Source organism: Zeugodacus cucurbitae, chromosome 4 (assembly GCF_028554725.1).
Source record: "Zeugodacus cucurbitae isolate PBARC_wt_2022May chromosome 4, idZeuCucr1.2, whole genome shotgun sequence".
Taxonomy (NCBI): Eukaryota; Metazoa; Arthropoda; class Insecta; order Diptera; family Tephritidae; genus Zeugodacus; species Zeugodacus cucurbitae.
Genome location: NC_071669.1, coordinates 50801374 through 50873462, shown reverse-complemented (window position 1 = coordinate 50873462; position 72089 = coordinate 50801374). Strand labels below are relative to the sequence as shown.

The 72089-nt window shown below is 35.3% G+C and overlaps 3 protein-coding genes across 12 annotated transcripts in view; all 3 read left to right on the top strand.

The window, feature by feature from the left end:
* The window catches only part of LOC105210462 (G-protein coupled receptor Mth2), a 45064-nt gene extending 36478 nt beyond the window's left edge, over positions 1–8586 (top strand). For 5 of the 9 annotated variants that reach the window (XM_029039196.2, XM_029039193.2, XM_029039192.2 and 2 more), the window contains exon 8: positions 116–768. In XM_029039196.2, the coding sequence (XP_028895029.2) occupies positions 116–317 (202 nt within the window). In that variant the 3' untranslated portion in view covers positions 318–768. Of the gene's footprint in view, positions 1–115; positions 782–3047; positions 3148–3569; positions 3716–7010 lie in introns of those variants that run through there. The other 4 variants (XM_054228780.1, XM_054228779.1, XM_054228783.1 and 1 more) reach the window with 4 other exon arrangements.
* Positions 8587–12312: 3726 nt separating this feature from the next.
* On the top strand, positions 12313–17997 carry LOC105210464 (probable G-protein coupled receptor Mth-like 9). 2 transcript variants are annotated; one of them, XM_011181455.3, is made up of 8 exons: positions 12313–13452; positions 15542–15686; positions 15741–15932; positions 16003–16236; positions 16307–16463; positions 17157–17360; positions 17466–17569; positions 17645–17997. In XM_011181455.3, exons 1-8 carry the CDS (start codon positions 12913–12915, stop codon positions 17689–17691), a joined length of 1623 nt encoding a protein of 540 aa, XP_011179757.1. In that variant the 5' UTR covers positions 12313–12912; the 3' UTR covers positions 17692–17997. The 2 variants fall into 2 exon arrangements, with proteins under 2 accessions (XP_011179757.1, XP_011179758.1); XM_011181456.3 differs by having other exon boundaries at positions 12314–13452; positions 17487–17569; positions 17645–17995.
* Positions 17998–23851: 5854 nt separating this feature from the next.
* LOC105210513 (probable G-protein coupled receptor Mth-like 8) lies at positions 23852–32462 on the top strand. The gene is made up of 7 exons (XM_029039191.2): positions 23852–24958; positions 26536–26692; positions 31009–31200; positions 31291–31512; positions 31570–31720; positions 31789–32001; positions 32228–32462. Exons 1-7 carry the CDS (start codon positions 23990–23992, stop codon positions 32280–32282), a joined length of 1959 nt encoding a protein of 652 aa, XP_028895024.1. The 5' UTR covers positions 23852–23989; the 3' UTR covers positions 32283–32462.
* Positions 32463–72089: the final 39627 nt, after the last annotated feature.

Genomic DNA, 72089 nt, shown 5'->3' with positions numbered 1-72089 from the left:
GTTTTGTAAATTCGTAAATCTTCATGAATCGCTCATCAACAAACAAATTCATCAACAAAATCAACGTAAAATAAATAAAATTTAAAAATGTATGTAAAATTTTATGAAACTAAAGCACTGTGCGCATACGCAGTTATCGTCAAACCGACTTGACGACCGTTGGCGGCGGTAGCATGACCATGCGTCGACGCTTTCAGAATGTCTCATTGCACATAAGACAATTAATTGTTATACGAAGCGCCTTCAATCCGCCTCCCACACGAAGTCCCATCAACAACAGCACGAGTAATCGTTTCATGCATTCACATACAGTGTAATTGTTTCGGGGGAAATCGCTAATTTCCGACACTTGCATATCATTCCAAAAAAAATTGTGCAGTTATCCGGTGGATAAAAGTCTATAAAAGAGGTTGTCATTTCATTATTTTCGTGTGTCTTTGTTTATGTGTATTAATTTAGGAGATTTCTATGTCGTCTCAATGTTTGAGGTTATGTGAAACTGTGTTGAACTAAAAACAAATTAACCTAGTGCGACTCAAGTTGCAAATTCGTCATATGTACTCGTATTAATCCAAATAATGCTATACGCTACAGTTACATTCTGAAGATGAAAGATAAGTTCATCGAGATATATTTTATTGTAGAAACTATATACATATCTCGAATAACTTTCGAAATTATTGTTCCCCTCTATTTCACTATCGGATCCCAGAACTTTTTGATGGAGAAATTTTTTTTAAGAAAAGTACAAATATCATAAAAATTAATAAAAAATAATAATAATGCGAGAATTCCAAAAATATTGAGTCTAAAGCCATCTAGTGATTGCCCTCATCGTTGATGCCCAATTTAAACAATGAACTGATTGACTACGAAATTTATTTGTTGAAATTCAATCTTTAGTTTCTGAGTCTATTTTTAGGATAGCCGAGACTTTTATTTTTGCTTCAAATCGAAAGACCTACTTTACACTTAGCTTTCTCAATACAGAATAAACTATGGTATTTCTCTAATAGAACCAGACTTGAGCTTAATATCGTTACGAAGCCAATCCTAAGTCGATGTCGATATAAAGCTCCATACGAGCTCTAAGACGGTCACATGATCCATATCAGCACATATAAAACTATCTGGTAGTGTTGCACATGAGAACTCCCTTCTTTGGTTACTGATAAAATTTCACCTTCAATTGACACCTTACGCGGTTATAGCCGAGTCCACAACAGCGCGCCATTTTTTCAGTTGGCGCCAATTGGTTATACCAAGCGAAGCCAGGTCCCTCTCCACCTGGTCCTTCCATCGGAGTGGAGGTCTCCCTATTCCTCGGCTTCCACCAGCGGGTACTGCATAGAATACTTTCAGAGCTGGAGCAGTTTCATCCATTCGAACAACACGACCTAGCCAGCGTAGCCGCTGTCTTTTTATTCGCGTAATTATATCTATGTCGTCGAATAACACATACAGTTCATCATTCCATCGTCTGCGGTATTCGCTGTTGCCAATGTTTAAAGGACCGTGAATCTTCCGCAAAACCTTTCTATCAAAAACACCTAGCGCCGTCTCATCGAATGTTGACATCGTCCACGCTTCGGTACCATAAAGTAGGACGGGAATGATGAGGGACTTGTAGAGTTTGACTTTTGTTCGGCGAGAGAGGCTCTCATCCGAGGCTATGTTTCATTTTCATTGGGGGATTTTTTTTATGTTGTGGGTCCCAAACCCTACGCACAACCGCATAAGGGGGATTCGTCTTCTCACTTTAGCTCGCCTCCAAATGGATGTTTGTTGGCTACCTAGCTACTGTTTGATCAGGAGTTACTTGAACCACATACAAAAGAATCGTTCCTGGCCACTCCCAAGTGAATGACAGTCAGAAACTTTCCTCACCTACGTGAACTTCTACACATGACTCCATCCTCCCAGAACCAGAAACTTTTCTATCTATGTTAAATCACACTCAGTCCGGACCTCTTCAGTTCGTCAGAGACGTACTTGATATAAGAGGTATATAAGTTCATAGTGAGAGAGTAAACCTTCATCAATAGCTTCCAATTTCTAGTTAGTAGAAATGTTTGCTAAGTAAATGAAATCTATAAATACTGAAGTATCAAATGAATCTACCATAGCTGATCCAAAGCAACTTTTACTTAACGAGCGTTGGAAACAATATGTTGTCATCTCAGACCTTTCGTCCAAGGAGACGAACCGAGTAGACGGGGAGGTGACATAGAGCAATCTGATCTATTATTTTTCTAGGAATTATGTAGGTTTTCTATAGTGAATCAATAACCACAGAGACTTTACCAAAGACCTTCCATTATTACCAAGTAACTTTATAGAGTTTACATCCAAAAACTTGATGTTTCTTCAAAAATGATCACTAGAGAATATAACGTTACAAAAAACAACCCGCGACCGACCTGCTTAGCCATTACTTCGCACAAAAATGGTATAGGATAAAAGCTTCGCTTAAAGGATTCGCTTGCTATGCTCTCAGCTGTGGTACTTTGCTGACGTCATGCGCTTGTTCGAATACATAAAAAAATGCTGCCGGCTTTATAAAAATAAATAATACCGCTTATCATTACATACATATATACAAACTCATACATTTGTAAAAAGTTACACATTACCGCTATTATTTATATATACAGAACATTACACCTACAAATACGCGCTGAACAGATACATACATACATTTGTACATACGCATATACATAATGCCATCATATACTTAACTACAATATAAAATAAACAAAAAACTTATATTTCAGATTATTTGAAAAAACTTTACTCTAGTGCGGGCGATTACGTTTAAATATTGTAAATATTTTATTTTTGGAATAATTACTTTTTTTTAACACAAAAATATTTGAAGAATTAACAAAAAAAAAATTAGAAAAAAATTGATTTTAATTTGAAATATTTACTGAACTGCATTTACTCCCTCTCCTTCCCCACCATCAGATTTTTAATTTCATCGTACTGTGTTTCACTTACAATTTTCTGTTTTATTCTCTAAATTTCTCTTTTATGTATACCGTTAGAATGAGTGTAGTGACTAATACGAAAAGCGACAGCAAGCAGGTCGCAGTGATCAACATAGCGCCACAATAGCGAATGCTCGCATACAAACAACTAGTGCTGCTACTGCTGCTGAGCTAAATGCTACACATACAGCGGCGGTCATAAGCATAGAAACACACACAAAAAATAAAAAAAAAAACGCAAAAAAAAAAACTAAAACTGTTGCTACCTGCTACCTGTTGCCTGCCATTTGTTTCCCGCCATGCATTTTCACCTGCCTCCTGCAAAATTAATTTAAAAAAAATTAAAAACTTAGCATTATTTACTCACATTAAATTGGCTTAAGAATATGCTAAAGACTGTATGTACTAAGATCTGTAACTGTAAACTGTGTAACCAGTAGACAACTACTCCATGTACAAAACGAAATTCAAAACAAAAAAAAAATATCATAACGTTACTTACTTGCTACTCGTCACTCGTTACTCGCTACAATAGAAGCGTATATATCAAAGTATAATTTATAATTGATTTCTCGAAAGCCTACTCAAGCGCCGGCCGCCGGGTACAAGCCATACAAACTCCACCAACTCAACGAATTCCGATTACAGTCAAAATCCCAATAAGTATGCTATGAAAATGAAGTCGTCACAGGCGCTGCGAGGCGGTGATCGCTTCTAGCGAAGAGGTAAATACAGCTGATAGTAGTACTATCATTGGAGTTTGAGTAGTTTCACATAGAGAATTTGGTATAAGGTTATTAATTCACTCGTAGATGAATCCACCATTGTTATTAACTCTTATTAGCACTTAACCTTAATCCATAAAAAAATACAAAATCACCGAACAAAATCGTATAAACTTTTGATATACATATATACTAACATCGATCCATATACATAGTTAATTATAAAGATCGCCAAGGATGAGCAGACGAGATAATGAATACCAATTACGAACGATTACAATAATATCACGTAGATGATCTAGAACACCAACGAGTTTATCGAGATAAAGAGTAGTTACTGGAAATTATATTCCCAACAGCAACAAATTGTTGAGAAACGAGAACGATCTAAAGTATCAACAGCAACAGCACCACCGAGTCGTCGATTTGAAATATTAAACTATAACGACAACATCAACGAGCCTATACGAGAGACATCGAACGAATAATAAACTCGGCGAGTACTATATATCGACATATCTAGAACCATTCGACAACATATTTAATCTCACAACAATTTCAAGCATTTAAATTATTACTGGAATCTCGAAACTATATTTGTACGAAATCCAAAAATATTTCTCTGGAATAAATTCCGAACAAAATGCCACTAAATTTATAGGTAGATATTGTGGAATCTCAAAAGTTCACGGATGAGGAACTCAATTATATTTTGAAGCATCAGAAATTGCTTATAGAGTTTTTAGACTGGAGCTAATTCATCAATTAACCGGCCTCTGCTCGTTTAAAACGCTTATTAAGATCGATTTACCATACAAAATAAAATCTGCATTCATTTTTAATTGAATTTTAATCGACTTGAAAATCAATTGCAACTCAGCGACAAAAGCTTATAGTATGTTTACATATGAAAATAATCTCGTTCTAAGCTCGTTCAATAATCTAACCGTTTACATATAGCCAAATGAGATTGTCAATTGTCAAATGTGTTGCACTTGTTGTCGTAATACACATATTTCTCTCGTTGTCGGCCATTTTTGTTTACGTTTTCATTTGACATTTCTCCTCTTCTTCGCAAAATTATCGATAAAACTAGGAATGACACCGAAAATCTAGTTGTATAAAATGAGATAATTTTATAATCTCGGATTATCAAGAGAGGAATTTTGTATGAGAAATCTCGTTTCTGTAATTAGATTATCGAGTTAAGCTAGTAAATGGAGATAATCTCGTTATTTGTAAACATAGTATTACGATATTTGTCTGGAATTGGCTGATTAAAAAAACTATGGTAGATGTCGCTGCTAAAAATATTAATCAGCTGATGAAACTTACCAACTTCTTATGAAAAGCAAAAACAAAAATGTATTACAGCTGATCGGTTATCGAGTAGCTGTCAGTATAAAAGACAAAAAAGGGTTTCTCAATACAAATTTTAATTGCTCAATTAATTTGACTGTCTAAAAATGCTATTGTATTCACAAAGTTCACTTCACGAATTTTCATCAATCGAGATCTTTATAGTTCACATTATCGCTTATGCGTTCGTCACAAAATATTCAAAGTTTATGATCAGCTAATTGTTGGATAGTTTGATAGTTCTTAAAGATGCTTGATGTTTCGGATCAATTAAATGGAGTGTGAGACTTCTTTAAATACCTTTCTTTTGCTTTCGTTCCAACCTTCATATCAGATAAAAACAGAGTTTCTTTGCGTATTTTCAATATATCATTGAACCTCGTCTAAGAAGGGTAACATATTTTAAAATGAGATCAAAGATATTAGATTCTTATTTTTAGATATACTTTGAAATTCATATTGAGTCAGAGCCGATTATTGATTGAAGATGAACAAGATATAGATCTAGGTTTACAGATTCAAGTCTGAGAACCTTAATTCATATACTTAATATTCATATTTAGTAGTTTTTCTGAGAATGAATAAAATAAGATTTATTTAGGGAAATAGGAGGGCAAAACATAGTTTTAATTTACAAATTATATTCAAAACAGTGTTCCAAAAGTGTTGGTTTGAAGAAAACAGGTCGAATATGTTGCTAGTTCGTCGTTGTAAGCAATATTTCATATTGAACAAAATTACGAAAAATAATGCTGAGGAGAAAAATAGAATAATTCTTCAAGAGAGAGTTCTTTTGTAAACCAATAAACAGAGAGAAAAGATATAAAGAAACCTTTTGGATTACCAAAATACAAAGAAGACAACACTTTATAAATGATGTTGATATGAGAAGTTGTATAATCAATTAAAAAACTTTCTTTTACTATAACCAGAGAAACACCTGTGAAAGTAGTCCGAATCGTTAAGTAGTTATTTGACAAAAAAAGGTTGTTTCTACGAAAAAAATCTTGTCGACGAAATTTCTCGGAATATTATTGTTACTGTGGAAGAATGAAGGAGAGTAAGATCAGTGATCATCTCAACTGTATGACGCGATTACTCATATTCGACTAAGAAGCGACAACGTGGGATCGCTTCAAAGGAGCGTTGGCAAAGTGAGGATGATAGAAACGTGAACTGTGTTAATTATTTTATACGAAAGCAGCAAAGTCTTTGATGGGTAAATATATTTAAGCGACAGAAGTGTGAATGGAAGAATATCAGCAATTTTTGTAGACTTCAAGATAAACTACGAATTGAAGATGGTAAACAAAAAATTAAAAAATGAAGCGCGTTCATTCTAAACAATACCTAAATAACTAAATGAAAAAAACAATATTAATTTATTTACAGCATGCTAATTCTAAATTATTAATCATTATTTATTATATTAAGTGAAAATCTTTAATAAGAAAGCTTGTGTAATATATTTTTGAGTACAGCAAATAGCTGCTTTAGCTACAAATTTGAATTCATATACACACACAAATGTGCAATATTTATTAATGCTTTAGACTATTTTGACACCAAAAAATTTAAAAATACGCAACACATGCAGCGGCGAGCAATCACTTAAAAGCAAATTGTGAAAGCTTTATATTCCACCAAAATGTTGCGTATACGCCTACGCACAAAAACACATTTTTTATTTTACTAAATAGTTTTAATTTATAATTTATGTAGTTCATAGATATATTTGAATATTTTTATTTTTCTGTAAATTTATATGTATTTGTAGTATATATGTTGCATGTGTAGCTTAGAAATTTGGTTGCTTAATTGCTTTGTGTTTAGCTTTTCTGTGTAAATATGTGTGTTTATGTGTTAATAAAAACAATTTGTAATAAATTAAATTAATGAAATTAATTTTTTTTCCAATTTTCCTTCGCAACAACAGCTATTCGTCTACACGTGACAGCAGCAACCAGCGCCAGAGTCAATACTCAACGAAGACAACGTCCAGCAGTATTGGCAATTTAACGCTCTCGGCTACTGGACCCGCTGAGCGGCCACTAATGATGCCAACCGAACGGACAACAAGTTTGAGAAATTAATTTATTGGCGTAGTGAGAAGCATGAAAATTTATTGAATTAAAGTGAAATGAAATGGAGTGAAATGAAAATAAGCTTTAAAGCTTAAGTTTAATATGAAGAAAAGAGGCAGCATGTATGGTTTAGTACTAAATGAAGTCTTAGAAATTTGCAGTGGTGGAGTGTAGGGAAATTACTGGCAGCCGCAAGAAAAAATTTACTAAAAATCACAAAACTGATTTAGCATGAAATTGAGCAAGAGATGTAGATTTTAAGTTCTTAAGCATAGCACTTAACTACTTTTAATCTCAACTTACATATTTATGTATGAAAAAAAAAGAAAACAAAAACAATTTTTGTGAGCGTGTCATATATTTGTTGTACCATATGTATTTAAGTCATTTACTTAGTAATTAAGTTAGGATTTAAATATTATTATATATATGTATGTACGAGTAGATTAGCGATTTGTCAACGCGCCATATAAAACAAATAAAAAAGACATTGAAATAAAAAATAACGGTACTCAACTTATTGAAGTATTTGTTTTGATGCTATAATTTATTAGGTGGAAGATGATGCAAAGAAACAAAGTGATGGCTACCCAAAAAAGTTTACAAGAAAAATGTTTAAAACAAAATAAAAAAATTAAATTAAAAAATTAATTTAAAAAATAAAATTAATAAAACAAATTAAATAAATAAATTAAAAAACAAATTTTAATAAATTAAAAGTAAATAAAATTTGTATTTGTAAAACATAATAATAAAAAAAAATTTCCGAAAAGTATTTTTTTTTTCAAATACACTAAAATAAAATATATTTATATTTTTTAATTTAAAATACACTTAATTTTTTTTTTGTTTTGGCAACATTTTTTTCATATGCATATTTTGGAAATTTCTTAAATAGTTACTCAGAAAAAAAAATATTTTTAAGAATCACTTAAGTTTTGATTTGCATAAAGAATATCTAGAATTCCTAGCTAATAACTATATAGTACATTCATACATACCGCGAAATAAGTGTTATCAATCATGCATCAACATAACCTCAAACTATTTCAATTGGAGAGTATGATAAGTAGCTCTAAGAAATTATGGAACCTGCGATATATCACCACCGAAAAGAGTCCGAATACTGAATTTTGTGCCAGTGTGAGAGTTAAAAAAAATTACAGTTGAACTTCCCTAACTCGAATCAGAATTTTCCACAAAAAAACTTCCGAGTTATAGAATGGTTCATTAAAACGTAAATTATTTCAAAATGCTGTAAAATATAGATTAATTTATAAATGTCAAATATCAAATATTTTGTTCGCCTCCATACGATATAGATGGACTCTTCTAAAATTCTGCCTCGATAGTAAAATTTAAAAAAATTAATTATGTTCTGGTCGAAAAGTTCGATTTATGGAAGGAAATTTTACTTCTATTGCCAATTCAAGAGTTCGAGTTATGGAGAACTTCGAGTTATAGAGTTTAGAGTTCGAATTATGGAAGTTCCACTATATATTAAATTTTGTAATTCTCTTAAAATCATTATTCATCAAGGATTTCATGTGAGATGCCTCTTGAAAATTATAAGAAATAAAACAAAAATATACCAAGGAGTCACAAATCGGCCACCACCAATTTATTCAATCAGTCGGATAAAATTCCTTGAAGAAATTTGGCAACAGTGGTTTCAGCTACCATATGCATATTTTTAGCTTCTGCTTTGTGAAATTGTTTTAGTCGTATATTTTATTTATTTATTTTATTTTTTTTTATTAGTGATACAATATACAATAACATTTTTAGTTAAATATATTTTAGCTAACTTCGCGGTAATCGAAAAAATAGCCCTGATTTTTTGTTGTTCTATTCTATATTAAATGCCAGTAAAATCGACTTACCAGAGTATTTAAATAATATGAGACACTGTGTGATTAAATATTTCAACCATACCTGAAAAATAGAGAATATTATTTGATTTTTGTATAAATATAAAGTCAAGTAGTATTTACATATGTATTTCATTATATGTATATATGTGCCTTTTTAGCTTTAAATGTGTAAAAAAATGTATATTCATATAAAATTGATAGTATAAAAAATAAGAAAAATATATTTAATTATACTCGATATAAAAATGTATGTACTTATGTCTTTGCGCATGCGTGGAGTCATAGTTGAGTAAGAATATATTGATTATCTTTTGCCATGCTTAATTCAATTAAATTATTTATAGTAATATGTATTATATATGGATATATATTGTTATTTACTTCATTTTTTCTTATTAGTTGATAATGATGAATTATTATTTAATTTAATTAATTACATAAGTATTAAAAAATGTAAGTATGAACTGTTAATTATTATGAATATTTTCGATTTCAATAAACGTGTAAATAAAACAACAATGAAGCAGTGATTAATTGATCACATGTATACCTTTATACCGATAGTCGGGACTACGTAACCGAAACGGCGATTTTGTTCAAATTTCACACAGATCTTTGGAATAATATTATCTAGTTCATGAACTATTTGTTTTTTATTGTTATTATAACTATTTTTCGAGCCAATATATGACGAAAATTTGGCCAAAACAAGTAAGGAAGGGCTAAGTTCGGGTGTAACCGAACATTTTATACTCTCGCAATTTATTTATTTAATTTTATTAAGATAACAAACAATTTGACCCACATATTCGGCATATATGTATATGGTATAAAGTCTATTGAAAGTTTGAAAATCCTAATATTAAGTATATGGGAGTTAGGTGATGTTATGACCCGATTTCACGTATTTTAGGCACGGAGACATTATATTAGAAGAAAAATATTCCCTCTGAATTTATTCAAAATATCTGAGAGATTCACCTATATTTTCGTTAAAAAATTTATTCGAAGCTCTAAGGTCCTCATATTCGATGTATGAGGCCTTGAATACTTATGGTCCGATTTTGGCGATTTTTAGAAGAGCGATGCCACACTATAAATTCAGTATTTGTGTATTCTATTCCGATATCTGCACTGGTGCTTCCTTTATATATTGTAAAGTAAACGATTCAAATTGGCTTCAAAGTTCTGGTATATATGATTGTGAACCGATTTGGCCTGTTTTCGCAACATATAATTGGGATGCAAGGGCAATATTACAAACAAAATTTAATTGAAATTGGTCGAGTAGTTTCGGAGATATGGTTTTTGACCCATAAGTGGTCGGAACCACACTCACTTAAAATTGTTTATACAATTTTGAATGCAACTCTTTTGTGCCTTCTTTATAATGAAATTTAAGGCTTCTGTTGGTTTTCCTTACTGAATTAAAGCATTTTTAGTAGATTTCAATATAACCTGGTTATAATCCGATTTTCTCCATTTTTGGACTATATAAACCTGAAAGTTTCGTTGATATAGCTTTAGTGGTTTACGAGATATTAATAACAAACTTAGTATGGGGCGGGGCCACGCCCACTTTCCCAAAAAAAAAATACATCCAAATCTGTCCCTTCCTAAGAACAATCGTTTGTACCACATTTTATTTTTTTTTAGTTCATAGCTTAATTTATGGCTTAGTTGTGGGCGTGGCAGTGGTCCGATTCCGCCCATCTTCGAACTTGACCTTCTTATGATGCCAAGGAACACGTGTTCCAAGTTTCATTAAGATATCTCAATTTTTACTCAAGTTACAGCTTGCACGGACGGACAGACGGACAGTCGGATTTGAACTCCGCTCTTCACCCTGATGACTTTGGTATATATAACCTTATATCTAACTCGTTTAGTTTTAGGACTTACAAACAACCGTTATGTGAACAAAACTGTAATACTCTCTTAATGAGTTTTTTGGTTAAACTTATGTCAAAAATTCAATTTTCAATATTTTATTTTTTTCATTCGTTCATTAACTAGATCTATCCATGCACTATCGAAATATTTTTGGTTTATTGATTTTAGCTGAATGTCCACCGCAAGTCCTTTTTTTTTTATACGTCATGGGATATAAGGTGCCAACGGCTGAGTTTTAGGAATTTTTAAATAAAAATTTCACAAAATACTGTTTAAATATGTATCTTTGATAAGCCAAATAGTTTAAATGAAATATATGATTGTATATATTAAAACCAATTGTAAAAATACCCTTGTTTTTAGCCTCTGAAACCCACCTAACCCCTTAAATTATACAATATTAATCTTGTTCACCGAGAGGAAGTCCACACGGAACGTTCTAACCTCGAACATAAACATTTAAGACGACGAATTTTGTTGGTTCTGTGGACCCTACGATTAGAATCCTCCTTTGACCTTAACGAAAAATTGCCATGAGAGTGATGACTTGAAGGTATTAATTCCAGAAGTTGACCGTTCTTTCGGCAACTTTTCTCTTTAGGCAGATTTTACTCTCTTCAAAGCCCAGAAATCTATTTGAAATGAGGTTGAGTACGTGGAATTTTGTGGTGAAAAATCAATTTGTGGAAACGTCAAAATTTTAAGAATCAAAATTTGGTGAAGAGATAGTTTTTAGTTCTAAGACGAATGAGCCAGTAATGCTTTTAGATATTCAATAACTTCCATATAATCGATGATTTCGTATATGTACAAGAAACCGTTAAGTTCTTTCTTTATTGTAGGACTCTTCTAGTCTTCAGCGAGGAGAACTGAGAACTGAAAAGCAGTTTTAGATGGGGCAGAGCTTTTATAACTACATATTATATTATAAATTTCGACAAATATTTTATATTAACGAAAGCTTTTAAAGCTCTACAGGCGTGAATAAGCACCCTTGGTAGCACCCTTTTTTGACTACTTTCTTTGATTAGGCAGAAATTTATTATCAAAACTTAGTGCAGAGAAATATATTAGCCATCACTGTAATTTAAGTTTACGAAAAAGCTCTTTAAAGCTTTTGGTTTGTAACACGGCTGCACCGGAAGCAAAAAAGCTTGCTTAAAGCTATTTTCCAAAATTTCTGAAAGAACAAATATTTTCTGTTCATTAGCAAAAATATTTGTTGGCCAATGAAGGCCAAGGTGTCTAGCGAGCGTGTAGTATAGTCGCGCGCACACACGCGCAAACAAGCAAATGTATGTGGAGCGCGCACGTATGTGTGTGTGTGTGTCGACATTACTTAGAACGAGCAATTGTGCGCGGTTGGTGGCTTGTCGCTAGCGCAAATGCTGGCAGTTTGTTTTGGTTTCTGGACCGCTTTGGACGTGTGTGTCTGTCTGTCTATCGATGAGTGTCTAGCTAGTTGGTGCTGGCTGGTGGACGACGACGAGCGCGCGCGACGTGTACAAGCGGATACGTGTGTTGTTGTTGTTGTGTCTAGTTTGTGTGGCGGCGGCGTTGGTGAACGTGCTTGCGGCGCTGAAGAAAGAGCGTGTGCAACAAGTCACACAAAAAAAGAATGCTAAGAACTGAAATCAACAAGTAATACAGAATTTAATTACTAAAACAAAAACAAAAACAAAAAACAATAAAAGTTTTAAAATTAAGTATAAAAAAAGAAAAATAAAAAAGTATACGTGAAATCGTGACGTCACAGGCGCGCTAGTCGAAACAAAAACCTGGCGATTAGCAAAATAAAAATTTTTCGTACACAAAAACACATTCGAACATTCGGCGAAACGCTAATTACTGCCATATCACCTCTGTGTGGAATTATTAAAATTTTCGTTGCTCGCCGCCAACCGACACGGGCGTGTGTGAGTGAGTGTGTGTGAAGACACCGCGAATTGCATTTAAACAACGTTGATTACTAATTATTATTTCGACAATGTTTAACGTGTCTAACTTGAAATCGCAACTTTTGTCTGCATTGTTGTTGCTGCTGTTGCCGTTCTTCATGAGCGTACGCCCGCTTGCGGCAGCGACACCCACCTACCCCTGCTCATACGCGCAAACCGTCAACATAAGTGAAGGTCTGCGTCTCAAAGATGGCTCTTATTCGTATGCTGGCCTCCTCATACCGGCGAATATGACGGCACAGTACAACTTTCAGGTGATCGATGGCATACTCTCGAATGCGCCGCCACATACACGCGGCTGCGCTTGCCTCCAGCGGCCTTGCATCACCTTCTGCTGCCCGCCCGGTCAGGTGTTCGACGAATACAAGCACACTTGCCTGCCACATGCGTCGGCGCTGAGCGCTCAACAGCAGAGCGCGCAGTATGCGCACATCGAAGTGACTAATGCCAATGGCAGCGTTAAGGTGGTGAATATCAGCGATTTGTTTGTGATGCGCTTCGAAGCGGGCTGCAGTCGCAAGTATATAGATAAAAGCGAGGCGCAGTTCTGGAAGTGGGACCTATTTGCGGTAAGGAAGTGGTGCTTGGGTTTTGAATATAAAAAATCAATTCCTATAAAAAAAATTGCAAGTGATGTGATGTCGTTCGTTGTAATGATTGTGGTGATATGATATCACAGCAATGTTAATGTCGGAAAAAATTAAAAAAATTATCGATAAAATTGGAGAAGAAAGTCATTTGGTAATATATTTTGAAGTGATATGACATCATATGATGTTGGTACAATATTTTTCATGAGTTGTGTGATGGCATTAGTTGTTGTGGTGATGTGATTTCGCATTACAGTTCACGTCGGAAAAGATGAGCAAAGTTGTTCAGTAGTATCATATTAAAATATAGTGTACAAAGTGTTGAAGTGATATCACATCATATGATATTTGTACTCACTCAAATATTTTTTTTTAATCATTAATATTAATAAATTTATATACAAAAGATTTTAGATTAAAACATAAAATTCATGATTTGATATATCTGAACTGATATGTAATTATTATAATAACTATGATGCGATATCACGCTGTGATATGAAGTGTTAAGCTACGAGTATAAGACAAATTTAGTGGGGTAAATGTAAAAGGCAATGCAATTTAATTTCTATAGAAAACCAGTTAATGTGATGTGATAAAATGGTGATGTGATATCAAATCTATTTTGAAAAGGTGATTTAAGATACAGGTGTCACATAATATCACCAAGTGATGTGATGTGCTATTTTTGAGTAAATTTCTCACATTTAATGTAAAAAACAACAATAAAAATCTAAATACTTTTTGAAAAACAATTATTTAAGTAAAAAAAATATATCATATGATGTGATGTCACAGGATGTTTTGGAGATGTGCTATAAATTCATAATATTACGACAATAAGTGTGTTCATCGACATTAGTGTGGTTTTGAGGTATTTTAAATCAAAACATTGTAAAAATAAAAATAACCTATGAACAGTATACTGCGAGTTACATATACATATTCATTAGATGAGATGCTTAAGTGATGTCATATCAGAATAATACACTCCATTGTTGAAACAAAGTGATTCATTTAATATATATGTATTTTTTATATAAATTAATACAAAAAAGTACGCGTGAGGTTTATTTAAAATATTATATGAAATGACGTCACTTGATACACAGATGCCAATATTATGTGTATTGCAACCAAAATCAAAATCTATGAGAAAACTGAGGAATGTGCTCTAAAAAAAGTAAACAAATTTATATACTGTGTGGTTATCAAAAAAGAATATGATGTGGAATGATGTTGATGTGATAAACATATTATAACCAGAGAACAAAAGACATTATCGGTTATTACTTCAACATAAAAAAACATAATTTTGTTAAAAACGTAACACCTACAATAAACTCAAAAATTACTTTAAAATATAAAAATTGAGATGATGTGATACCACTTGGTGACGGGATGAGATAAAGATTCCATGATATGTTGTTTAAAAGTGATGAAGTGATACATCACATGCAATTCTCACACAAAATTCAAAGCGAAATAATTGCAAATAATTTTTTTTATTAAAATATCAGATAATACGATATCACTTGGCTATATAGTGATGTGATCTTATCATTGAGAAAGGATCGAAATTTATCCCATTATTTTCTTGTACATATGTACATACATATATAGTGTATTTAAAAAGACAGTTGAAGTGGTGATGTGATAATAATAGAAGCATCTGGTATATTCATATTGGTAACATGATGTTTTATGATATCAAGGTGATGCGATAGTATTTAGAAACCTACCTATATCCTCAAAATTGTTTTAAGTCTTTTTAAAACCACAAACTTCAAGCATGATGTATTGTTAATGTCATATGAGGAGTTGATGTGATATCACATACATTTCCAGTGAAATCTCTCAAAGAAAAAAAATCGAAGTTTCGTTGAGAAAAAGTGAACTTTGCACTAGTGATGTCACTTGATGTGATGGTGACTTGATATCATAATATATTCATAAACCGAAATTTTAATATACGTGTTTGCCTACCGTATTCAAAAACGAGTTATTCCAAAATAATCACGTTATTTTTACCAAATCATATATCACTTTCCAAAATTTACACTTTCAGAATGGCTCACTCTCCAGTTTGGGTCGCATTTGGGACACTGATCAATACTGCCTAACGCCGTTGGAGCACAAGAAAGTCTGGAGCTTGGTGCCGCTCACATGCCAACGTTCGGAACATGGATTTCGTCTATGGATTTATGCGATATGTAGGTTACATACTATCCAATTTTGTACCTTTACCCACTCTCTTACTTCTCTAGGTCTCTTTATTGCCATACTGATTTATGCCTTCATACTGCTCACTTTGGTCTCGATTAAGGCGGTGCGCAATGGTGGTTATGGTGAATCGCTCATTTTCCATCTAGCCTCCACAATTATTGGACTCTCAGCGCTAACATATCTGGCTTTCCGTTCACGCTTGGAACTCTCAGAAACCGCATGTCGTAATATTGGTAAGAATAACTCTATACTATATATGTATATCTAACCTAGAAATAATATTGATAATTTTTTGTCTTCCAGGTTTTATTGCTTATGTCTTCCTTATGTTCTCATTTTTCCTGCTGGCCGTCATAAGCTGGAATTTCTGGCACAACTTCAAGACGCGACGCTTGAGCAGCTGGAAGCGCAAGCTAATCTATATGTTTGCCTTCGGTTTGGCGGTAGGTTTGCGATTCCTGCTGAAATTCATACAAGACTCCGATATTTATCAGCCGTTGAAGCCCGGTATTGGCGATGCTTTTTGTTGGTTTGATGGTATGGAAGGCATTTGAAGTTTGTAAATTCGTATTTTCTATAATCTTTTGTTGTTTCTCATAACTTCTAGTACGCTTGTGGGGCATTCTTTTGTACTTCTACGTACCGATATTGGCTTGTTTGGCTTTCAGCATGTTGCTTTATCTAAAAACCTATTTAATCATTTGGAATTTACCCGAAGACGTCATAAATGTGGCCGGTTATGATATTAAGCTGATAAAAGCGCAGTGAGTACCTTAGCGAACTGGTCAACAAAGGGCCGCGAAATTAAAGAGATTAGCGTTTTATTTATAGTCGTTAGTTTTTTATCAGCGATAATCGTTTAACAAATATTTTTGGTGAGGTTGTTGTCAGAACTCTCTGCTCTATATAGCAGTCAACTTCAACTTACTCTGTCTAAATTTAGGGTACGTGCCTAAAGTCTTTCATAGGTACTCAGATCTCGATAGTTTAAGAGATGTCACTGACGAGGAAATTTGTACCCTCGGAATCCACTAAACTTCAAACAGAGAACCACACCTCTGTATTGTCGAATAAGGTGCCGTCGACCAGATTTGAAATCTTGCTAGAAAAAGGCGAAGAAAGTATAGAACCCTAATATAGTACCTGATATTTTCTCTTATTTAATTATATAATATGTCACTGCTTCTCTCAGTTGAGTTAAGAGTTCTAAAAGTGGTCGACTTTTTTTTATCTATAGACCCTTGTTTCAGAGAAATCTTATGAAAATATGAGATTGATTGGATCAGTCTAAGAGTCTCGTAATATCTAGTATATCAAACCGTATCTTGGTCCAAAAGAATAGGAAGAAAGGAAAAAAGAGACCACAATTTCGCTTCCTGTCCAAATATTTTGAACATTTGATATGCTAATACTTATATTTTTTTTGAAAATTAATCACATTTTTCTCTCCCTTATAGTTTCTATGCCTTCTTTGGTTATATACTGGGCGTCTCATGTGTCTGGCTGCGTGAACTCTTTGTCTATCTGACATTCCGTTGGCGTAGACAATACTATATAATCGACTTTATAACGGGAGTTTGTATATTCGGCTTGTCTGTAGCGGGACTAATATTTTTCTTATACAAAAACCCGTTGGTGCGCGCCTGGTGGCATGTCAATGTGTAAGTATTAAATATATAAATATATATCTACATATATAATATATATATAGTATATATATAATGGAAATATGGAAAAGAAAACGGCTTTAGAATATATTTATTTAGGACATTTTACTTGCCTTACAGGACGGAGGAGGAGAAACCGGAAAACGGCGTCTACTTAACGCAAATTCATCACACCGAACAAGAGCGAACGGATAAACTGAGAGGTGGGGTTTATATTTTTCATATTTCATATAAATTTTTTATTTATTTGTTTTTTTTTTTCAATTTACTTGCTACAGAGGGCTACAAGCATGAGATCAAGGAGGAAGATCTAGCCTTGAAATGAATCATGTCAACAATCATGTATAAAGAACAACGTTTTGACTGAAGTGCGCTTAGTAATCTTGTGAAATTAATGCGAATTCATAACTTAAATTGAAAATCTATTTTTTATGTTTAGAAAAAATTATAGAAAAATAATTTATCATATTATAATGTACCTAAGCCAATACTTAATATCAAACAAATGTTGGAGGGATTTTCACTAAATAAGTACATATTATAAATACACAGCAAGAAATGTCAATTATATTTTCTAAATTTAATATACAAATAATGCCTCGAAAATTTTGTATATTTTACAATATTGCAAAAAATATACACATATTTATAGAAAAACATAAAATTATTATTATAAATAAAAGAAATTAAGTAAATTATTTTCATGAATATTTTGTTTTATTTCGAAGGCAAATATATTTGATAATTGAAAATAAATATATCGATATTTTTAATTATTTAATATCGATATTTGTTTCGATATATTATCTTTTTCTATTTCGAACGGAAATATATTAAATATCGATTCAAAAAACATATATCGATATTTTAAAGTATTGTGTTATCGATAAATATAATTCTACATTTTCAGTGGTAATGGTTAAAATTATAAGGTAGCTTATTTAGTAGTATAAAGTTTGTTTTGTTGGAGGACTTCTCGAAAAAAGCGAAATCGTAAACAACGACTTCAATTCACCAAGAAATACCGTCATTGGACTCTAAAGGAGTGGAAAATAGTCCTATTTTCGGATGGAACTAAAATAAATACACTTTCACCAGATGGAAAAACTTCCGTTCGGCGTCCACGAAGTAAAGGGTTTGACACCAAGGACAGTCTGCCCACGCTGCAGCACGGCGGGAGTACTATAATGGTATGTCATGTTGTGTCATGAATAGGTGTAAGGCCTATAACAAAAATTGAGGATCAGTACTAGAATATTTCTATACTGAGAGGTGTAATGGTTCCACATTTCGACGAATATATGTATATGTGTTACTTGGCTGTTACAGCAAGATAACGACCCCAAACATACTGTGGGGTCAACTAAACGATGGATGGACGAAAAACTAATTTGTTTATTAGACTGGCTTTTATGCAATCCAGACCTGAACTCTATTAAGAATCTCTGTGGCAATTAAAAACGAAGGTTCGATTGAACAAAATCGGAAATTTCATCGAACAATTAGGAAGAGTAAAGATAGAATGGAGAGCAATTTCCAGAAGCATATGTGAGAAGTTAATTGAATCAATGTCAAGCCTTTATTCAAATAACGGTTTTTCCACAAAATATTAACTTTTGAATAACAAACAAAAACATTTTTTTAACAAAATATCAAACGTTGCTAATTACGTGACCGAGAGGTTTTAGTAGATATTTTTTCGAATAGTGAATAACGTAGGCAAGAATAAAATAAAATTAAAAAACTATATAGTATTTAAACTCAAAAAGTTTCAATACTTTTAGTAAACTTTTCGACTTATGAATGATTACATGACTTAAACAGCAGCGTTGCTAATTAGTTGACCGTAGTTGTCATAAAACTCTTTTTTCAATTTTCAGACCTCGCTCTTGCGAGATCATATATTATAAACCCATGACATATATGATTTTGATCATAATTGTCTGCGGTGGAGATGAGCATATAATATCGATTGTTGTTCTCCTGCTTTTGATATTTTGAAACTACTACTATTTCATCTTGGATCACGAGATAGTAAATATTTTAAAAAATAAAATGGAGTCTTGTGAAATCATTAAAACCAATGAGAATTATCTATAAATATCTAACTTAAAAAATAGAGAATTAGATCTCTCCCTAGATATCGAGACAGATATATCTAGATATAGAAAAAGAGAAAAAAGGAAAAAAAATGAATTGTCTATAAATATTTAACTTATAATAGAGAGAAATATGTAGATGAAGAGATTGTGGCAGATTTGTATCTAGATAGAAAAAAGAAGAGAAAATAGGGTGGTAGAAAGTGGAAGATATGAGAGCTTTTGATAAATGATTAGACCGTACCAGTACATACATTACCTAGACTTGAAAGAGATATCATATATGCTCGAATCGCTCTACTATTCGTATGAATAACTATTTTATAATCTCTCTCTCGATTGAAAGCTTTTTTAAGAATATTCTTTAAATAATTAAATCATTACTAGATACATACATACATACATATGTGTATGGCCAACGCACTTAAGAACACCTACAAATATTGTGAATTGATAACCTCTTCTTTGTTTTCTTGGTGAAGAGCAATGTAATCACGAAATTCCAATACCGTTTAATGTTATGACCCATTGTAGGTCAGTTTTCTATAGTAACCCATCGACTAACTCTGCCACCGAACAGATGGTTAACGCCACCGCAAATGTCTCCCGCGAGTCCTGTGAGTAAGAAATTAGTAGAGCACGCCAAGGCAGGAGAGAGTGTCAACCGGCAAAGCAAATAGACAAACAAATAAACATGCGGATATATGATAAAAGTATACATAAATAAATAAATAAATAAATAAATATGAAAGCAGGCGGACAATTAAATGAAGCGCTTGCTTGAAACAAAAGGACAAAAGGGATGGCAGAGTGTAAATGTGTGCGTTTGAGTGCAAAATATAGTCATTGTGTGTCATTGTGGTGGCAGTAGCAGTTTCTTATAACGGCAACACTATGGGAAATTAAAGCGGCGAAAGAAAAGAGTTGCAAGTTGAACAATTCGAATGCGCTTAGCTGAGCTACCCTCTAGGAATTTTAATTGAACATCGGCAAACAAAGATTATTTTTTTAATGTCTATTTAAATTATTTACAATAAGTACTCCCAGCTGACCGTTTTGTATACAGTTACATTTGAATTTGAATGTGTTAATTTGTTTATTCGCTCAGCTGGCATATAATGAGTACCGTATGCCAATGGGAGTCCATTTACCTGCTGTGCGATATCAACGATATGACAGCCGCCAAGTAGTACACATAGCACATACGAATGCCGTTATATACAGTTGGAAAGAATAGATACATGTGCGCAATTTTATAAACAAATGTATTTATGGATGTTGTGTCCAAAAGAAATATAGATGCCGTTTGGTACATTGGCACATTTGAATATTTAGCGTATCATCACCTGTGTGCCCTGTAGGAAAAAAATTGCGAAAATCTAAAAAAAAAATATTTTTTTTTATTTTACACCTTTTTCTATTTCTAGTTATTTAGCCCTGAAAAGAAAATTCAGATTTTGATACATTTTATGAAAAATGCTAAACTTAAACTATATTATCAATATATTAAATTTCTTATAATTTTCATATTCTGTCGATTTGAGGTGCTATAGCTTCATTTGATATATCTTTTTTTGTTTTTTTCTTGCTTTTACTCCATAACTTTCTATTAGTGTTTTAATAGAGTTCGTCTTCCAGTAAAACAACAAACAGATTTGAAACTGTTGCCTACATTTCGGCGCGCTGATAAATAGCTTGATGCAAATAGAAAAGTAGAGATATGAGTTCAAAAAAATGTATGGCTCTTATACTCTAATTCTTTAAGCATAGCCATGTTAGAAACCAATAAAGGTAATACATTCCGAATTGTCGAAAACTCATCTTTAACCAAAATTTCCTCGAGAGAACTTATTAAAAATAATTCCTTTAGAGCACCAAATTTCTGGAATATTTCATTTTATGTTTCACTATGTGAAATACTAGAGCTGTTAGGAATGTTATCTTATAAGATGGGTTCCAAATTCGACCTCACATACATCTATATCGGAATATATCTATACATTTTGAATTCTATAGGTTGATATAGCTGCCCGAATAGAAGTGTGTTTGAGACACCATTTGTTTCGACTGAGCCAACGAGAGCTAGGTTGGGTTAGGTTAGGTACGAAGGCTGTTTCCCTAGAAAGGGAAACCCACTTAGACTATCAAGAGCAGTCCTTTACAAATACCTCACTTATTTATGAATCGACAAAGCACTTAGAACCTACCACAAATCTGCAGAGCTTTTTAACTTCTGTATCCGCTAATTCGCGAGGGTGCCAAAAAATTGAGATCCAAGAATTTTTTGTCTAGATCTCGCAAAGGCGGGACATTCCAAAAAGAAATGCTGGGAGAATTCTATCTCACCTTCTTCTAGGCAGCTTTTGCAGCTAGCATCCGGTAAAATTTTTAATTTGACCGCGTGAATCCCGATGGGCCAACGAGAGCTAATCGGTTGATTTTTTTTTTAAGAGAAGACATTATTCTGCTGAATTCATAATGGATAAGGCGCTGGTCATGCTCTGAGTCTCAGTCAAAGGAAAATCGATGTAACTGTGTGGGAAAGCGTATAAAAGTGAGTAACAAAGACAATATACAACTGAACGCCATGAAAACTTCTTCTTTTACTACTCAAAACTGAGAGCTTTGTTGACCTTCGTATGATATATACCTAACTTCGTCCAGAAAGTCAATGGAAACTGGAATTCCGTTCAAAATTTCGTCAACAACAAAAAATTAGTATACCAAACGTGGTAAGAGCGAATAAAACCTGGACCGAAAATAAAAAAAGCCTGGACCACCTTCCAAGAATTTCAACGAAAGACCAAATCATGACATTTTTTATGTGAATCGGGATGTCATTTCTGGTTTCCTCGTATTAAGTCATAGCACTTACTAAATTGACTGTATACTAAATAAGGTTCAGGAACTTAATTTTAAATATTTTATCAATAATAACCCTGTCAATCAACATAGAACTGTCCAGTCTTGATATTTTGCATGCGTTTATACTACATACACACATATGTACATATATCCAGGTGAGTGCCCTCGATGTCTGATATTTATCTTAAACACGTGGACAACGAACTCAACATCAAATGAGCTCATGCGAGGCGTCCACTCATACGCTTATGTACTTACACAAACAACAAACTCCACCGCCCACAACATGCCACACGGCATTCCGACAGGGACGCTTGTGCTCATTAAAAACGGCGCAAGGTGTGTGTGGGCAACCGCCGACTAGCGGTCATGCCATTGGACTACTGCTCGACAAGCAGTTGAGCGCGAGCACGCGGTACGAGTGGACATTGGCACGGGCAATCAAGCGAAGGATTAAACAGTAAACAGCGGCAGGCAAAGGCCAAAGCCAAAGCAATTAACGGCAGGAAAGTCGAACCGGCACTATATTTACAAACACACACACACATTTATATATATATAAGTGTACAGCGGTAGCGCACAAAAGCGCACTAATCTTTCCGGCAAAGGTGTTAAGGCGCTGCAATGCCAACGAATAAGCGGTTGAAGCGCATCCTCAAGGCGCTGCAGTGAATAACGTCATCGTTGCCGTTCAGCTTATTTCGCACGAATTTACGTGATGAATGCAGTCATCAGCACACAATCAGTGATCAGTTCATAGCAAAGTTGCGCGAATTCATTTAGACAACGTTTGTGATATCTTGTTTTGTTTTTGTGTTTTGTTTTTGCCTTTGGGGAGGCGTTGTGATTTTTAGAATACAGCGCATAAGACGCCCACGGCTACTTGGTACACTTTCTGGAGAATATCATATCATTTGTGTTGTAGGAATTGAATTGTGCGGTCCGTCGTTCAGAATACAATTTTCACCGACGACTCGAAATAGCCAACGCCAGCGTACAACAATAACAATAAATATTTATGTGTATCATTTCAGTGCGTCTGCATGCAGGCACATGTGCGTGCGTGTGTAAGCGTGTATGTTTATAAAATATAAAACAAACGCAAATTGTGAAACAATAAACAATTCCAATTAAAAAAAATGTGAAAGAAATAAAACAACAAATAATGGAAATAAAAATTTTGAAACAATTTTAATTGCTAAAAAAACAGAAAAACATTTTTTTAAAATATTAAAAAAAAAATGAATTGGCAAAACTAACGGAAATTTTGATTTGTATTTCCTACAACTTAAAAAAAAAATATTTGAAAAAATATTTATTTGAAAAACAAATTTTGAAAAAAAAAAAAATAAACAAAATATTTAAAAGAAAATTTTATTTTTTATTTGAAAAAAATTTGTTTAAAATTTTATTTGAAAAAAAATTTAATTAATATAAAATTAGTTAAAAAAAAAATTAATTGAAAAAATTATCATTTGAAAAAAAATTTGATTTGAAAAACATATTATTAAAAAAAAAATATTCGAAAAAAAATATTTGAAACCAAAAATATTAAAAAAAAATTTTAATTGAAAAAATTTTAACATCAATCAAAAAAATTTAATAAAACCAAAAATCGTGGAAACATTTTAAAACCATTAATAAAAAAAAATTGAAAAAATGTCTGCGCAACGACACAAAACCAGCCGCCGTATGTGCGCGCCAACATTAGTGAAAGCAATTAAAAATTTTGGTTTTGATGTGGCAACAACACAATACTCATGGCCGCTATTAGCGGCTTTCGTCATAATTTTAAACAGTTGTTGTTGTTGGAGCAGTGCTGCGGCGAGTAGCGGCGTTGCGACTGAGACGAGATATCATTGTGCCTTCATCGATACGATTAATGTGACGGGCATCGCCTGGGCGTATGAGCAACCTAATGCAACGGCGGAGATAAACACAACAAACAACAACAATAACACTATTAATATTAGCAACACAAATAATACGAATAACAACAACGATATCAACGGCAACAGCAACGGTACAATCAACAACAACAACCATACCAGCAACAACAATAACAACAATATTAATGCCACTGTAAGCAATATCAACACAACCAGCACACAAATTGATGACATCAATAGCAACAACAACAACAACTACAATAACAATAGCCACGATATCAGTAGCGACAACAACACCAACGCCGCCTTACTAAAAAGTCTCGGCATCACCTACATACCACCCGAACTCGTTGCCGCCTACAATTTCATCATTAAAGATGGCGTACGCGTGCCCGCCGAGCGTCACATGCGCGCCTGCATTTGTAAGCTGAAACCCTGTATACGCTTCTGTTGCGCCGAGGGTCACTACTATGATACGCTGAGCAAATCATGCGTGTCCATTGCAAGTGTCATCGATGTGGATGTGGTGAATGCTACGCAACAACAACAACAACAACCACATAGTCTTGTATACGCACTGACCGGCATGGATCATCACGAGGTGGCGGTGCGCAACACAAACGGCAGCACACGTTTGGTGCGAACCACACACCATTTCAATGTAAATATTGGTGTACCGTGCGAGCGTATGCGTTATGTGCATAGGGACAATCAGTTGGTGCATTGGACGTTGTTCGAGGTAAAGTTTATTGACATTGGAGCGCACATGTGATTTTACTTTATAATATATTTATATGAAGAATGATTGAATACAACTCCTCAATGCTCCAAAATGAAAAATATCTGCAACACAAAATGTTAATAATAGCATATTGCCTACATTTAGGCACTTAACCTATTTTTTAGCGAAGACATGTAACACAAGTTTCCATGTTGACAATCTGAAGATCGTCTCCTTCGAATCCGAAATTACCGATTAGAGCAATTTCCGTTTCAATATTGTTGTACTTCCGTCTATAGAATACCAAACTACTTAGATGATCCAGCTTGAATTAGATACCTTTAATAGATTTATATATATGACTATTCCTTCCTCAATTGGCTTTTAAAATATTGATCTAAATATGATTCCAAAGAAACCTTGATCTGTACATTAAAAACACCTAGAGAAAGTTTTTTGAAAAAGAAAGCCTCTGAATAGAGTTAGAGCTAGCTTAAAGCCAATAAATAACATTTTCAGAAAATTCGGAATATCGAAGTGGAGTATCATCCAATGATCTTGAAAATAGTAGCCATCAATCAAATGAGAGAACACCTCGGTAAGCAGATAATTTTATCGTTGTAGTCAGGTCGATCGGCCACCAAGATCGTGTGATCGCACCGTTAGATTTTTGTGGGGATATGTAAAGTCTAAAGTATATGCGGATAATCCCGCTTCGAAAACATCACGCGTGTCATTCGCCAGTTACCAGTCGAAATGCTCGAAAGAGTCATCGAAAATTGCCAATTTCATTTGAACTTTCTGCGTTTTTTCAAATGTATGTATGTGATTGGCGTGGAAACCGTTTTGCCGGTTATAGCCGAATCGATGATAGCGCGCCACTCCTCTCTTTCCCAGTTGGGGATCCCACGTGTAACCAGGTTGCTCTCCACCTGGTACCTTTAACGGAGTGTAGGCCTTCCCCTTCATCGGCTTCCTCCGACGGGTACTGCATCGAACACTTTCAGAGCTGGAGTGTTTTCGTCCATTCGGCCGATGTCTTTTTATTCGCTGAACTATGTCAGTGTCGTCGTATAACTCGTACGACTCATCGTTCCATCGTCTGTTATTCCGTATTCAGCGTTGACAATGTTCCGAGGACCATAAATCTTGCGCAAAATTTTCTTCTCGAAAACTCCTTGTGTCGTCTCATCTCATGTTGACATCGTTCACTTCTGCACCATAAATCAGGCCGGGTATAATGAGGGACTTGCAGTGTTTAATTTTTGTTCGTCGACAGAGGACTTTACTTTTCAATTGCCTAATCAATCCAAAACAGCACCTGTTGGCGGTTGTTATTTCCAATGATATCGATATCATCGGCGTACGCCAGCAGCTGTACACTCTTATAGAAGATTGTACTTTCTCTATTTAGCTCTGCAGCTCATATTATTTGTTTCCAGCATCAAGTTAATGAAGTCACTTAATTTTTTTAAATAGGGAACCTCGAAATTAATTTCCCATTTTTAAATTTTCACACTTTTTAATTTTCATGCCCAATAATTTCTAAAATATTTTAATTTAATTATTACTGATTTTATAATTTTCCATTGCAGAATGGCTCTATTGCCCATCGTAATCACTTATTTTCGAACTATTATTGTTATACGCCACATCAATTGGACAATATAACATGGGAGTGGCAGCCATTGGCTTGTGTACGGAATAAATTACCATTCGTTTTGACAACGAAAGAGTGGACATATGCAATTTGTAAGTGAAAAGAAATGTTTTCAATTAAAATAATTCAAATTTTACATATTGAATTTGTAGAATTCCACCAACTTATATGGTAAGGGCTCCTTCTTTAGACAGCTCCCAAGTAGTAATAAGAACCTACATTTTAAAGATGAAAATGCTTTTTTGTTTTCTATATTGTTGCTGCATTTTTAAGTATCCCATTCAGAGGTTCAAGGTACTACAGGACTACAGAAGGAAAAATTCCATTTAAAAGCTTCCAAAACTTAAACAATGCCAATGCTTCGGGTGTATCTTTGATTAATTTCAGAAAATCGATTCATTCAAAGCTTGTTCGTGTACAGTATAATTAGAAGGTTGCCAGCTGTTTAAAAAATGTGTAAGACACATTTGGCTAAATATACTTCATGAAGAGTTGCCACTTGTTTACGAATTTGATTTGAATAAAATGTATAATATAAATGAATTAATTTAAAATTAAATGCAAATTAAAGAAGTTTGAGAAAGTCTAAAGTACGTATTTTGGGAGGCGTTGCCACCTATTTATATTTTTTATTCAATGAAATATATGGAACAAATTTAATATTGAAATATTGACAACAAATCAAAAATGTTTAAAATAAAATTATCCAATAGAATTTAGAGAAGGGTTGCCAATTTCATCAGTATTCATGTAAAAAAAAATTATTAAAAAAATAGCAACACTAAAATATGGATATATAACTGTATGGGTGTAAAAATATTTAATATTTTTTGTAGACGGGTTGCCACATTTTAAAAAATAATTGTTTCAATATCATATTACTTTTTTTAAGCCATACACATGAAATAATTTTTGATAAAAATAGTTACTAGATTCTAAAAATAGATAAAATATATAAAAATATAATAAAATACGGTAGTCCAATCCACGTGAATTAAAAATGTGGTAGGACAAGTCTTCAGTGTTAATAATCAGTTTTTATCCCAGATATACACAAATATAAACTGATCAAGTCAATTTTTATGACCGAACCGACAGCTATTAAAAAAAATACGCCCACCAACGTTGACGACGACGTGATCTTATAGGCGTAATTAATGTGAATCGCTGCCTCTTAGCACTTATGATTAAGTTATTTTTAAGAATGCTTTTAGTTTTTTATTGTCGATTCCTGCCGAAAATACTTTATTTCTATAAGATATTTATAAAAATTCTTTTTCATGCTATTTTTAGATATTATAAAATTATAATTAATTCGAGGTTATTTCTGCGTTTTATAGCATGTATATGTCTATGCGTGTATTCCTTCGATTTTATTTATTTGCACACATGCATGTATTCGCTTGCCACGTGTGAATTTTTAATTATTTTCTTTTGTAGTTACCGCTACAATAGTTTTATGCTAATTGTACGCACATACATTTGTATCTACACACGTACATATGTGTTTATTTTCATTTAATAATTGCAAGTAGCTGGCCCATTTGCTCCGCTGTTATTTGCTGTTGATCCAACAAATTGCATTTGCACAAAAAAAAAGCGAGAAAAAACCACAACAAATCGATTTGCAACAAATTCCAACCACAAACTGATCAAATGTAAACAATGTTTATTGATTTGGTTTTTGAAGAAAATACAAATTTCGAATGCCAAAGTAAGCAACGGACCGTGTGAGTTTTCTCATAATTTATTGCGCGCATTATGAAGGTATGAATGTCTGACTGTGTATATGTGTAGATATGTATGTAATGGTAGCGTGTAATTACAGTGGAGTGTGAGCGCGGTATTGATTTGCAGTTAAATGGACAAAATGTGCTATTATCTACACTTTAGGGTGGTCCAAAAGAAGAAAAACTAATAATTTTGATAAAAAAAATGTAATGAAATTATTTTTAATTGGCAACCTTATGACTTACAAACAATAATACTATTCAATACTATTCAAGTTATTTATTTTGAGACATCTGTAAACTCATTCTGGCTTATATTCATTATTTTCCAATTATTTATTTAGTTTGCGAAAATTGGCTACCCTAATCGAAAACATTAAATTTCGATCCATTTTTTTTTATATAAAATTGTACTCTAAGCTTTATAAATGTCAAATTACTGAGCGTTATTTGATAAAGTAAAATATTTTTATTTTTTAGACAGGAGGGAACCCTATTTTAAATATTTATTTTAATATTTTTCAATTACAATTATTATTTTGCGCGAAACGGAACAAAATATGTTCCAACTTATTTAGCTTTAACTCAAAATTCATACCAAAAACAGAATAGATGGCAACTCTTGCCTTAATACTCTACACAAAAAGCTCGTTCGGCCTAGTACTCATTTCAACTTTTTTGCATTATTTTACGAAATTTGGCAACCCTCATCGAAAGCACAATAAAATTTGTTGACACAAAATTCTATATTTTTTTTTAATTTTTTAAACAAGTGGCAACCCTATTGTAAATATTTATTATAATATTTTATAGCCCTAACAATATCAAAAACGTAAACTCGATTTCAAAACACATAATATTTTAATTTTTTTAATAGGTGGCAACTCTTACTTAAACATATTTCACACAAAGCTTATTCCGCTTAGTACCAATATAAATTTTTTTCATTATTTTACAAAATTTGGCAACACTAACCTAATATGAGCAGGCTCACTACCTCATACGTTCCTACGATAACCTATAAAACCTTAAAAGAAATATTTTTCAAATTGTTGTACTTAGGAGATCTCTAAAAACAGGATAGAACTCAGGTATCTTCTACGTCTTGAATTATTCCAAACAAAACAAAACTTCAGCGGGAGCTCGGATATAAAATAATAGGATCATATCTTGTCTGTTTATTTGCAACAATTCTCAGACAAGCCACCCGAGAGATCAATACTTGTAATGTTATTATATTAATTTTATTAATATCCGCACGATAGCTTCCTTTGATCGATCAAACAATTTATTTCTTAGCAACTTTGGACCATTTTGCCATTTACTTGATTCAGGTGGTACCCTTACATATTTTTTTTACATTTTTGTCTCTGAAAAAATTATGAGATTCTACGAACTTCAATGTTTCTTCGAAGACGATTCGATCAGACGGAGAATCTCGCCTAAAGTCACCAAATTCAAAGACTTTTCCTTAAAATTATCGATATATATATAATACATACCTTCACAGACAGAAGTAAAGAATGATCCATTTCGAGGTTTCCTACTTTTTTGAAGAAAACAATGAAAATTTAATGAGGAATGTTTATTATCAAAGATTATATTTTTCAAATGTTGGCTGCGGCTACGTCTCAGATGGTCCAACCGTTGAGTCCAATTTTCGATGACTCGTTCGAGCATTTCGACTGGTAACTGGCGAATGTCAATCGTGACGTTTTGATCCAAGGCCTGAATCGAACTGGGTTTGTTCTCATAGACTTTAGACTTCACATATCCCCACAGGAAAAAATCAAACGGTGTAATAGCATATCATATTGGTGGCCAATCGACTGGCCCAAAAAGTAAAATTATCTGCTCACCGAAGTGTTCTCTCAATAAATCCTTTGTTTGATTTGTGGCACTTTCTTGTTAAAACCAAAATGTCGCTGAGATCGCGAGCTTCAATTTCAGTCAGCAAATAGTCGGTTATCATGACGCGATAACAGTCCGAGCTGCTACGAACGGTTCCGAATCGATTATCTATGGTCTTAGTGTACACTCTCAGCTATGGCTGTTATATTTTCTTCACTGCAGGACGTAGTCTATTCGGTCGGATATTATTCAATAGTGAATGCTGGGTCTAATGATGGGTGTATGACCGATTATGTTGATCATAAGCTAACCGAGGCGCGCGAAACACATTATTTACAGAACATTATGAAATTCCAAACAATATTGAACATAAATAACATGACAGCTTGAAAGGACTCACGTGTGATCTGTTAAAAAAAAGGCTATTGAAAAAATATCCTCTACTTGGATCACGCGTTAGTTTCCAGTTTACCTAGACTAAAGTCAGAGTCAACCAAAGTATGTTTGTCGAGATTTGAGACACTCGTTAGCTTTAATTAATATTTCCAATTATTGAATCGCCCTAATTTCAAGGTATAACATCAAATATAATTTCAAATAAATCGTGAAAATCACATAACTCGTTATGAAAGCGAAAAGTTCAAAGCGAAAATGTACAGTTAGACGCACATTTATCTATTTTTAGGTTATTTATATATAGTTCAAAAAAAGAGCCCATGATCAATGTTTCAAGAAAAAAATACTGTTATGTTAATTAGTTTTTTATGTTTCCGTTAACTCATGTGTTTAGACTAGCTGCTAATTTATTTGGTTTGACTCGCCCACAGGTTTAATACTGGCTGTCATCTGTATGTTTATTATCCTCTTCATCTACCTGTTCGCCAGCAATCTGCGCAATACATTCTACGGTGTTGCCATCAAGGTCTACACACTGTGCATTATCTTCGGTTATTCGATAATGGCGCATCTCACGCTCACCGATCCAGCCGAATTTATGCCATGGACCTGCATCAATTTGCGTAAGTTTCGGATTTGTGTTGAGAATATTTCTTTCTATCTATTTTTTTATATTAATTTTCAATATTATTTCTACCGTCCTCCATTTCCAGCCGCTTGCGTCATCATTTACATGGTGTTATCATTCTGTATATTAAGTCTGATCAGCTTCAACTTTTATATGCATTTCCATGGCATTATCATGTCGCGTCTAATGTTCTGGCTGATATTCTTTCCGATCGCGCTGTTAACCATCGGTTGGTCGATATTCGCGGCAAACAATGATTACGATGGAAAGCCGATATTCGGTGGTGGTGACACCTGTTGGTTCGATCGTAAGTTGTGAACGAAAATTCAACATTTTCTCTTTTTTATTTTTATTATTATTTCAGCTCGCAACTGGTCCATCATGGTCTACTATTATGCGCCCATTTTCATCGCTTGTGTTATCTGTATATTTTTCTATATACTGACGCTAATACATATCAGCGAGGGACAAGATTATAATATACGTAAGGCTACAGAGACGCTAGATGAGAATCGGTAGTTATAAATCTACACTGATTTGTATGTAGTAACTAATCTCTCAATCTCTTTACTCTACCGCACAGCTTTAAATCGTTCTTCAAGTTCTTTACCTACACTTCCGTCGTCTTTCTGGTCTGTGCCACTTCGTTCGCCATCAATTACTATCGCGAGGACTTCACGCACATCAACTATGCTGTCTGTTTGTTCATCGTTTTCCATGGCTTCGGTGCGCTGTACGCTTTGATCGGACAAAATCAGGAGGTTCAGAATTTTCTGCGGCGCATTGAGGATGATGTGTAAGTTTAACGGTGGTTTTAGTGATAGATTACCAACTGCATTACCACCAAATATATTGAAAGTGAAATGTGTCAGTAATCCAGTTGGTAATATGTAGCAATCTCTTTTTTAATGGGTTCCATTATAAAGCTGTTATGTAAAGAGTTGCCATACCAAAAAAATATTAGTAAATAATTTCTAATTTCAATTTTCTTACAACAAAAAATGCATATTGTCTTTTTGCAGCAGCAGCGATGACGATGAGATGACCGAGAGCGCCGTGCCCATGTCGGGCTTCTAAGCATTTAGAATTACACTTTTGCTCAAAATGAACCACAATGTTGGGCAATTCATTATTATCATTAGTTTTGTTGAGTGTAAATATGTTGTTTTGAGTTCTGTATGTACAAAAAGTATATTGTAATCTACTTTATATATTTATTTGTCTATATAATAAAGCGTCTAGTTCTTATGCAAATATTATACAAATACTGAAGTGTTTTTGTAGATGGCTATATGATTTCTTCAGAATTGGCTTTTTTCTCCAACTGAAGAAGAAGATGAAGCTTATATAGCGGTGTGACGCATGTTCCACATGGTTGGCTACGACAATCACAAGAGGATCGTCGACTGCCTAAGCTCTCACAGAAAATTAAATAGTCGAATAAAAGATGTCTCCCACCATCGTTTTCAGCTATCGAGTGATCCAAGTAGAGGAACTTTTTTCACCTGAACAACGTTAAAAAATTGTTCAACTTTATTGTGATAATTCACCGACCTACTGAGAACGGAACCGACCGTTATCGCGCTTTGAAAACCGACTATTTGATGCCTGGCATCGCATTAATGGATTTATTGAGAGAACACGTCGGTGAGCAGATAATTTCATGTTTTGGGCCGATTGGCCACAAAGATCGTGTGATATAACACCGTTAGACTTTTTTCTGTGGGGATATGTAAAGTCTAAAGACTATGCGGACAATCCCGCTTCAATTCTGACCTTGGTGAAAAGCTTCACGAAGGATCATCTTTATCAACATTTGAAAGAGATAATCTTTAAAAAATAAATGCCAAAGAATGAATCCCCATTAAATTTGAACTTACTGTGTTTCTTCTCTAAAAATGTAGGGAGCCTCTAAGGGATTACCATTTATATGAGACCAGCGGTTCATTTCTTCATATGTATATTCTGTCCTACCATTTGTTCAATAAGAAGAGCAGGACTCCTATGATCTGGTGTTCAAGAAAATTTTTAATTAAATTAATTAATTATATAATTTAGCTAGAAAATAGTTTAACTGTATTTTACCTTTTCACTAACATTGCTTGGGCTGTTTGAATTTTTTTTTTTATCCAAGTGCACAACCAGATTGTTGTACTATATTTGTCTTAGCAAAGACATGTACCGCTTTTGCATATTTTGACCATATTCATAATTTTCATTTTTTGACTTTAGGTGTCGCTGATATATTACAAAAATCTGTTCCCTATGTTCAAATATGTGAGTTATTTAGCTAATACTGTTCCCAATTACTTTTTGGATGGACAGTTGAACTTCACTCACTCGAATCACCATAATCCACAAAAGAACTTCGAGTTAGAGAGACTTCCGAGTTACGGAATGTAATTTGTATGAAATTTTACTTCAATTGCGAATTCAAGAGCTATAGTTATGGAGAACTTCGATTTATAGACGTTCAAGTTATGAAAGTTAAGTTACAGGAATTAAATTTAATGCGAAATTTAATAAAGATTAAAAGAGTCTGACACCTCAAGCAACAGATTATGCCCGGCACCATTACAAACCCCTTATATGATATCCCACCATATCAAGCCATATTGCTCTGAACTACAGTTTTGGAGAAAAAAACTAGTATGTAGATACTGGAAAAGACCAAAGAAAGGGATTACTAATAGGTAATACCGAGATTTTATAACTCTATCTACCGTTATCGTATTTTAAATAGCGCTCAGACCCATAACCCCCATAAGGTCAAAGTATCTTTTGGTCTCCCCAGTCAAATATAGTTTGGTGAGAGTTTAAGTCTAACTTCTCGCCCAAATTTGCCTTTTATAAAGTTTGTATTCGAAAAACTGCTTGACATATTAGATATGTGTTCGAAAGGAAGGTCTCATTTCATTAACCACCGATTATGAAAGACAATGAACTTATGAACATTAATTAGCTACTTGTTTGAGCAAAGCGTGAGATGGAAATTTATCTAGATGTGTTGAGCTGTGCTAACAACTTATGTACCAAAGGGAACGGGCTTTACGAACCATAAACTCTGAAAATTTTGAAGAAATCTAAATGAAATACCCACCCAATTAATCGCCTTTCTTAATGGTATGGGAGATGGGGGCATATGCAGAAGTTGACGCAATTGAGCAAAGTTTCTGACTGCCATTCAATTGGGAGTGGCCAGGAACAACTCTTTTGCATATGACTCAAGCAGCTCACGACTTCCGGTTTTAGACCAAGTATCCTCTTGGTAGCCAACATACATCCGCTTGGAGGCGAAAGTAAAGTAAAGTAAGTAGGCGAAGTCCGTTTCTGCGGTTGTGCTAAGTGTTTGGGACCCACCACATAAAAAACCTCCCCAAGGAAAGTTCCGAATATAATACCTTAAGGGGTTCCTACGCCATACAATCCTTTTCTTCACGTAATAGCACCGAGAGTAAGCTAAGGCATCGAATGGATCATTCTTTGAACTAGAATGGAGGCGAAAACTCGAAGGACCAGGTGGAGAAGGTATTACCAATTGGCGCCAAACTGCCAAAAGGAGAGATGCGTGGATTCGGCTATAACCACGTAAGCGGTGTCTACGCCGGTCAAGAAGAAGATAGGCGTATTCTGCTGCTTTCGATGCTTTGACTCGAGTTCTGAGACTGAATTTGGGGAATTATAAAAGAGAAGGCGCAGCACATTTTATCTACAGGGCAACAATCGTCTTCCAAGTTAAGCTCCTTTAGAGATTGCCGTAGGAAATTAATTAGAGTAGGAGATACATTTGAGACCTTTAGGGTTAGAACCTTTAGTCATAAGAGAAAGATAACAGGATAACTTCAGCACCACTTGATATATCTAATCACATAAATATAAATATATATGTACATAAGCAATAAAAGTCTAATATTAATTTAAGAAACTACTCAACTCACAATCACTTCTAATGCATTTGTGTTCATCGCATTGCCAACGAAACGAAATCACCCGCAGCGCCAGCCAAACGACCGAACGACAGCATCAATGGCAGGCATAATTTCAAATCAAAAAATCGTCAATGGCATCAGTTGCAGGCAGTGTCGCCATAGACGACATACTAATACTATGCCATGTCAGCAACAACAACAACAACAGCAGCAACGTCACAAACTCCGTTAAAGGCAAAGTGACAGTTTGATAAGAAACAGTGGTTGAGCAGCATTGATGTGCGTGCGCATACTCAAACCCGAGACGCTTAACTGCAGCATGAACCCCCAACTATATACTACTAACTGCTATATATATATATATATGTTTGTATGTAGTGTGTAGAAGTGGTGAATTCATTTGACATCAAAGGTCATTGCTCGCTCTCTGCTGTTCGCTGGCTTCTGACTGCTGGCTGCTGCTTTATGGTCTTCCATTGGACGCAACGCAGCAGCTCGCCGAGCTCGAGTTCGAGTTCGACTTCACTCGATTGCTTCAGGTAACGAAGCGCTCACTTGGACGCGCTCGTTTAAGGACAATTTTATATGTATGTAGGTGCTCCATGTGGTGGAATGTCGACAATTTTGATGCTTTCATGCAGTTAACCTCTCGTGAGCGCGCATTTTGGACCTGCCACAAGGATAAAATCCATGCTGCACATAATTGTAGCATAGGTGAATGTAACAGCAGCGCAGCATACCAATATAGCAATAACAGAAACAAAAACGATGTTGTCATCTGACCACTCCTTGCAATCTAGCAACGGCATTGTTATGAAGCTCACCGCTAGAATAACTCGGCAGTTGCAAAACTCCAACAGTGACGGGACGGCGAGTGGAACTGCAGGGCATAGAATGACAGTGCAGCAACAATTGAGTACGGACTTGGTTGTGTACGGGAGTTTGGTGAGAGAGTTCCAGTTGAGCTCAAACACATACGTAGTGCTCGCAGCGTAAAGCTCTTTTTGTGGTTGAACGTGCAAATGCCAGCGCTATACCACAAAATACCGACGACTTTTTGAGCGTAAAATGTTTAAAATACTCCCCGTAGGAAATTTTCATTCATATTGGTTGATTCTGTGAATCTTTATCTGTATGTGTTCCTGAAGTGGGTTGACTGTATTATAGGTTCGGCGATCCGCAGTCTGAAAGTTCGTAGACACTCCCAGTGCTTCCATTTTGACATTCACTAAATAGGGATCTGGGTGGTAATCATACCCAGTCTTCTTACAACATCCACCCTGCCATCATGAGCTAGTGGGCCCTAGCGTTATAACTGTACTGGTTGTTTCTCAGTAAAGTTTGAGCTAGTTCGGAACACTTTTGTCCAGAAGAAGATCATCCATAATCAGAATAATGCTCTTTCATATTACACAGCACATTTTTGGAGCTCTTTTAGAACCCCGATATTTATAAGATTAATTTCTAAGTAAGTTGATCCAGAAGGCATCTCTCGAACTAATTGTATATCACCATTCGAGAGATCTAATTTTTACAAGAAATTTGTTTTCTTATGGTCTTAACTATTATGTAAGGTGCTCTACAAAATCTAGTCAGAACTTCCTTCCAGACATTCAAGGATAGACCGACTGTACAGCGTACGTTTTCTCAACGAACTTAAGACTAAAAGAAGTCGTCGGGTTTTTGATTTTTCATTAAAGTTCAAATATGAGCATGTTTTCGAGCTGTTCCTTTCTCTTATAGTGAGGAGTGTAGATTAGTCTAATTCGACGACTTTTTCCAGTGAAATGTCCCATATAATCCGAAGTGGTTTTGCGTTTAAACCAAGTAGCCCATAGGCAACTATTAGAGTAGTATCAGCAAAAACAAAAATTTTGTTAGACAAATCAAATATGTAGGACTAGTATCACAAAAGAACTTGGAGTCTTTATGTGCTTTTACCTCTTATATTTATTATACATCCTTATATTGACACTATATTTACTTTTGAGAGTTTGAAAGAATTGTGACGCATATTCTTAATATTAATTCTTCAAATGAGGACTCACTATAATGGTAAATCTTAGATCAAATATGCCATAGACATTGCCGAGTAACGGTGGAAACAATCCCTGACTTGTTCAACAAGCAGACAAACGTGGTCTGAATGGAATAAGGACCGCACATGCCGTTTATGGAAATTCAAAAGAAACGACTTAAGAACTCTAGTAGGAGCGTTAACAGTTCACTGTCTATTAGTAGACATGCCAGTAGACTGGATACACCATACAATAACTATTGCAGAAACTGCTAAGATGTAGAAAGAGGAGACATTAAAACATCTTAGATGTGGATGCAAAACTTTGGACAGGAAAAGACAGACAACGATCGCTCACGATTTTCTTGACGATGCTTCCGAAGTTGTGTTTAGTTCTATAAATAAAATAAAATATAAAGTTGAAGTGAACAATTTTATCAAGATAAAAGGATGGTTCAGAATGGACATGGTGATACGATTTTACTACCGCTGGAGTCAGAATAGGCATCCTAAAGGCCTAAGTGTGTCGTATGACATCCACTGTACCTATCTACCTAGATCAAAAATTAGTCAAAAACATCATATTAATGTCCAACCTACACTAATTTATAATGTTCACAGATTTTATAAGATTGGAGTGTCTATATCACCATATAGTGTTAACGTCTTTTTTTGTTCATGGAGCTCACTATCCTTAGGGATGTTCGTAATTTTTTCATATTAGGCCTACAACTTTGCTACCGCCGTTTTCCAATAGATGTCTCTACGATCAAGTACTGGTCAATTAAATCGTTTTATATCGATTATTTCTCCCTTAAGCATTCCAGTTTGCTAACTCAGTCCAAAGAGACATTTTTCTTTGAAAGTTGGTTTTCGGAGGCTGGCTTTGTTTATGGTGCTTCATAATTGCAATGTAAAACAACTTGTTGAACAACGCAGGGTGGCCACATTAAAGAAAAAAATTGGAAAATATTCAGAAAGACTTGTCAAAACATTTCTCGAAAAAACTTTAATTTTTGGTAATCTATTCGAGGTTGCTTCCAAATATTAAGTGGATATTTGACATAAATCAACTGGTAGCTTTCCTCAGTTAGCCTTTCTTATAAATATAAATAGATTTAATTAACGCCTACACTGCTGGCTGGCTGTTTAATGCTTGAAATCTGTCACTTAATCTCAATCAACTCTATGCTCTACTATAAAGTGCTTTAGTAATTTGCACAAAGTACAGTTAAATTACCAACAAATACAGCTAAATGTACTGTTAGCTAATAAAATGTCAATAACGATGCAACGGCGCCATTTTGTTTAGTGCTCTAAACTGCTGGGTATGCAGCAGCTAATAGTAAGCGCATTAATGTACATAAACTGTAACTGGTATATAAGTGCATATATGTATGTAGCATATATGTATTAATATATATAGTGTGAATGCGAAGCGTATACGTAGCGTAGTTTTAAGTAGAAAAAAATAGTACAAAATGGCACTAGTTTTACGATAACACTTAAGCTGACTGAGTATATAATGGCTAGTAGTAAATATTTGTATATATACATATATGTGGATGTGTGTGCAAAAAACTAACACTCATTCATCATACTTGGCTTTTATATAATAGTGAGTACAGTTTTAATTGTGTTTGTATATACATATATATATAAAGGTTTATATATATACATATATGTATATTAGCGCATAGCATAATGCTGTCTTGAAGGCAGCAAGCATCTCAGTAAAACAACAACAACACTCGCAACACCATATAAAAACTCATAACTGCACATAACTGTATATAAACACACATACATGTATATATGTATGTATGTAACGCAATAAAAAATGCTGCCCTGGTGCACCATGTCGTATGAGTACTCATATTCCACTTTATCTTTATATGCGTTGAACGCGCCCATTTTCTGTTAACTGCAATGGCTTTTGGCGCGTTACGGCCAGCTAGCATTATATAGTATATAATATACAATCATGTATGTATGTATATGTGCGTTGCATAAAAATCAATAAAGCGTAGTAAAAATGCGAGCACTCGTAGTAATGGAAACCTGGAAGGCAACAACAACAAATGACGCGCGCAATGCGCTACTTGCAGTACATTATATACATACATACATATATACACCGAGAGTATATAATATTTACATAATCGTATGTGCAATGCACTGGCGCGGCGCTGCGCACTGCCAACCGACGCGAGGTAGGACATGTTTGGCGCTAATTTTGTCCTTATTTTATTATTTGTGTGCATGAAGGGATGTGTGTGTGTGCAACGGGAATATTTGCTTTTTAGATTGCAGCATAAACTACATGAATATATATGTGTTATGCAACGCTATAAATGCTCGCGTTCAGCGTTCGCTTGAAATGGGTTATCACCGCCCAGCGTGCGCGTCCATGGGTCCATTGCAACTTTTGCTTTCCAATACTATTATGCGATATAGCGTTGACACTAACACACACATGCACAAGCATATATTAATTTATATATAGCTAATTTATATAAGCATAACTTTCGGACATTTTTCATAAAACCTTGATTAGCCTGAAACCTCATATCTACCAATATACACACACACACACACAGGCATAAATAAAATTCCGCTTTTGTATTTGAAATTGTGGTTATGCGTGTTTATGTCACCATTTCCGTGGTGTTGCATCCATTTTGCACATTATTTTTAGGTCACATTGAGCAAATTTTGTTCATGGTTCTAGTGAAAATTGTGCGAAATACAATAAAAATGGGTGTGTCTCTCAAAAAATAAATATAAATACATTCAATTTATTAGTAACCAGTAACTAACCGTTTAAAGATAGCAAAACATAGAATTCATTCGAGTGAGCTCGCCAAACGCTAGAGAACAACCAGCACTTGTGCAATAGCGAGGTATTTCTGGCCTGCAGTGGATCGAAGATCCAGCATTCACCAGACTTAGATTAGGCACCTCGGTAGGCTCATCATCGGTTTTTTTCCATTTTTGAACTTTATAATAGACTCGAAGAGCTATGTCGTATAATAAGGGGCTTAGAGAACCTTCAGGAGTATCCGGGTATCACAAAGGACAGTCGAATCTGTCTAAGTGAGGTTATCTGCAGTTGAAACGTCTCCAACAGCATTTCGGAGGAAAAAGTTCTTTCAATCCTCAAAGCAATTTTAAACAAGTAAGGAAGGGCTAAGTTCGAATGTAACCGAACATTTTATACTCTCGCAATTTATTTATTTAACTTTATTTGTATTATATAATACACAATTTGATCCACATATTCGTCATATATATTGTATAAAGTCCATTGATATATATATATATATGGGGCCTTAAAAACCTATGGTCCGATTTCGGCGATTTTTAGAATGGGGCTGCTGCACTATAAACGTAGTATTTGTGCAAAGTTCTGCATCGATATCCTCACTAGTGCTTACTTTATATATTGTAAAGTATACTATTCAGATCGACTTCAAAGTTCTGGTATATAGGAAGTAGGCGTGGTTGGGAACCGATTTGGTCTATTATCATTAACATATCATTGGGATGCAAGGAAAATATTATAAACCAAATTTCATTGATATTGGTCAATTAGTTTCGGAGATATGGTTTTTGACCCATAAGTGGGCGGAACCACGCCAATTTAAAATTTTGTATACCAATTTGGGTGGAGCCCTTCTGTACCTTCTTTATAATGAAATCTGGTGTTTAAAGCATTTTAAGGCGTTTTCAATATAACCTTTGTTTAAGAGGTGGGCGTGGTTATAATCCGATATCCTCCATTTTTGGACTATATAAGGAAATGTCTGAAAAAAACACGACTCCTGAGAATTTCGTTGATATAGTTTTAGTAGTTTACAAGATATGTACAAAAAACTTAGTAGGGGTGGGGCTATGCCCACTTTCCCAAAAAATTACATCCAAATATGCCCCTTCCTAGAACAATCCTTTGGACCAAATTTTATTTCCATAGCTTTATTTATGGCTTAGTTATGGCATTTTATGTGTTTTCGCTTTTCGCCATTTTGTGGGCGTGGCAATGGTCCGATTTCGGATTTGAACTCCACTCTTCAACGTGATCACTTTGGTATATATAACTCTATATCTAACTCGTTTAGTTTTGGGTGTTACAAACAACCGTTATGTGAACAAAACTATAATACTCTCTTTAGCAACTTTGTTGAGAGAGTATAAAAATAATTCTTCTCACAACCTTGAGTTCCCTATATTAACTCCAGCAATTTTAGTTTCTCTAAAGATACTAATTTGTTATCCTTCATTGATCGCTTTGAATACATTTGAAACAAAAACCTCAAAGATCCAAAACCTCTGTCTGCGGTGATCATCATTAATGTCAAATGGGTCTATTACTAGATCGATGATTTTACCAATATACATATGTATATATATATATTTTTTATAGAAATATAGAACTTTTGAAAGAAGCTTCACTGAGCAGATTTCATTCTCCAAACGTTTGAAAATACATACATGACGCAACAAACAAATTCATGGAAGACACATGTCGACATTTTAACAACTGAACCAATGGATACCGTCTCGATCAACACTATATTAAAGTCGACAACGCTAAAAAACCGCAGTTGCAATACAATTTGGAATAAAACTATAGGGAGAAGACTACAGACCAGTCAGAACACCATACTGCAGATAGAATGTCACAATATTATAAGTATGTCAATATGAACCAATTAAGAAGCATACTGAACCACTTTGTGATGTGTTGAGAATCAAACAAGCAGCTATAACAGATCACGATTTGTCTCGAGGAACAGAGCAAATTAAATTTTTACATTTTCTAATATTTCTTTATTCTCAGCGTGCAATGTATCAACGTATTTATGTAAATAACAACGCTTTCACGTTCGCCCACAAACTCAAACATCTGATACCCCATTAACGTTAGAAGGCAACAAAGGCAGCTTTAGAAACTTTGGCTATGCCAATTAGTATCATTCTGTAAAGTTTAAAGTCTTCAAAGCGTTCGACGTGAGCTTTCGGACTAAGAATTTTTACCTTTCATGTGGTGGTTCTCTGCCCACGAAAGAGAGAGAGAGAAAAACAATTAGATTGAAATACGGAAGACCACATTATTACGTATATTATCAAGCTACCTCAAGGTATATCTTATCAAGGTATCTCATTTAATCCATAGTCCCAAATTTCCTAACTCCCTTTCCTCGCAACCGCTGAGCAATCAAGGTGTAGATGCTCAGTTACCTCAAATTCCGGGTATCAGAATCGATATTGATCTGACGAGCATATTCCAGTTTATGCAGTGGCTCCTTAATCTGCAATGACCCATATATACTACTATTTGTCTATGTTTATTTATTGGGTGCGCTAATAATTGCTTGAACTTTACTGGTTGTGACCACCAAAACAATTTGGAATGGCGAAATCACTATAATTACTGCCAATAACAATTCCTGCTTGCCCGTTCCCCTTTTTGTAGGTAATCCCTGAAGACAAATGGATGTGCAACAAAGGTCTCCGGTCCCATCGACTTGGCGGCCGCAGAATTTTCTTCTAGAGGTGTTCCGTGATCTAGTCCAATGTTATACTGTTGTTGTTTCCAATCCTGAGTTTTGTCCGAATTAATTTCCAAGGATTATATTGGACACGATGCAAATCTTCTGTTGGATTACCAAAATGACCAAGAAACCTTAATTTAAAACACATTATATTACTAACATAGCAATTAAAGAATCTCAAATTCTCAAAGAATCTTTATTAACTTCTATCGCTAAATTTGGAATAAAAAGGCTTTTATACGACAAAATGGTCTTCGGAAGTTCCTCCATGTTCAAAGCGAAGAACGCACCGATACAAAAATCTTTGTTTTCAAATTTTTTTAGAAGTTTTATGCTCATAAATAATAATAAATTTCTGAATTGACCCACATTTATGGCAGCCGCGATGTGTGACTGTTACTTCATTGGCACACATACAAAAAATTAACAAAAATATGCAAGTGTGTGTGACGGAAAAAGTGATAAAATACCCGAGCATTTCGTGGCAAGCAGGTGTGCGTTCATACAGTTATGCATGAATACAAAGGTAAATATGTAAGTATGTGAGTAGTTATGGGCAACAATGTAAACACTACACGTTTGCTGTAATAAAAATATTTGATAAGTACTTACACGCGCAACTTCCGCAGAATGCAGTGCACTTGTGGTTGATTATTTATTGTTTTTATCTCCGACTTTTTGTTGCCTTTTTTTTATGTGATTTTCTACAACATTTTGAGCCAACGAAACGCCAGCAAAAAAAGTGTGTGTGAGGTGCTCAATTATGAGACTTTGCTTCATTCCCACACTCACACACACACACACATGCTTCTACTTACAATTGTCAGTGGCTCATTGCAGTCGTACTGCCACCTCCAAAAGCGCACACATTAACAACAGCAACAACAACAAACACACACACATACTCATGTACCGCCACACAAGGCCGCCAGCGGCGTCCACTCAAACAGCTGCGGCCACTGCGGCAAAATGTGGAGCAACGGTAAAGCGAACAGCGCTTATGCGTGATTGAGTGTGTGTGTGAGTGCGTGCGGTTGAATGAGTGAATGAATGAATGCGCGTGCAAGTACTTAACATTATTTTGATTATGATCAGGTTATTAAATTTATCATCACTTTTGCTGTGGCGCATTTGCTTTTCTTTTTTATCTTTCATTGAATTTTATTCGTTTCCATCGAAATGAAAGCTCAAATGGCAATTCATTATGGCAACAACAACAACATCAACAACAACAAATAAAAACGGTGTTTTTTGTAATTACACATTTAACGGTGTTTTCTAATCGCAACTGAAACTAATTGAAACGGACAAATATACACACATACATACATATAAACAAGAAGATGTGTGCCATAGTTTACGGTACAAATTTGTTCATATCTTAAATTAAGTGTAAAAGCATTTACACCGACACTAGTGTGGCTCAAATAACCTGTATTAATTAGAGAAGAATACGCTTTATGCCTAAAAAAAAGTCGATATGTTACCGAAATTCATCTGCTATTTGTTATTGTAGTTAAAAATAGAAAAATATTTTCGTTTTTAATATCAGATTTATTAATACACAAATTTAAGACCTTAATTTTAACCCAATACCCTCCCAATGATAGTTATAGATGATCAAACCTTTTACCAACGGCAACCCTAACCTCTTTTTCCATGACCTTCAAGATAATTAACCTTCTAATGAGTGCACACAAATTGCTCAAAAAATAGAGCGATAATTTGTTGAATATTCAGTAAGTATCTTATAATTTCTTACATTACCTCCACCAACTTTTACTTCTAAATTTTTGGAGAAAAAAAATTTCGCCAAATCTTTATAAGGAGGAGTATCATATTGTTGTCCTACTTCACAATATTGTGAAAATAATCCGCAACCCATATTTCTTCTTAAAGCAGTCTATTTTCTAGCTCCAGTAAAACATTTAGTTGAATTTTGGAGCTAATTCTCCATCGACCCTCTCAGCCACAAACAATCACAGATATTTGGATTCTAGCGACCGAGAGAACCATCATATATCTAGAACTTCTTGCCTATCACAAACCTGATATGTATTTCGAAGCTAGATAGGAACAATAACCACAGAACACATATAGCAAGAGACACCAAGAGAGAGAATCTACGGTAAGCATAAATAAAGTAATACTCAATGTAGTCTTAAAAAATTGGAAAAATCAGATAGGATTGCCCTATATGCTCACACAGTTTCTTTTCATCATGAATGGGAAAATTAGTGGATTATAAGAACATATATGGCTCTCCGAAATGATTTCACAAAATGGTATCCATGCACAATCATCTAGGACTTTTCTCAACATGTTCGGTAATTTAGGAACAGTATCTTACCTTCCTAAACTTTCCGGGTTATATTCTTCATGCAAAAAAGTCAATCATAGAAGGTCTCTATGCTCTCAAAAGTATCTAACCTAAACCTTATCTATAAAGCTTAAACCTCAATGTTGTTTTTAGAGAACATACGAGTTTGCTCTTTAATGTTAGGCCTATACTTAAAGGCTGCTCATTGTTTAAAATATATATTTTTTAATTGGACAGATATATTGACTATTTAAGAATGCCTTAATGGGACTAAACTCGATTTATTAGATATGTATTTTTAGAACCAACTCAGCTAGATCAAATCATGTCAACCCTTCAAGGAAATATTAGTATTATTGACAAGGTATTGTCCTTGGACAATGGTTTTGGCCATTCATTTAGAGCCTAGTTTTTAATAATATTTGACAGATCATACAAACACTCTGGAAACATCACCATTATCTATACACTTCCACATTCGACCTATCGCTGAATTCTGTAGTATTTTCAAGGTGGTAATATAGTGATTAGGTATTGGTTTCTACTATTAGAAATAGAACGCTCCGATATACTGACTATCCCAAAAAGTACATAAAAACTAGTCCCTCAATTGATTTCCACAAAAAATCGGAAGTTGTAATATAAACAGTGAAAAATTTAAGCTCACATACAGTAATAATGTGGTGACCAACAGCAGCCTTTGTAAATCTCAATTTTTCTTTTTCTCAATGACTTTTTGTTTCTTTGAAAATAATTATAATTAGAAAAACCGAATTATAATTACAATTCACCTGCTTTTCATGCTTGAGGTACGTAAACGACCTCATCTTTGAATTGTAAGCTGCGTGAGACACGTGTATGAACTAATGGCTTCACATCATGAGTGAACTAGAAAAAAGATAAATAAATAAACACACCTACATGCACATATTTAGAGATTTTTTTCCGGCACGTGTACGCTGATTATAGTTTGTAATTGCGTTACGAAGAAAACAGCAACAAAAACCAACATTCCACAAAGAATTGACCAGCGAATGATTTTAGGGCCTACCGCATATTACTTGACACATCTCAGTTTCTTTGCGTTTGTTGTGTCTTCAGTTTCAACAATTAAATTTTCCCTTTAGGCCGAGTAAACAACTTAGCGCATACATATCTACATAGCCAACATTAGCAGATTAACACAAAGAATGTCAAATATTGCGGGTAAATGACACTACATACCCGCTGCTTCATAGATTTCTCAAATATTTGAAGTTTACTGATACACTGAGCAAAATTTAGTTAGACTACACTTTTACACATGATCCGATCCCCAATGGATGATGTTCTCTAACATTTAAATGTATCGAAGACCTCCGACCCCATTGTGAGTTTATGACTAGCTAAGCGATTAGTTCCACAATCGGTTGTTGTTCTTTGTTCAACCATTTATTAAATCTAGGGCCTCCGGACTGTCAATGGTATTTCATGTCTAAAATAATTAATTTAGACTTGAGATTTATTTGTTGGATGAAAAAGTGATAAAAATACTCGACAGCAGTCAGACATTACCTTAAGCTTTTCCATCCGTCCAAGCCCTATAAATATTTTCAATACGGTTTTTTATCTCTCCCTCTATGTTTGGAAAGTCAGAGCCTCGAATTCGCTTCAAATATCGTTTAAGTTGCTGTCTAATGATGGTTTCTGCGAAATTCACTTTCTTCATTCGAGTCTTTTGAAGTATAGATCTTCCTGGTAGAAACGGTTTTTGTGAACTCTATGCAGTCCTTAACCAGTCCTATTTAAAATCTCGGTCATGGTTTCCTAAGCAAAAAGGCTATATTGCCGTCAATAATTGAGTGTATAGTTATAAGACAGAGCTTAAAGCTCTTCTCTTGAATTGAATGTGGTGAAAAATTGTCTTTCGAGGCTGAAACTTATTGCCGATGATGCATTATGCCATTATGATGCAAAATCTTTAATTTATAGACGAAACAATCGCTTAAGAAACTGTGATACAAGCTGTCACTGTTTGTCGAAATTTAATCTACGGAGCTTCAGTATAACTAATCTGACTAAACCACTTGGTCCAGGTTCAGCTTAATTTGAAGAAATTCAAAACTAATACCAGGCTTTTAGTTATATTGATGATATAGGCCTTGGTCGAAAGCTCGAATGTATAAGTAGACATGCTGGTCGAATATAAATGTCTAATTTATGCAGGGAGAATGTAAAGATACTCAAAGAGAATGCATAGTAATTTGTATTTTGTTTAATAATAGCTGAAAAGCTCGAAAGCTCTAACCAGCAAATAATAGAACTAAAGTAATGTACAATGAAATTCGAAATCTCCTGATCCAAGTAGAATGAGATCTTAAGTTCATTTTAAGATCGTAACCAAAAGAACACCTATCTCACTCCAAAAGCTTTGCAAACGATTTTTTTGGGCTTTAAGGCTTTTCAGAAACCAGAAATCTACTTTATCGTCGTTTTGACTGTCAATATCACGTTGCTTCGACCAAAAGCTCTGCAAAAGCTTTTTTTAGGGTCACTTAAACAAAAATTCATTTTCAGAGCTTTTCAAAAGAGCTTAAAAGCTTTTTTCGAATCAGAAATCTAACTTTCTGCCGTTTTGCCTGTCAGTAAAACCAAACTACAAATCAATAATTCACCCAAAATTTGACTCGCGCTATATTACGACCACTACACTAACAGAGGATATACATGCATATGCTCCGGTCATGCAATGGTAAGGCAACCAGTTTTCAATAGCCACAAAACTAAAAAATAAACAAAAAGAACAAAAATACCAAAATAATTTTAAATATGTTGTTGTTGTTATTGTTGGTGTGCACGTGCCGTGTCACCACAGGCTAATCGATCTTCAGGCAATAAAAGCTTTCGAAATTTATACAATAATTTTATGAATGAATTTATGATTTGTATACACAAGCATGTGTATATATGTATGCGTTTTGTTAAGTACATATGTACTTATATACATACATATAAGCATAAATATATTTATATTTATTTGAACTGTATGCGTGCGCCTTTTTTGAGGCTAACAAGCGAGCAAATCGTAATGAGTCCCCTGGCAAGTTGGTAAAGAAAGAAGTATTTATTAGTTGTGTATATCTATGTGTATATGTGTGTGTATTGTGATAAAAACTTTATTTGTATGCTCGCAACTGCCCATTGAACCGCCATCGGTGATTAATGCAATAATTTCGAACTTCACTTTACTTCTTTTCTTCGTTGACTTACTGCCGTCAGGCGTGCGATTGCATACCAATGTTGTATAGAAACACACTCACACACATACAGGCACTTATGTATGTACTTACATACAGACACTACCCATTGAATGCATTCAAGTGTTTCATTCATTGTTTGCTGTAAAGAAATTGATAAATATTTTTACTGTGAAATAATTCAGCATTTATTTGTGAGCCCTACTTCTTGGACAGGCCGAGCAAGTTTATTTGTTTAAACCCATAATATTTTATTGCAGCACACTTACTAATAAATGTTTATGTGCACTTACAGAATTATTACATGTGAGTATATACTATATTGTACGAATGTAAATAATCGAACTTGATTGAGACATTTTATTTGTAACTTCTTCGCGCATAATCTCGATATACCCAGAATTGTATTTATCGCATATGTAGTTATGTATATCTAAAGGCAAAGTGCCCATATTATAAGGACTTATCAATTCCAAATCACATACAACTATAAAAATATATTGAATACTAAGAAAAAATGGATCAAAGGCATAAGGAAATATTGAGTTCGAGTGCAGTAAAACTTGACAAATGTACCTCGAAGATCATCATATAGGTTATATAGAGGAATCGAATTCATTTATTTTTAGCATATATTTCAAATAATCGAATCCAATTTCCTTTTTGATCTACATATATCACATAATGATTAAAACATGCCTAGTGTCAAGTGATTTCATTAAAATATATATACGTAGCCGAAAGAGGTTTTTACTTTATGGTTATGGCGACTAGGGGAAAATGTGGAACGAATTATTATTTTTTTAGCATTCAATCGATCCAACATTATTAAGAGCTCACAGTTTTTAGAAACTATATGAAGTTAGGTATTATAATTACTACAGTTAATTGGTCAATTTTAAGCATGAGACCGCATTTTCATCAGGATACGATGTTTACCATTTCCTTTGATAACGCTTCTCCATTAAGTAAATGTCCTGATGGAACATCACGTCTTACGAACAAGACTCGCAGCACCCAAATTTGCCGGAAAGAAATACAGATGAGAGCCCAGCATATGTACTTTTAAGGACATATTACACTTTAAAGCTTTATATGACATCGTAAGTTCTTTTAACAGGACTTTGTAATTTTCCGATATATGGTTTTCTCGAAATATTTGAACAACAAGCATTTTCAAGCGAGTTTTTCTGATCATTCAGTTTTTCTTTGAAGTCTTAATCCTTTATCAGTAAATAAATATTCCCTCAACAATTTTTGCCTCGCAGAGTCCTGAATACTGATTTTCTTATCGATTTGGAAACTTTTCGGCACTACATAAGATGGGTTTGATGGCCGAAGCAAAGTTTGGATACTGGGCAGAGTGTTTGGACATGGTAATGTAAAGAAGAATTTCTTACATGATCCTTTGGGGTTCGGCCCAATTTATTGGTATAGCGCGTTACACAATATTTATGTGTGGTTTATCTTGATTTCTCACAGGAAGTCCTAACTTAATGACTCTAACCATTTTGAATCAGCAAACTTGGACCTTATCAGTGTGACTTTAGACCAATCCACAACTGACTAGATATTTACCATGCGCCAAATGTTGGAGAAGACCCGTGAAAAGAGGATCGACACACACTCCTTTTTCGTCGATTTTAAAGACGAGAAAGATTTTGACAGCACGAAAAGGAGATGCCTCTATACCGCGATGTCTGAATTTCGTATCCCCGCAAAACTGATACGTCACTGTTGACAGTCATAACATTGAAGTCGTAGATAATTTAATATAGTTAGGAAGAAGCATAAACATCACCAACAATGTCACCATCGATCACTCTCCAGCTCAGAATCACTTTTGCCAACAGGTGCTATTTTGGACTGATTAGGCAATTGAAAAGTAAAGTCCTCTCTCGACGAACCGAAGTCAAACTCTACAAGTCCCTCATCATTCCCGTCCTGTTTCATGGTGCAGAAGCGTGGGCGATGTCAACATCCGAGAGAAAAATTTTGGGCAAGATTTATGGTCCTCCTTTGAACATGGCAACGGCGATTACTGCAGGCGGTGGAACGATGAGCTGTACGATTTATACGACGACATTGTTCAGCGAATAAAAGGACAGCGGCCACGCTACGCTATATAACCTTAACTGGGAAATTAATCGAGCAAAAGTGTTATAATTCATTAAAAGACCAAATGCTTCAGAAACCTTAGCTGAGTAGATTTTTATATAGAGACATCTAAGTAAGTTTAAGGGTCCGTTCGTCCCGTCATATAATGGATTTCTATTAAATATTATTTCAACTAGTTGTCTCCCCATAATGCTTTGTATCCTGTAACTCATGTACACCCCTCGACAGCTGTCGAACCATTCCCTGATTAACCAAGAATCACATCAATTATTAATATAACATACGTATGTATGTTCATATATATAATATGTCTGTATGTAAGTTCATAGAATTTCATAAAAGCATTTCACACATGCGCTCACAGTCCTCCCTTGCGCCTCAATGCCGCAGTTGCAACACAACGAATTATTCGCAAACAAAAAATATTATTAATTTCGAAATAAATCAACAGTTGGTGGTCGGTCAATGACATTTCTAAGCAAAATCAACAAATATATTTACGTAAACAAAGTGAAGAATATTTCACTAAATGAAATATGCAACGGCAAACCACTTTTTCACATGCGCCACCAACCGAGGGATTGAGGGACGGATGGACGGAGGGGCTGCTGATTGTATGTATGATTAGCCGCAATCGTTTGCCCAGCTGCAGTTGTGTGTGTATGTATGTTTGTGTGTCTTCTTTCATCTCAACCGCTCGCTTTTAGACGATCATTCACATCTCCGTCGTAGTCGCAATCGCAATCAAAGCGCTGCAATTATGTTTTGTTCTTGTTGTTGTTGCTAATCTGACGCCAAATATAGAATTGTTATTGTTGTTGTTGCTGATGATTTTATTTTTCGTTTTGCATATTTTATTTATTATTGTTGTTGACGCTGATGGTTACGATTAGGTTACTAATGATGTTATTGCTGGTCACTACGGAGCATAAAGTTGCATACACACACACACATACGTACAAACAAACGGACATGCATGTGCGCATATGAATATAGATGTTTCAATGCATGTATGTGTGTGTGTTTGTGTAAGATTATATGAGCAATAAACAGAACGTTATGATTTTTCGGCGTATTTAATATGTAAAGTGAGTTGTTTTCAGATGTTGGTTTTGTTATTGTTGCATTAGCCGTTGCTGTTTTGTTGTTGTTTTTTCTGTGGCGAGCGCGATTGGGTTCAATGAAATCTTCGAATTTCTTGTTAAATTATCAAGGACAATAAAGCGAAAGTTCTTAGTAAGAATTGGCGGATGCACAAGCACATGCATACATACATTTTCACATTTGTATGTATGTATGTATTTGATCAAAAATATAGATAAACATATTCGTTTGTACATTAAGAGGGGTCGATTTGTACTGCAAAAACCTTTAAAAAAGAGTGTAAAAAACTAATGAGTTGATCAAAATATATTAACAACGAAATTTCATGCATTGTACATTGCGAGCTTAGAGTAAGGGTTGCCATATTGCTGAAAATTCTTAAGCAAAACTCAGTAAAAATTATTTTTCTTGTTATATTTCTCCAATAGACTTAAAAAAAATTATATAAATTAAAACCTATTTTTTCGTAAGTGGCAACCCTATTCCAATTTTATTATCTCGAATAGTTTAAACCGAAAATATGTATATTTTTTCACATTATTTCTTTGACAAACTTCAAAGTTTTGCTGAAAATTATATGATATTATTTCGTAGGTGGCAACCCTATTCGAACATATAACTTTGAACAATCTTTCAAGAAACTTTTTTATAATATATATATATTTATTTATTTTACGGGCTTAAGTTCCTTCATTTATTATATTAAAACTTTTGAGGAGGTGGCAACTCTATTCGAACAATTTTTGGCATAACTAAATCATGTAAATTATTCGTTTATTTTCAGAAAAAAAAAATTCTTAAAATAAATAACTAAATTTAGCTAATTTTAAATTAATAAATATAAAATTAATTTCAAATGTGTGGCAACCTTAAAAAATTAAAACCTATTTTGGACATTCTACATATGTACTATATATGAGTTTTTTATGGAACTATTATCTTATTCGATTTTATGAGGTCAAAGTACTCAATTTTAAAAGATATATTCAAGCTCAATTCCTCTAATAATCTACCTTTGAAGTTAGAACCCATATCAATGGTCTCTCTGGGATAATACAAAGATAGAGCAATTAAAAGCATCTCACAACTTCAACTTCACTGTTTACTTCTCAAAAGAATACCGAGAAATTTAATCTTCTTTTAGAAATTTTCGTATGACTCAATTCAACTCATCATTGGAGCCCTATTTGAATCAAAATCTAATAAATATTGGTAACAGTACTCCCGTATAATTACTCTCCCAGATAAGAGCACATACAAACTGAAAATATTTATTTACGTACATAAATAGGTGGCAACCCTGTTTCAAAAATGTCTCTATAGCTAAATAAAGTCAAAATCTTTCAGTGGAAATCGATATTACAACATAGATTTTATGATTTTTTTTTACACAATAGTCTGGCAACACCTCAACAAATATTTCAAAATGCCTTAGGCACTAATATTATACCATTTTCTTTAACTAACATCGAACTTGAATTTGATTCAAGTTTTTAATTTTATAAAATTTTGGCAACTCCAATTATCACACCAAAACCCACAAAACCAAGAAGCTGAAAACCCAACTGAAGTACATACATAGATACATATGTATGTATGTTTTGGATGCAGATTTTGCGTTGTTTATTAATGCTTTCTGTTGGTGCTGTCACATTTTTGTTTTGCTTGCAGTTTTATTGATGTCTTCTGCTTCACATGCAATAAATAATATTAAAAAAATCAGAAATTTCTACGAATTATTCCCTGCATATGCATATAAGAGCGTGTGTGTCGGTATGTATCACCGCTTCTGAAAATTTATCGAAATACAAAACCTAACCACATTGCTTATTTGCAGGGTCAGTGAACGCGAATAAATTCAATTCTGAAATTAAATTCAAAGGAAGTCAAAGGTTTATGACTCATTTGCTTGAAGATACATAATGTTTAGAGTTTTTTGGTACTGTTTATTATGGCTGGAGTCAGATTAGATTTACTCTTTATGGCGCTACTACGGTACGATGAAGTGTCAAGATGAAAGAACCACAAGGGTTAAGGGTTAGATACTTCGCTTCAGCTTTATCATTCAGTCCAAATACAGTTCCTTAATGAGAAGATCGATTTTCTGAAAAGCGCGAGAACTCTTGACGTAGCTCCAGAGTGCGAGGGTAAAGCTTGAAACACCTCGACTTTACCCTATATGCTGATCCAATCAGCATACATATTCGCTAGAAACCAATGAAATATACTCAACAACGTTCTCTTGTAAAACCCATCAAAAGATGATTTTCTTATTTCACTTTGCGAGAGCTGCCGTAGATATCGTCGCTGACATTTTGATCATTCAGCTCAGAGATCGTATTATTTCTAACGATTTCACGCCGTCACCTTAGTTGACTATTCGACTTTTCAGTAAAATAGCTCCAAACTGCCCAAATATCAGATTATTGTTTTTTTGATTAAAACCACAAAGGTATATAATTTTGGATGCGAATGAACTTTCGAAGAGAGTTCAAATACGGAATCAGATGTACAATTCCTTTGTGGCAACAGGTGTAAAAATACAATCCGATCGTAATCTCTCGATTTACATCAGCCATTGTGTTGTTATGACCCACATGAAGAAAAGTCGAATTCTTTCCTCTATTATTTACATAAATTTAGACATTCAAAACATAACTGTTTGGATTTTGAATTTCAGTTTCACTCATATACCATACATATGTACATATGTATTTAAATTCAATCTCTGACAATCGCCAAATATCTGTTCGCTATTGTTTAGTAAGTAAACAGGATGTCTGCTGTCTGGCGGTACGTTTGTCTGACAACTTTTAGATTTTGTGTGAAGTTAACTCATCTTCATTACATTACGGACGCACAGTGGGAGTAAGGTTGGAAAACCATAGAGATATTTCTAGGTTAAACAGACAAATGGAAAAGAGTTACCAATTTCGAAGAGCCGATGCGTTATAGCTCCAGAAATAGTGACAGAGTCTCACGACGATATCATAGTATTACACCCCAGGGGTTATTTGGGTCATAGACATATAATAGACTTCACCCTTTCAAAGATGATACAAAATCTGAGAATGTTTTTCTTATATTAAGAAGCTTCTGCATTTTCATCCTCCATTTCTACTTGATCAAACTTGAAACCCATTTTTTCCAGAACGTCTTAATGTACAATAGTGGTTCCATTAACAGGTTCAAATTAGAATAGCCAAGACGGAACCCTACCTACTCAGTTCAGTCCAATAATTCCAAAGCTCTGACCCACTGTGCGTCACATTGCCGATAGATCTGTCCGAGAGCCGTTTGTTTGCGACGTTGACCTCCACGCCCCGACACTTTGTCGACGTCAATTGTCTGCCGACTCAATTCCAATGCAATTTCTCGTCGATACTCTATCCAAAAGCATGTGTGTAAGTGTCTACAAAAAGATATTGACATCGTCTCCGATACTTTTTAGTGCATGAGTAAAAATAAACTGTCGCGCTTTACACCGCACAACTCTCGCTGTCTGCCTGTCCGTTCGACGATCGGTCTGTCTGTCCATCACGTTAGCGCAGTCATTTCGCACACGATCAATGAGAATCAATACATGATCGTATCGGACGCATTGCTGTATTAGACAAAACAACGGCGGGCGATGAGGCAGACCGGCTGCATTCAACTAAAAGTCCGCACACCACACTACCGAACAACAACAATAGACGTCGCGAAAAAAAACGAAAGCGAAATCAAAAATGCTAAAAATTCTGTCTGAGTTCCAATGCGGACATTGCCAGACGCAACAAGACAAGCGCCGCGTCCAACATGCTGTACTCCAAAGGCTCTCGCCCCTCGTACCGACATTGTTGTCTGTCTGGCGTCGGTGTCTGCGGCATAACCGTAAACAGGGGTTCAATGGAACCAATTTAAATTTGGCGGGAATTGGCAATGAGCGAGACACTTGTATATATACAGATATGTTTGTGTATATGTTCGAGTGATTTAGTTGGCCCAAAAGCGAGAGAGAGTGTTTACAGTCGGTTGATACAACATTTTTGGGCAACTAATAAATCACTGTCGGTTCAAGTCACGAATTCTAATTCGAATTTATTTTATTTACAAGTATGTTGAACATACATATTTACATACATACATAGTATATGTAAGCTTTCATTGAAAATTAAAAACAGGTAATATCAGCGTTGGCGCCATTTGGACCAGAGCTCAGTACGTGTGTCTCAAAGTACAACCATATGTGCATTATAAAAATGCCAAAAGCCCCTTAAGCATTCCAAAATAGGAAGACCGTTTGAGGATCATACAAATAGTTAAACCTTTCTACATAAAATTGTAAGGCCTTACTTCTGGCTCTCCAAGGTTACAGTTAACCCGGAATTTCGTAGCGACTTAACTTATCCAAATCGAAGACTCTCCGGAATTTAAACTATAGGTCGCGATACCATATAATATCTTTGAAGGCATGTTAACCGACCAAAGATTTCAGCCTTCTCTGGAGGGATAAACACCATTAGCTGATACTTAATAAATAGACAAAAGGAACTAATTGTTGTTGTTTTAGCGATTAACTAGATCATGCTCAAATTGTAAATCGTTGGGGATTAATTGTTATCGAGGTCAAGTAACGGGAGACCCAGGAAACGAGCAGTTTTGACACGGTCCGATCATAGGGAGACGAGTGTTAGCTAAGTCGGGTTCTTAGGACATTTCATATGGGGACTCATTGGACATAGGACATGTATTTGATTTGAGGTGGTTACTGTCTGTCGGAGTCTAGTCTGGATATGTAAGAGTTTAAACTCCCACAACGTCCTACACGAAGTTGCGCGAGGATTACTCTGGTAACAAACAACTCGAGCTCGTCGTCTGCAATGGGTGGTGGTTTGCCTACAAGGACGTCTTCTTGAAACACCTGGCAGGCGGTTCTGCTTCGAGCAGATGACTGAAGAGGTGATTTCAACAATGAAAACTGATGAGAGACGTCTCTGTATTCCTTTATATTGTGATAAGAATAACAATTGGCTGAAATTCGAGTGACTAAAAGAAGAAAATTCTAGATAAGACCTAATAAATATTAATATTATTCCCTGAAAAGTCATCGAGCACAGTAGAGAATAAAATAAAAACTATTATAGAATTCACCGGATTTTCGTCATACAACTTAATGTGGAGAATTAGTGCCACGTTTTTCTGTAACCCTCACCTCTTCAACAAAATATCGTTGAGAAACGAAGAAACCGACTAATGGAGCTGCTTACTATTACAAGTTGTTATCAATCAACTCTTTTATCCAGAAATGAATTTTCCAGTTGTCAGTTCAGTCAAGAATGTGGCCCATCTCATTCTGATTCCTCTGAGCTCTGCAATTACTTATGTATTTGAAACTTTAAAATAGAGGTTCATGGGAACTTAGTCTTTAAAAAGCACTATATTTCCTGGAAGGAGACCTAACTTTTCATGTCCTGAATATTAGAGTATATTTACGATCTCCAGAACCTCAGTGATCGACCACCGTATCACTGATGAACTTTAAGTCAACTTAGGCAGGTCTCAGGGAATATAAAATATATATACAATATCCTTCTTAAGAAGATAATCTCGTAGGTTGCTAGAGCAAAATTTTTAAGTTATCAAAGTCTACATAGTATGAATATACAGTTTTTGTCCAATAAATTACGAACGAAAATGTATTCGCATAGCAATATGGAACTCTTGAGATTCGCGCTCCTGGTAACGGTAGGCCAGCCAATAAAATATACTTGGTCGCTCGAACCATTTGAGCCGTCTCCGGATGCACCAAAGCCTCCAGCGCGCATCAACATGAAAAAATCGGTATACCGAATTTGGCTTTATTTATACCGAAATTATTGGATACGTAATGTACAAGCTAAAGATAATAGTTTTCTTTGTAGACTGCTGTTAGGAACTTAAATACCGTTATTTTGGGTTCCTCGAGACTATGGTGGGCGACTTCCTTTGTATTTGATACTTATAAGAAACTAAATTCTAGAATCTGGAGTTTTTGGAGAACACTGTGGTTTCTGGAGCTGACAGATTATTAGTATGAATAAGATTTTAGGTTTGACAAGACAAACAGCTCTAATCTCAACTAGTTCTATTATTTTGGTTAAAACCACGATATCAAATTCTTGCAGAATCTTAAAGAAAAGCATATGGTATGAAAAAAACTGCACATCATAGCGGAGCGGCTCAACTAAACGCATTAGAAAAAACCAAATTAATCTTTCAAAGAACTTTCAAGTTTAAAGTTTTGCCTTCATAAGACGCTTATGCATTTCAAATGAGATCCTTTCAGCGTGCTTACACCCTACCCCATAAGATTGTTAGCCTATGTGCTAACATCATTAAAGCAGAAACTTCAAAGATCCTACAACCGAACACCAAACAAACATGCTTTGTTAGGCATTCAAGAGAGAAGCTAACAAAAAAAAGAATGCGAAAAGTAAACGCTTTGCATATATTTGCTTTGCTGCTCATCCAACCCTACCTCAAACGCTTAGAAGCTCAACATGTTAGTTGCGTACCCTCATCCGCAACAAGCTGCACTTTCATATGATATGGATGGGGGAAGAATGAAAAAAAAGACGCACAAAAAAGTGAGTTTTATTTCTTAACTCTTACTTTTGATATGCAAAGCACATCCTTAACTCTATTCGCATCACTTTTGGATGCAGGTTGAAGGCTAAGCATCATCATTTCATCATTATAATCACCTTCGTCATCAGCATACTACTCAGCTAGCGCAACGTTTCGCCATTCTTCCGTGGCCGCTAGCTGCCCAACCCAAATTGCAACGATCTGCAGCAACTTTTCCGAGTTTTTTTCTACGCTTCTTAGTATATAGTACCTAAGCGCCTCCAATGCAACTCTGACTTTTGTTATACACACAAGAGTATGTCGGTGAGGCGGCAGGCGCCAGTATAGGACAACACTTCTTCTTCGTTCGTGGCGCAATTTACGCTCGTGAGTGTGAGACAACTCATGGTATGGCGCGAGAAAAGTCAACTCGGTGCTGGCGCCAAAGCTTGGAAGCGCTCGTAGCTTTCAACTGTATGTGAGGCAACGTAAAACCGCATCGTGTCGTTGTGTTTGCTCGCTGAAACTTTACCAGCTCACGAGCGAACATTCTGGAGCTTCGGCAGTTGGGGGCTGGCGCTAAAATATTGCATGAATGAATGGTGAACAAAGTGCAGCCCGCCAAGAAGTGACTTAAACGTAAACGTTTTGCTGAGCATATCTACATAAACGCCTGTTAGGTGGGGTGTGTAGTCATATAAAAATTTGTATGTCTCGCTATCAGTAGTAGTAGTTTGTAGCATGTAAGCCTTTCGTAGAAACTTACTCATTCGTTTGCATTCGCAGCGCTGGAAGGATTTTTACCGGTACTGGAATCCACACTGTATATAATAGTAAAAGTCTGATTCTACAAGTACAACAAGTACATATGTAGTAAATACGGCGTAGTGGAAATAAAAGTTTAGCTGCAATTTTCTATGTTTTCTTCTTCTTCCTTTTTTGTGAGAATTCGAGTAGGTACACACTCGAGCAGCAACTTCATATTAAAAATGTCCTTAAAAGATGCTTTAAAACTCTTTCCAAAGTGGACTTTCATATGCAAATTGGGCTAACAAGATTTATGCGAAGGTCTCTGGTACTTAAAGTTAAGAGTTCAGTTTCGAAGGGATGCTTTAAGCTTTTCTTTAAGGTATTTGTAATGAAAAAAATATTTCTTTTTTTTAGTAAAGCAATCAGGTTTGAATTCTTAACAAAAGGCCTGGCTGTCCATCTATAAAATGTTCGGTACCTAGAACTGAGAAGTCGGAGCCTTGAAGAGACAGGAGAGACCGTTCCAACAGAAACAGATACAGACCAAAAGATTTGAGTTCAAAGTACTTCAAATAAACGAAGACCATACATGGTAAACTTATTAATGAAACTAGACCTGTATGCTCAACAAATTCAAATAAAGCTTTCAGGTTCAGCAAGACTGAAAGCTCAGTGGTTCCGGAACTTCTCCTGAACGCGGAATTATATCAAACTGAGGATGACCGAACATGATCGCTTCAAGCTTTTAGGGCCCATTCAATATTCATACAAATCTCTTAAGAAGCCATAAACCTGATCTCTCCTTACTTTTGGAGAATCCCACCACCAGCTCTATGTTCAAATATTTTACCAACATCGAATACTACTGAAGTACTTTGACAATGGAAGTCATTGATTGCTTATTGGGTTAGATCGTTACGGTTTGGAGACTCGAATATTAAGAACAAGCGGAAGTTCTTTACATTCAGAAAAACGCTAACATCAACACTGAACCTTTTCTATATTTTCAAATCTTGACTGTCTTGGTTAAATTATATAATATTTCCGGTTTTCAGCTCAAATAGAATTCACTTGGGTTTGATAAGAAGAAATATAAGCTTTTTAAATATAGTGCAGTCGCATAATTGAATACGAGACTCGAACTGAATAGTTGGAAGAGATAACCCAAAAACTTAGACCCAGCATTCTTTATTGGATAATATTCGACCGAGTAGACCACGTCCAGTACGCAGTAAAGAAAATATATCAGCCGTAGCTGAGAGTGTACACGAATACCGTGGAGACAAGATTCGGCGCCGTTCGCAGTAACTCAGACTGTTATCGTGTCATGATAACCAACTAATTGAAGTCTAAAATCTATGCGAACAATCCCGCTTCGATTCATACCTTGAAGCAAAACATTACGCATTCCCGAGTTACCAGTCGAAATGCTCCAACGAGTCATCGAAAATTGGACTCAACGGATGGACCATATGAGACGTAGACGCGGATAGCATTTTAAAGTTATAATCGTTAAAAAAGAAATGCCAAGGATTATTCTTTCGAATGATAATAAACATTTCCATTTAAATTTTTTGTGATTTTGCTTTAAAAAAGTATGGAACCTCAAAATGGATCCCAATCTACTATCTAAACTATCAGAGTCGTTATGGAAAAAATTTACGGGCCGCTGTGTACCAATAAATTCCGAGTTAAAGAAACTGTAAAGGTAAGGAAGATATAGAATATGATCTGTAAGTCTTGGTACTGCAATAAATTGCTTAAGATTATCGAGTCTGAGGTGTCGGATCTCCACGACCTTAAGCATCTTGAGTACAGAGCTTTTTTATAATTCACATAATTAAATTATAGAATTAGGCTTCCGCAGAATTGTATTACAAATCTACAATAAAAAGAATACCACTTCTACCGCAACTTCGGAGAAAATATAGCAAAGAAATGGAAAAATAATGCACAAAGGAAACTGCAATAACATTTTAATTACAGATCACCATAAACTATCATTACATTTATTCAACTTGCCGACTGAAGACACAACGCATACATTCATATATCTAATATTTCTGATAAATATCTCTCCCTTGCATTTCAACGCATTTCCATTTAATTGCGATAAGCTTCAATCGGCACAGAGTTCTTTAATTTAACCACACAAACACCAAAATATAAAAATATTGCACAATAAATCCCATTGAAATGCAATGCAGAGTGAGTATTGAAGTGGTATTCAGCGCAATTATTAGACTTATACGGTGGGAGAGCGGGTGGGGGAGGGAAGCAGCGACGATGAGATGAGAAGAAGAACACAAGTGCTGCCGTGCGATGAGGTCAGCATATAATATCCTGAACTATGAATACGAATATTTCCGCAATCAAATATGAAAAATATGAAGAGCACAACAACAACAACCATAATAGCAATAATAACAACAATACCTGCAAGCAGTAGTAGTAGCATAAGCAGCAGTAGTAAGAGTACGAGAGCGATGCAGAGTAAAAGGAAAATCAAGCCACTTAACGGTGCTCATTACTTTTCAATCAACACAAAAATGCAACGAACAGCCATCGTTACGATGTCTACAAATGAAAATGGAAATGGAAATCCTTAATCGCTACAACAGACACCGACTTAACGACGAGAGAGAGACGGGCAGTGGTAGAGTAAGGCGGCGATAAAGGGGATAGGACGGAAGCGCGTATTTAATAAAAACTGCGGATGCAAAGTGCAGTCATCAGCATCAGCGTAAAATGGAGTCTCTTGCCATGCTTGCTTGTCTTGCGTCTTTCAGAGCTGCTGAAGAGCACAAGACGTTCGTGTAGAATTCACCTTAAGACATTAAAGCACTTGTTGAAGTATGAATGTATTCCGGTGGCAAGCTAAGAGAACTGGAAGTGTGTGTGCGCCCAGCGACGATGAAGATTAATTCTTAGAGAATTTTCTATGAATCACCGATAGACATTTACTCTAGTTCAGATTGGCGATTATCTGTAGATATAGATTCGATTAACCATAGAAATAACGCATGCCTGGAGGTAGAAATTCGTTCGAATGCAACGAAATTGCGTTACGCAACAAAATTCCGTCACACTCGCCGCATATAAAAAAAATCTAATATAAATAAGACTAAAGCGTTTTGGCCAACTTTTTTGATGTAATAAAATAAAGGAGTAAAAATTAAAATAGAAGGTTGCCACCTGTTCGAAACTTTTCCTCAAAAAAATTATAACGAGAAAGAGCACCACAAAGAGTTTTACATTTGATAATTATTCAAATAGACTTAAAACAAGTCGAGTGAGCGTATTTTTGAGGAGAGTTGCCAAATATTAAAAAAATTTAATTCAATAAAATTAATTAGAGGAACAATTAGTGCAATATGGGTATTAAAGGTCCGTGTATTTTAGGCCAAGTGGTCTTACAATGATAGCTACAGTTTTTTTATAATTTTCACAGTTACCCATAAAGAGCCTATTAATATTTTGAAGATGTCTGAAAACAGGCTAGGTAAACTTTTCTTCAGTCGAGATCAAAGAATGCTCTACTGAACCTACCAAGAAACCTAATCCCTTTCAAGAGCAAGACTAATCAAAATTGCAAACCAAACCGCTGGAGAGATTATTAGGGGGAAACTACTATAACAAGCCGTGGTCTATATGAAGTCCGTGTTTGAAGAATTGCTATTAACTGCTTTCTTTTCGGAATTTTAATAACAGTCGTGCTACATCGGGAAGTATTGGTTGAGTTTTTTCTACTTAACCTCAAAATTAATCATGCAAACCTACTAAGGAATTTTTTTTAACTTCATATCTTCCCTGAGGCCGAAGAAAAACATGTCTTCGGGCTTCTGTAATGTCGTCTTTACACATTAATTAACTTATTTTGGCCGTACCGATAGTTTCCGTTAAGACACCAGTAACGGAGGAGTTTCAACGTCTATGAACCGCCTTAATGACAAATGTCTTCTGCTTTCTTCAAGAATTGGCTGATTTTTTATCTGGCTATCCTGGAGCTCACTCTAAAAGGAGATGATAGGAGAGATACTCTAAAGGAGTATAAATTGCTTACTTTTATTCATATGAAGCTTGCAATGAAAATAAAGCGAAGAAGCCTACAGAAACTATGCATCAGATCCATCAAATATCGAATAAGAAAGAGACGGTGTAAAATTTACTTATAATGTCCAGTAGACCGCACTGTTATTATTATTATTATTTGAAGCATAACAAAAGCATTCAATCTGCCATAGAAATAACGCATGCCACAACTCGGGAACAATGGGACAAGTGTAATGATATTTTATCAGGAGCTGCCACCCAACGCACAATAATAAGCTTAGCCTGAGGTTTACATGCTTACTCATAAACATGGATACATACCTATGTATACCAGTTGTGGGTTTTCTAAACATTTAAACCGAACTTGTCGCATTGGCCTAATCCCTTTCGGTCTCCACAATCAACTCGCATATTGCTGCTGATGCTGCTATGAAACGCCGCATATCTGACCGCCTGTTCCACCCTCCTCAAGTGTGCTGGTGGTCTCTGGAGTACATGTATGCGTACGCAAGCCACTGATAATGCGGCACGCCAGTGATAAGAACGTACAGTTTACACCAGTCAAGGATGCGTACAACTCTGCGGTTGTACGGTGTATGGGGACGGGTAGCGGTTGTAGTATGTATGTGGCGTGGCATAGCGTGGCGCTATGGCACACCCATAATTTCGTTGTGCCGAATATATTTGCATTTGTACATAGTAGTACACGTGTACATAACTAAATCGTTGCAATAAAGACGTCTAAATGAGGGTCTCTCTACACGATACTAAACCAACTAACTCCACTCAGCCCTCGGGCGCCCCCGAGCACTGCACAGCCTCCCATTATAAGTACGTCTCGTCATTGCTGCGGTCACTTCTTGCCCTATTTGATGACACTCATGCGCTCTCCAACTCAAAACCGTTAACAAAAATTGTATACGGTTGAAATGAGAGTCTTTCGGTCTGTGTGAGAGCTAGAGAGAAATCGCTTTGGTTGTAGAGAGCTGTCGCTGTCGCAAGACGAGGGTAAAATAGGTTAACACGGGCTCAGTGTCGTGAAACGAAGCTGTCTGTGCGCGCGGGAGGTCGTGTTGGAAGTAGTGTTGAGGTTGCATAGCGCGGTACAGGGATGCTTGCAGTAAATAAGGGCATTGCACCCGAATGCTTTCACATCCTAAATTCATTTGGCGCACTTGTGCTGTACCGACGTACGTTGTACGAGTAAAGCTTTTATGCTGTGTTTACATATGTACCATCTAGAGTAGTTATGTACAAGGAATGTATGTCCTGCGAGCTTTGTTGTTTCTATTGTTTTTGCTATTTGCCTCTTCTGTTATGCCTTCACATGCTGCTACATATAGATTTGTATATACATACATAGATTTAATGTTTTATTGATGTGCTCACAGTTGTAGGCAGTTGATAACATGGATCGATGAAACGCGCAGAGTTGCCATATGTCACTAAATTTAGTAAGAATGTCTATTTTGATGACTGTGTCCTGATTTAGCAGTGTAGTGAAATTTCTTTTTTCTTTCGATAATAAAATAATTTTGTAATTCTCAACAGGTTTATAAATGTTTTTTTGATAAATGGTTAATATATCGGAAAATTTTTGACTTCTATGTGGAATAAAACTACTGGTACTCGAATATAAAGACTCTCTTCAGTCTCAAACTAAAAAAAAAAATTATAAGTAATTCGTTTTCATTATCTCTTTCCTCAGAGAACATATCCAAGTTTTTCTTTCGAAAATCTATTTCAATTAAGGTTCTCATAATCAAAGAATATCCAGAACATTGAGTATTTGTGACTCTCGCACTACGTGCTTTCCATATTTCGCAGATGGTTCTAAGAAAAATCCAGGTCCTTAAATGATTACGACTATACCATCTGGATTTCTCAGATGGAGAAGCCATTATATATTTTCTTCTTTGTTCTAAAGGTCAAGAGGAAAAACACACTATATTTACATGGTGGATCTGTGTGGCACTGGGTATTTTCTGTGTTTCTCATATGAGTTTTGTGATATCTAGATTATTCGAAGATTTTCTCAACAGAGAAGATTTCTTAAAACAGAAAGAGAACCTATTTTGGCATTCCCCAGATGTATAAGAAAACTTCTACAAAGCACTGTGGTAACCCTATCAAATTTAAGCGCGAAATGCCAGCCAAAGCACCGTCACAACTCAACGATAACATTCGGCATACAGAACAGTGCTTCACATTGAGGCAGGCTGGAACAACAAACACTCGTACAGAAGTATAGCACCAAACAGAGTTAAAATTTACTTCACACCAATTTCGCGCGCTTTGTCTGCCAACGGCAATTGTGGGCGGGGGTGTGGCTGCTACAGCCAGTGCGAGCCACGGTGAACCAGAGCACACAAAAACAACCACCACCAAAGGAAACATAGGCACATAAACGTTGTTGGGGATGGACGACTGATTGTTTCGTGGGTTTGGGAGCTTGGGGACACGCTGTGGCTGCTGCGGCTGGCAGGCTGTTGAGATGAGTTTGCTTTAGCGCCGCATCAGAAACCAATATAAATGGAGTAATACAAGCGTACAAGCGTATACAAAAGCTGAAAGCAAAATATTGTTTCAGAAACAAAACAGAAATGCTGTCAAAAAGTTCGAGCCGAGCAACGAACGAGGACGCATTGCGTAGCGCGCGGAGAAAGTGAGCGGTGGCGCTGCAGACACAAAAACGTTTAGTTATGCCCAAATGTAATTTAATGGCATGATACTGTCGGGCGCAGTGCGGTATATAGCACAACTACAACAACAGCGCTAGCAAATATTTTCATAAAACAGAGAGAAAAAGTTGCCATTTATCGATCGATGATTTTAGGCATATACAAATGTACATATGTATGTGTGTATGTATCGAGGTATACATTTCCAATTTGCTACAGTTCTCTGGCATTTTGCTGTCAGCTTTGGCGCGAATTTTCGATTCATGAAAATCGTATTCAGTCGTATTGGCGCGCAAAAGCTTCGCCACTGCAGTCAGTGTGGCGCGTGTGGCACATACACAGACAAACAAACATATATACATAGTTACAAGCAAATGTATTTGCCTTGCGGCCCTCCTTTGTTGACGCTTTCCATATTCATTTACGCCGACATGCCGATATTTAAACTCCGCTTATGTGACAACATAAACAACGCCCTGTAGCAGGTCGCTGGACCACCGCTTCGTTTTGAGCGCACACAAATGCAAATAATACGCGGCGATGCATCACTGCAGTGCAGTAAGGAAATTAAATGGGTTTGTATGTAGATATGTATTGCTATACTTTGATAACTGCAGTTTGTCAAACGCATAGAAAAATATATAAAATTACCGTTATAATGAAACCTCGGTATTATTCGATAAATATTGAGGCTAAGGCCGAAGAAAAGCTTCCTCGAAATTTGAACTTTTCTATCTTTTAAGTCAAAAATAGGAGACTCCCAGAAACCTACCAGCGAGTAATATTTCTGTGGCTTTACAACATTTTGAAATGAATTAGACCCAGTTTTGACCAAGTTCTCAAGCTGTTCTGGTACTTTCGCTGGAATACCCCCAACAACTGCCTCAAGAGTTGCTCTCATTCTTCAAACTTCCAGGATTTGTCCAGCGTCGGCTTACTTTTCAATGGTCCACACATTTTTATTGTTGTGATTCGTGTCTAAGGGGATTGTTTTTTGGGGATACCGATGATTTCAAGATAGTCTAAACTTTCTAGATCTTTAAAGTACTGACTGAATAAGGACCTATCACTTACATGAGGGGGATCTAATGTGGAAGTGAACCTCACCCACTGTCGTAAAGACTTGGTGATCCCTGTTACCGCATTGTCGACCGAGCACCGCCTGGAGGCCCGCTGGCAAACCCAGCACTAGGATCGGATCCGATAGCCCAATCAGTCATCCAACTTAAATTACGCGATTATAACGAAATTTGCTATGAAAACACGGATAAGATTTGGAAACTGTCATTAGGGAAAGCCAATCTTATAACATCAGCGTCATTTTTAATGGCCCTAAGCTCCTTGCAGTAGTACCAGGAACAAATATATAAAATAAGTGCTAATGAGAGTGCCCCAACTGCTAAAAGCGATATTCTCTCAGCTTCGTATACCAGTTATTTTTCGTATATTTATACAATCAAGAGAAAGCGAACTATTTTTGGCGATGCCAAAATCATCATTTGATGATCTTAGAGGAAAATTTATCTAAACTAATCATTGTTTTCCCCAACGTAAAATTCAAGGATGTTTGGAACAGATTTTAGGAATAATATTTTTTCGGAATTAAAACACAGGCTCCCCTTTTTGTTTATACATAAATCATTAGATAAGCTTGATTTCGTCCAATTTTGTCGGAGAAGTGAGACTACCGGAGTCAGCGAAGAGAGTTTCGGTAGAGAAACCAGTCTATGTTAAGGAAAACCAAAGGAATTCATAGAGGATTTTCCATATTGAGTGTTTTCGTACAAATAAAGTTGAAATATGTATTGCAGGAATATATTCCTGCCCAGATACTAAATTATATAATGACTTAACTTCACTTCACGCTAATGAACTTAAACACATGGAATAACGATGATAAGTCGACTACTTGATATAGTCTATTCTAGGGGTATCACTTTTTGAAGAAGGAACCAAATGGCTGAGAGTTCCAAAAACTATTTTCGAATCGAATTTGTTGGTACCGGGGTGTAATTCCGAGTTCTCTTAAAGAATTATCTAATCTAGGAAAAGGGTACTGTTTAAGGTTCTGATTAATGAGGGTGTAAGCTTGAGAATCGATTATCTCCACAGAATAAATGCTCAGATATGAACGAATGCTGTTTCGTGACAGCAAATTCAACAGGATCGATTTAGACATAATAGTAATAGAAAATTATTTATGCTTGGAGAGTTCTAGGATAATTTAGTCCGTTAAGCCTTTAAATTCCAAACGGTATTCCAGTAGTGAGAGTCTTTGATATACATACGTAAATTCGTTTCTATTATAAATCCAACCACAAACCCTTATCAAACGTGAGCTCTTTCAGATTTGTAATCTGTTTCCTAGAGCATCAGCCAATAAATAAAAACCGTTATGGAAGACAACAGTACAAAAAAACAAAAAAATACTTACAAACTAAATATTTAAATCGAAAAATGTGGAGCGTAAAGAGTTGGAGGAGTTATGTTGGAGTTGGAGTTACATAAACCGTTAGAAAACAGGATTATAGTCTGTCAATATTATTAAACCGCCAAACCAACTCAAAAGCAGGGGAAAGGAATGAAATATCCGTTTCCGCTAGCTGTCAACACATTTACCGTTTTCAATATGCACGAACATACGGATTTGTTTAAATCGCCACATAGCCATACACATACAGACAGTACTGTTATTTTTAATGTCCTTGTAGGCAAATGTGTCAGTGTGTGGTCGCATTGTCTTGTTCGATTGCGTTGTCACGGATGTCAGATGACAGCTTTGGTTTTAATGCAAAATTTATCAACCCACACCACACTTAAATAGGGATGTATTCTGCCTTCTTAAGCCTACAATATGTGCGTATTAATTCAGAAACATATTCATTTGGTGCTACTACTTAAATAAATATTGAAGGGATAAATGTCCAACTGTGGTCTAAAATTAGAATGACCCATAAGTGACCTCCCAAAAATATGCTTGACCGAAAATTATTTTGACAATGTGATTTATGACTTTTTCTTCATTAAGGAAAATTAGTTGCACTGCAGCGAAAATTTCTGAGAAACCGTGCACTTGTTATTCATGAAAATACGGTTAACCGATGTTCACGCCACTAACTGCAGGTTAAAATGTTGATTATCTGTTAACAATATTTTGCAAATTCTATGTTTTGCGTAGGAGGCATTAAAATTGTATTTCAAACTGATACTGAAATATATATTTGTTAGCTAACCAGCGGTTGAAGTGATGATTAAGTTACCATTAACCATTGATTATACAGTTATTGAGAAAGGTTTTCATCTACATCGAGTATTATATTGTCCTTATTGTGACAAAAATCTTGTGAGAAAGTGTTCAACAGAATATGTAGTGATATAAAAATATCTACACCGTTAACCGGTGGTTAAAGTGCTGATTATAACTCTCACTTAACAACATTTTACAAATATTGTAAATTTCATAGAATCTCATTGCTATTAAAATTTTGTGGAAAACTGGAGCTCAAATATATTTGTTAACTAACCAGCGGTTAAACTGATGATTAGGTACAAAAAATTGTTTATATTACCTTTATGAATAGTAAATACTCATGATACAACAAATAAGTTAGTAAGAAACTCTTGCCAGAGCGTCTATATAAAGGACACTAACCGATAGTTAAAATACCAATTAGTATATCAACAACAAAATATCGGAGATTTATTAACCATTGCATTAAATATTTTGTCAGTATTAGAAATCGGAATGAATTACCTCGACCACTTTCATATTTTATTTGATAGAGTCGGAAGAGCAATAAATAAGGATATGCTCTTGCGCATAAACCTATATCTATATACATAACTCCTTTAAATTAATAAAAAGCAGAAAATGAGGAATAACTTGAGGAACGGAATTAGACCAACATTTGGTCACACAGGACTGCAATGAAAAAGAAAAGTAATTCTCATCTTTGTCACCATTTTGCTTTATGCCATTTTACATTTGTTTCTTAGCTGGCAATGAGATTTCCTTGCCACCAACGATACAGTAAGAGACGCCTCTTAATCCTTTGAATTGTTGACTTAGTAAAGTATGATGTTCTTATCACGAGGATGGAACCAACACACATAAAAGCCGTGTTGTTGACAATTAGTGGTGTTGTTAAGGCAAGAAGACGCAGTTATTTCTTTGATAACATTCTAACGGATATGCTAAAGTCTTTCTTTTATTGGAATCATCTTTCAAGGAGTCTCCTTACAGACACTATTAAATGAAACAAGTTATCGCAACTTCAGACCACTCCTCCTTTGCATTGAATCGATTTTGGTCGTCTTCAAGTTTTTCCTCAACCAGCTTCAGATCAAATAATAGTGCCTTTTTACTGGACCGCCTCAATCGAATATTTTTGTTTAAATGATAAGAACTCCCGGTAATATAGACTTAGAGATCAACTTCCAGATTCAATGATATCTACTTTCTACGCGTCTGGGAAGGTTAATTAGACTTTTTACGTCAAATACGTGGGGAAGTAGAGAGTATCGAACACTGAAGAACTACTGAAACAGTATTTTTAAACACAGGTCTCCTTTTGGACCCATTAAATTTTTTTTCTTGCCTATACAAATATTCTCTACAAAGCAATTATCTATATTAGCTCTAGTACAACCTCTAAACATGAACGAATTCCAACAAGATTACAGATTCTGAACTATCTAATTAGCTAATTGCTTTGTCATACTGAGAGATCTTAATACACAGAATCCATAAAGGAGGAAAATTCATAAAAGAGGAAAGTCCCCGCAAATCTATAAAGTTTTCAAAAAGATCTGAAATATGAAATGAAGGAGGGCTAGAAACTCGGCTCGAATTGGCACTATTGGTTGAGAATAAACCTAAAACAATAATACCGCAAAGAAGTCAGTATTCAAGCCATACCTATTGGAGATTATAAGATATTGAAGAGCTGGATTATAAAAGACAATATTACCAGAATATAGTATCCTTCAACGAAACACTGGAGACATGGAAGGAATGTGCTATAAAAACTGTCTGGTGTCTCTTGTTGGTAAGATTCGGAAATCAAAAATGTTGGTTAGTATTATTTAGGAAACATAATCTTATCAGACTTACATATATCCAATTAGAAGTGCATATATCAAAATTATTCCCTGAACTTAAGGATCTGCAGAAGGTTTTCCCCTCAACTGATTATTATTTTGTTGCATGTTTCAAAACCTGAGCTTTCAATGAAGTTTATGAAATGTCTTGAAGTTTTGTTCGATAATTACAAATAGTATACTACTCAGACTACCAAACTCAGCCTGACAGAAAAAGTTACTCACTCGGTAATAACATATACATAATATTATGAAAAATATATCTTCAATCTAATCTACATATGTACATAAGTATTTGAAGTTCGACACACAGATATAAACTTCAAATCAACAAAAGACACTACTCTCAGCCTCTAAGCGAGAAACTCTGATAAGAAATCAGTTTCTAATTCTCATAAGAGATCTTACCTACCATCCGATAGCACAAAATACGAATGGCTCCTAAACAAAAAGAAACTTTGATCATTTGCAGCGCGAACGTGTTAAGGTGAGTGACAACTGGCACGTGAATCCAATGAGCGACGACTCATTTAAGCGCACTTGTCTTCTAAACGTTCACACTTCCGAACTTCAAAACGCTTGTCTGCCAGCGAGCACATCTAAGCGGCCGACGTGAGTGATGGCGCTGTGAGGGCGGCAGCGGCGGCACACGCACAACACATGGACTTATTCACGTGCACCGCGAACGTGCGCATTTGCTGGCAATCCACGGCAGCCTCGGTGGCCAGCTGTTGCTGTAGAGCAGCCTCGATGGCTAGCGCACGGCCGCTGTTGCACGTACGCACTGGCGCTGCGGGCTACGTCTGGTTGCTGGAGTTTTGCGTCTCCGCTTTGTTGTTTTGTTTGCGTGTGGCTGCAAAACAGCCCCAGTGCCACACAAACTCGCACTAGCTAACGCTAGAAAATGCCAGAAAGGCCGCACGCTCGCTAGCGCTTGGCTGTCGCGAATCTCGTTTGCTTTCATATTTACTTGACTTGACTGCCAAGCGGCGGCGAACGTTCGCTCCAGCGAAATATGCGATAAATAACAGTTGTTTTGCTCATTGTTGCAGCTGCACGTTTGTTTTGATATTTTATTGTTGTTTTGTTTTATTGCAACAACTGAAAAAGCCGAGTGTGAGGTTTAAAGTGGAAAACAAAATATGATCAAATTAGTAGCGCTGGTCGGGGGAGTGCGATGGCAAACGCAGCACGCATTAAATCAATAACAATAACCAGACTGACTTCGACTTTCTCGCTTTCGTTCTGAGTGAGCGATTTTAAAATTAAACTCGCTCTGTCTTCGATCAATCATCGAGTGTGGTTCAATGACCTTTGCAGTGATCCCAGGGGAGAACGAAAATATTCTCCTGGAGTAAAATTATATCGGCGCTTATTTCAAGCAAAAACCATTTCATAATAAGGAGTTTGAGATGACTTAAAACTAGTAAGAC

Coding starts and splice junctions, on each gene's coding strand:
- LOC105210464 (XM_011181455.3), top strand. CDS start 12,913: ATGTTTAACGTGTCTAACTTGAAATCGCAACTTTTGTCTGCATTGTTG. Junction 13,453..15,541: donor GGAAGTGGGACCTATTTGCG/GTAAGGAAGTGG, acceptor TTACACTTTCAG/AATGGCTCACTCTCCAGTTT. Junction 17,570..17,644: donor GCGAACGGATAAACTGAGAG/GTGGGGTTTATA, acceptor TACTTGCTACAG/AGGGCTACAAGCATGAGATC.
- LOC105210513 (XM_029039191.2), top strand. CDS start 23,990: ATGTCTGCGCAACGACACAAAACCAGCCGCCGTATGTGCGCGCCAACA. Junction 24,959..26,535: donor TGCATTGGACGTTGTTCGAG/GTAAAGTTTATT, acceptor TTTCCATTGCAG/AATGGCTCTATTGCCCATCG. Junction 31,721..31,788: donor GAGACGCTAGATGAGAATCG/GTAGTTATAAAT, acceptor TCTACCGCACAG/CTTTAAATCGTTCTTCAAGT.